Consider the following 72,089-nt stretch of genomic DNA (forward strand, 5'->3'; position numbering starts at 1 on the left):
ACTGATGTCAGTAAATATAGGGGGATATTTACTAACAGAAATACAGCTATATTAGGCGTATTTATGGTGCAGATTATGGCGCAAAGGTTCTACAGAAGTGGGTGTGGCGTGGGTGGGGAAAGTGAACGGGTCCGTCTAATTCATGATTTTCTATGACTGTTTTAGGCATAGAAAATTATCTAAGTCTACACCAGCAAGGGATCTGGCATAGATTTAGCAGCGGTGGTGGATCCGTCGAAGTTATGTAGAGGACAATGCCTCTACATAATTTTGGCGGATCCACTGCCAGTGCAGGGTGTCTAAAATAATAACTAAATAACTAAAATCAAGCTTTTTATTTATTTATTAATATATATTTTTTTACACTGGAAGCACAAAGAACTAGACTGAAAATTGAAGATGAGAAGACCAGGTTCACTTGAAGATACTGTATCATTATGCTTGGTTTAAAGGCAAATAGATTCGAAAATGATTAAGAAGCCTCCAAGCATAGTATAGGATATTCTGGAGATCTGAAAAAAGACAGTGGGGCAGATTTACTTAGACTGGTGCTACTCTTAAGGCTGTATTACAGTAATGAGCGTTCATGTAATCTTACAGTATAATACTGCTGCCGATTGCCCAATGAATAAGCAAATGTTTAATAGCGATCTGCCGCCGGTAAACCACTAGACAGCATGGGGATGGGCAAAGGCATAGCCAACGCTCCTCCCCATGCCATGGAGGAAATTGCTGCATGTAATAGCAGCGGTCTAACTAGCAAGTGATTGACACTCTGCCTATCTAATACAATATGTGTCAAATGGGTGCAGCTTTGGCCTGGTCATGCACTTCAAACTGAAATTTCTGCCAGTTTTGAGCTGGAGTCAGTTTCAGATATAGATTAGGCTAATTTTCTGGCATAAAAATTATCTTATAAAGAATCTTGTCAGTTCTCCAGATTTTGTAGCTACTTGTAGTCTTGATAGAATAACAATGTTTGAGCATCTTTTATAAAAAATCAGCATTGTGCCATTCCTCTATTATTCTTATGTGAAATGTATAAACAGTCTTTCACTGTCAAAACTGACTGGACAGTGTCAGAGTTTGTTGGACACAGGAACTTAAAGTGGCCCCGGAGAAAAAAAAGTGGCCCCCATGTTGTAGGTGGGTCCAAATTGACAGAAATAAGGGCAATACAAGTAGATGGGGCAAAGAAAAGTAGGCAGTCAGCAGTACCATAGTGCTGCACAAAATACCATTCCAGCAGAACCAATTACCACAGTGATGCACCGAATGACTCCACAGAAATGGTCCTTATGTGGTGGCCATCCATAGCTGCCATGTTCTATTCTCCTCTTCCTCCAATTGTCATTAATTAAAATATGGAGCAGGGGGCTTTGGAAATGAGATGCAGGCCACAGTACCAAGCCAGACCTACCTTCCACATGCTGCCTGGACTTCCCCTAGTAATGTCCCAGTAGAATGATCCCCAAGTGGCTACAAAAAGAAAAAAGAAAATACCAGATTTGTATTCCAAGTATCTGCGGTGCAGGCCACTGGACTCTCCCAGCCTGCAGCCTGAGACACCTATGTCCCTGCAGAGGTAGATTACATGATCATTGGATATCACTTTTACAGCAGTTCAGTGGACTACAGGCCCCAAAGATTATGCATTTACCGTACAGAAAATAACAAGTAACTATGTGGCTGGAGGTAGATTACACGGTCATTGGAAATCTATTTTACAGCAGGCCAGTGGACTACAGGCCCCAAAGATTATGCATTCACCGTACAGAAAAGAACAAGTAAGTATATGGCTGGAGGTAGATTACACGGTAATTGGATATCAATTTTACAGCAGGCCAGTGGACTACAGGCCCCAAAAATTATGCTTTCAGTGGACAAAAAAAAAGAACTGGTAAGTATGTGGCTGGAGGTAGATTACACGGTCATTGGATATCAATTTTACTGCAGGCCAGTGTATTTACAGGCCCAAAAATTATGCATTCACTGTACATAAAAGATCAAGTGATTATGTGGCTATTAGACGGTCAATGGATATCAATTGTACTGAAGGCCAGTACAAATACAGGTCAAATACATATGTTTAAAATAACTAAAAATATAAAATTGAATTAAAAACATGGCTACCAAAATCCCCCCTCTTGAAAAAAACCCTAATGATAATAGTTGAAACACATGGTCGTCACAGGTGTTTAATTCTTCCGAGGCCCAAAACATTAGGCATTCAACTGACAGAAAAGGTACGATGTCACTGATGGTGCCCTGGCTGCGACTGACCAGTTTGATGATTCTGATGTCAGAGGTGTCTTAGTTTATTTCTGTTGTTCCCTTGGTTTGGTGGGGTCTCATTCCTGCTGCACAGTGCACACTTAGAACCTGCTGCTGCTTGCCTGTCCTGCTGAGGTATGCCAAGCTATGTGTAGGCCTTATACTCAACTGTTACTATCTAACTGCTGCTACTGTCTGTCCTGACCCTGATGAGTTATGTGTGGGCTTTATACTTCACCTTTACAAATACCTGCTGCTGTACGTCATGACATTGCTGAGTTATGTGTGGGCCTTATACCAGATGAGTTTGACCCTGGACTAAAGGGGCCTTACAACTAAGTTATCAGTTAAAATTACACCATTTCATATCAGTATAAAAAAATTAAAGCACACGTTATAACAGTTCAAAAACTATTTATTAACATGAAAAATATATATATATATTTAGCAATTCATGTTACAAGAGAATTAGTGCATGGGGGGAGTATGTGTTTAAACTATGCCTATTTGCAACTAAATTCAGCAGTTCTAGAATTTAGAACTTAATTATAGTGTTTTTTGCTTAGTGATAGTTCAGATAGAGTATAATGTTATTTATATGGTTAGTTAATAGTTTTTTGGTATTTTACAGAGTTAGACCTCATACACATGACTGTTATTTTGGTCCGCATCCGAGCAACAGTTTTTGCAGCTTGGATGCGGACCCATTCACTTCAATGGGGCCGCAAAAGGTTCTCCATTCCGTGGCCCCGCAAAAAAATAAAATAAATATAACCTGTCCTATTCTTGTCCAAGAAGCGGGCAAGAATAGGCAGTTATATTAATGACTGTCCATGCCGTTCCGCAAATTGCGGAACGCACCCAGATTCCATCCGTGTTTTGCGGATTCGCAATTTGCTGACAGCAAAACACACAACGTTCGTGTGCATGCGGGCAAAGGGTGCATTTTTTTTGTTTTTTAGTAATGTAGTTTCTGTTGACCCCTCATTGTTGGCACTTTTAAACAATTTACGACTGGCCCATAATAGTGCGCCACAGGGGGACGTGACTTGATGCACAGGGATGTACTATTATGGACCAACAAACACCTGGCCCCCAGGCATAATCGCTTGGGAAACGGGGTGCAAAGGCTGCTCAGCTAAACAGGCAGACATGTTAACTAAGGGCTGCTATTGTTAGGATTCCTTACACCAAATTATATTGATGCATGCACATATTTATCCTCCTGGTGGGCGGGTGTAGACCTCCTCCTCCTCTTCTGGAGGTGGGGGAAGGGATTCCCGTGGCTAGGAGGGTCCTGGCTGTTCAGAGTGAACCGCCATCATTTCGCCAACATCTGGTGGTGGAGGGGCAGCTACATTCTCAGAGGTTCCGGGCAGCTCAGGCTCGACCTCCGACATTTTTGGCAACATCAGGTGGGGGAGGGGCAGCTCCATTATCAGCAGGTCCAGCGTGCTCTCCATCAGCCTGCTCCGCTGAATCTTCATCTGTAAAGACCTCCACCACATTCAGATCCTTTTTGGCTCTTCTTCGCTTGACTGATGGTACGGGAACCCCTGTAATCACAGGATGTTAATAAGTTTGACAAACAACTCATAACAAAGGTAAAACAAAACTGAAATTCCTATATGTAGGGATCTGCATGGGATTATGATTATCCACATGGTGTATTTGCGTCATTCCTGGTTTATATAACATGCCAAAACCATTGTTACAGATGGGTAAAACTAGCCTAATTTACAAGGTAGGATAAGGCAACAGCGGATTTGTTAGGAAGGTATCCTATAGGATATTGTGGCTGGGTTATTGACGTTTAGGGAAAACAAGCAACAGTTTAGAAAATAGATAAGGGGTTATTGGATGGTGTTATGTTGGGTATATCATTTTTTGTGGAAGCCAGCGTTATACTTTCTTCCAAGCCACATTTTGAAGATTTGCTGCCAGCCCGCCCTCCCTCCCTGTAGATTCAGTTCTTATGGTCACTTTATTATTAGAAGGAGGGGTAAAGTCGCTTGCCGATAGGTGGTGAGCGGACTAGATTTTTATATGCTATTTAGGCAGAGTTTATCGTTGGTATATTCAGTGGTTAAAGGGAGTCTTTCATGTAAAATCATCATTTTACACCACTAACATCAAGATCTTCTCCCTATTACAATCTTAACTTTCTTATTGCATTTAATTAGTGGTTTATGAGGTTAAGTTACTGGGGTGTGTGTGATTATATTTCTATGATCCCATGTGTGTGAAACGTATGAAATCATCTGGTGACATCATACATCTGTACCTTCTCCGGGGGTCATTCGCACAAGTATCTTCGCCAGACACCAAGTTTAAGGTCCAAACATCGCTGTTATTTGGCACCTCAGCAAAACAAATCATGCAAAATAAACACCTGCTCGGCTGGGCTCTAACTAACCAAGGTATCTTCCTACCTTACTTAAAGCACTGTTCGCACACGGTAATTACAAGCGGCTTTCCCAGCCCAGTGTCCCACAGCCGCCTGGCTGTACAGAGCCCTGTTCACACACGGTCTCACATCCAGTACCTTTATGGGGGAGTGTGGCCCAGTAGTCCTTCCGACTCTGGCCTCGTGTGACCCTTGCGCCCAGGCGTCCCCCAATGCTCCGGCTAGCACCCAGCCCTGTGGTCCCTCAGCCAGCTTGGCTGAGACCACTAATACAGTGCCTCCAGCAGGATCCTGTTGCACAATGAATCTCCTTCCCCCAGACTGACACCCTGGGAGGTGCTTTATGCCAGCCCGAGCACCTCCAGCTGGTCTCACCTGTGGTGGAATAGGGGAGTGGACCGCACTATCCACCCCTTCCTTGCCTCTCACCTGTGTAAGATCTGTCACTATCTCAAAACACTCACAGCGAGGTAGAGATGTATGATGTAACTGAATGATTTTGTACGTGTCACATCAGGTATTAAGTAATCATTTTCAAAGGGAAGAAATACGGATGTAGTAGAGTTAACACACATGCTTTAGGAGTCGTGTTATGTAAACTAAATGCAATTAAATGCGTTAAGCAATTTTTTTTTAATGGCTTTTGTTTCAAGATAACGGGATGAGTTAAGAAATTTGAGTTAAGAGGTTGTGTGTTAACCGTAGTACAACTGTACGGATTAGCAGCATAACTGAATATATACATTACAGAGTATTGTAGAGGGAGATACAAAAGTCATATAAGCATTGTACCTGGGCATAATCGTTCATTCATCTCTTTGACCCTATTGTAGTGGAATCGCTTGAGATTGCACATTTTTTCTGTATGGCTTCCTTTTTATGCCAGATCCCGAATTTCTGGGACAATTTAAAGCGGAGCACCCAAAAGATGGCCTGCTTCTCCTCTCTTTTCCGGGTCCTGTCATACCCCAGCACCAACATTGTCTTCAGGATAAAGATGCAAGCATATAATACCAATTTTTTTAAATCCAAATTTTCAAAAAAAGTTACGTCTTTGAAGGGGAAATATTAGATTTAATGTTATCGTTATAAAATCAGATTGTATTCCGATTGTATGTGTGTGGGGTCTGAGCAATGAGATATTGCCCAGCTAAGCAGAGATATACCTGTCTAGTAAAGTGACGGTATGGTATGGGGTTACTGCTGGTTCGCCTCCCCGTGGAGCACCCAGGGTAACGCTAAATGAACCAGCAAATACTGGCGGTAAGACAAAGAAAGCTCATGGACATAAATTATAATCTATATATAGTGTGTGTGTATGGTATATAGTGTATGGTATATAGTGTGTAGTATATAGTGTTATATATTAAGTGGCAGGAAAGTGGATGTGCTATGTGCATGTGAGAGATATTTATCTGTTGTCAATACATACATGCTACATAATGCTGTGAAGTAACAAGAATACTTAGTGCACCAATCAGTAATATCTACTCTTACCAAATAAACTGTGTTGTTTGTATTGCGAAAAATAAAAATTTGTATCCATATAGCTAATATTCGTATGTATGAATATTTTGCAAGACTCGATCTACATATAACAATTGTTCTGCCATGCATGCAATATGTAAAAAGTGCTGTAATATAATATTACTTACAGTTAACACAATTTCTTCCTCAGCTTTCTCAAAGTAGTTTCGATTAAATAGGACAGACTTTCATCCAACAGTATTGCAACGACGTAATATATGTCATGCGCACGCACTCGGTCAATGTTTCCGATTTCCCAGTAAAAATCGGGACATCAAATATAACGAAAATTCAAATTCACGAATATATCACGAATATTCTAAAAAATATTTGTGATATATTGCGAACACTGCCCTCTATTGGTTGCATAGTCTTATGACAAGACTATTCTCTGTTGTGAGATAATGACAACTCAGATCCGATGGTATATTCTAACCCTGAGGCGTTCCCGTGGTGATGGGGATGCTCCATGCGCACGGCAACGGGCACTGACTAAAGCGGGCTGAAATCCCAGGGATCCCGGACAGAAAAGAACTATTCGTAAAAAATCGCGAATTTGAATATAGTCCCTGCCGCTCATCACTATTCAGCAACTTACAGAGCTCTTGCATGATCTTGGACATAAAAGGAGTCCCCTGGTCAGTCAGAACCTCTTTGGGTATCCCCACTCGTGAAAACATCTCAATTAACTCTTTTGCTATGAGTTTGGCTGATGTATGTCGCAGTGGCACCGCCTCCAGGTACCAAGTGGCATAGTCCAGGACCACCAAGATGTGTTGCTGCCCCCTAGCGGACTTCGGTACTGGGCTTACGAGATCCATAGCGATTCTCTCAAATGGTACCTCAATAATTGGGAGGGGAAAAAAAGGGACTAGTGGGGGTTAGTGGTTTGGCAGGTCGGGCACAACTTACAAAAGTCATCCACCTCTCTATAGACACTAAGCTAGTAAAACCGTTGTAGTATCCGGTCCTGTGTCTTCTGCAGTCCCAGATGACCCCTGAGAACATGTTGGTGGGCTAACTCTAACACGAGTTTTCGATAGGCCCCGGGCAGCACCAACCGTTCAACAGGTTCACCCTGCATCTGGTTTACCCAATATAGCATAATCTGGTGGACCACAAAACGGGGAAACATCGCCCCAGGTTGTTGTTGGGGTACACCATCAAGAATTACCACGTTCTCCCAGGCCCGGAATAGGGATGGGTCTCTGCGTTGGGCTGTACCGAAATTCTCCCCGGAGACGTTGAGGTCTGCCGACTGTAGGAAGGCTCAAGGGGCCGTCATTGATGGAAGGTATGTGTCACCAAGATTCCTGGCCTCGGTGAGGTAAGAGCTGGTAGTTTAAGTGTCAGCAGCAGCTAGTGCTGACTGACCCTGTTTTTTGTTAGTATGGCTGTAAAGCCGATCTGGGCCGGCTCTTATTGGGAGCAGCCAAAGTGCTGGGTGGGTGGCTTCTCCCCACTCTTCAGGATGGGCCTTTTTGGCCTATATAAAAAGCTCCATCTGACAGAGGAGCTGGGGAGTCTCTGTGTTTTAGGACCTGTGGATTTGTGCCATACTAAAGGGCTGAGAGCCGCATGTCGGGAAACAGTCCCCTAAAGCCTGCTATGGACTGCGGGTGGAAAACTGCTAACCAGGTGAAGATTTTGTTCTATGGACATTGCATGGTGTGAATGAACACCAAGACGGCGAACTGTCATTTTGTTTTTCCTTATGTGTGAATAAACACCGAACTGTTTAAGTTAAAGACTTTGTGATTGCCTCTCTACTGCGTCTGCTAGCCTGTCTACCAGAGCAAAACCCCACACAATCCAGGACCCAGTGGCAACTACTCCATGTCTCACACCATTACCCTACGCTGGGTTGTCTCCCCCTCTTCCACCAAAGTGGCGGTCACCCCTACTGCTGGCCCTTCGGCCTTAGGTTCCCAGGGTTATGGCCGTCCCCCTGAACAAGGCCAATCTGCTGGGCTTATTCCTGTCTCATGGGTATCCTTAACTCTCTCACAACCGGCCATCGGGCAGGGAAATTCTCTCCCTATTATGAGTTCATAGTGAAGATTTGTGGCAACTGCCACATCGTAGGTCCACCTGCTGGCCACCATGGTTAGAGACACCAGCGCAGTGGGGTAATCTTTCAAGTCTCCATTAATGCACATCACCGGCCAGTATACTCAGCAAACAGCACCAGGGTAGCCCTTACCAGGGTCACCAAGCTCCCTGAGTCTAGCAGCGCCTCAGCTTGAGTGTCTTCCACTTCCACCTGGCACAAGTGGTCTAGAGCCTCCGGGGTACCTGTGGAACACAGTTTCCTAGCATATAGCGATTGTCGGTAACCACAATTAGTGTCCATGGGCTCAAACCGATAAGGACACTCAGCCCTGGCGTGACCAGGTTCCTGACACCGCCAGCAGATTAACTGGGTCTGGCCCATAGGGGGAACCTCACGGGGGGTTTCATTGGCTCATACCGGTGGGCCTGTGGTGGGGAATTCTGGCGTTTGCCTGCCCTCCTCCCAAAAGAACCCCCCTTGAGATTCCTTGTGGCCTCAAAGCATTGTAATACCACTGGTTTGATGTATGACATATCACAGTGCTCAAAAATGCAAACCAAAAAACATTTCACCATTCACACCAGCCTCACTGCTCATGCACGCATCCTACACCAATTGTGAGGATTCGCTCTGGTAGTTAGGATAAGCAGGCTCAGTATAGAGACAAAATGCAAGTTCGTAATTCAAACTTCAGTGTTTATGCACACATGATGCCAAAAACAAAACATCACTTTTGCAGCGTTGGTGTTACTTCACACCCAATGGCAAGTTAATTTTTAAAAAAAGCCACTTTGGTGGCAGTTCTGCCTCAGAAAGTTCAAATACAGGCTTTAGGCGGCCTGTTCCCCTGACACACCGGTCTCCGCTCTCCAGCCCAGCACAGGCCTCAGATCTCAGCACACAGACTTCTGAGCTCCACTGTCAGAGGGAGGTAAATCCACCCACCTGGCAGTACTGGCTGGTTTTTATGCCTGACAAAACCTGGCCTGGAACATGGGGAATAGTCACCCACCCTCCACTTTGACTTCTCCCAGTAAGAGCTGTCCCGTACTAAATCTCACCGTGTCAATTAGCGATAGCTGCTGCCGACACATAAAATACTGGCTCTTACTTCACCAAGGCCAGGAACCTCGGTGACACATGCCTTCCATCCAGGATGATTCCAGGTACCTTCTTACACAGGTTCCTTGTGGATCAATTTGTGTATGTGTTGTTTCTGGTAATGGCCGCATCCCTTACCTCAGGTGTTACTTATGTGGTGATTTAACCTTCCCTATTTATTGTGGCATCTCCCACCATGCTGTGAGGTTTATAGCTTCAGTCTTGTTGTGGATTGCTGGTGTTTGGATGTTGGTGGAGTTCCTGTGCTTCCATAGCTATTTGAAGTAAAGTGTCTCCTTCCCTTGTTGTTTATTGTTGGGGTTTTCTTGCATTGCTCTTTTCCCTGAGATTTGTGTTTAGGCCTGAGTGAGACTCCTGTTTATCCTATCATTTGGAGGAACAGGTTGTCTCTTGTACTGACATTAGTACCAGTGTCCCACAGGGTTAGTTAAAACTTTAGGTTCCTGTGTATGAACTCACCTACCTCTGGGGTCAGTTCATACTTGCAGTCAGTCAGGACTTTGATTAGGGTTCCTCTAGAAGGTGACCTGCTCCTTTCCCTAGTTTCCAGGCCTTTTCCACTCACCCCTTTCCCTCCTACGTTCGGTGTGGATTTCCCTCATACACCGAAGTGTGACATTATAAGCCACCAAACCGTCATTTTTTTTTGCTTGTGTCAGTACAGCCATGGATCCTATCGCTGCACTGGCCAAACTGCTGCAGGGGCTGTTTTTGTAGGCAGCTGACCTCTGCACGACCGTCTCACAGATTTAGAGACCATAGGCTGCTGGTCTTAGTGGTGGTTACCAGACCTGTCCTGAAAATTGGCCCTCCTGGACAGTTTCTCTGGGGGACATGATAATTTTATTTTGTTCAGAGAGGTGTGCAAATTGTATTTTAAGCTACGTCCACACTCATCTGGGGATGAGAGTCACAGTTGGAGTGGTTATTTTGTTACTTAAAGGGGACGCTCAGTCTTGGGCTTTTTCTCTGCTTACCGGAACATAGTCCCTCCGGTTGGTGTATGAATTTTTCAGAGCTCTGGTTCTCATTTATGATGACCAAGACCAAATCTCCCTGGCTGAGACCAAGTTAGGTGACCTTTGTCAGGGAGGGTGTTCTGATGAGATCTATTGCTTTGAGTTTAGGAGGTGAGCTACGGATCCTGGTTGGAACAATCCAGCTCTCTGTAGTCAGTTCCGTCAGGGATTATCAGAGAGGCTGAAGGACGCTTTTGCCTCTCATGAAAATCCTGAGTCTTTGGAAGGCGCTATGTTTCTTGCTGTACACATTGATAGATGCCTGAGAGAGAGATCTAGGGTCCCCACTCTCAGGACGTACTATAATGTACCGTCTACCTCTGACAATTTGGGTGAAGATACTTCTGAGTTTAGGTCTCGGGACAAATCCATGCAATTAGGGGGAGCTACTCCTGGATCTGCTTTCAAGAGTATTAGTCATAGGAAGGGTGTGTGTTTTTCTGCGGACAAAAGGGACATTTTATCAATGTATGTCCATGCATTCAGCATCAAAAATAAAAGGGGACGTCTAATTCCTTTCTGACTGCCGAGGTGACGCTAGAGTCCAAGACTGTGGGGATTGAGGTGTTTATTGACAATGGGGCAGGGGTGAATCTGATTGATGGTCAGTTGGCCCATATGCACGGGTTGTCATTGAGTACATTAGAGAAAGATTTACTTTTTGCCATTGATTCTGCACCTCTAACTCAGAAGTGTTTATCTCAGATGGTGCGTGACATCTTGTGTTTTGTGATAGAAGGTCTCTCTGCTCCGTTAGTTCTGGTTAAGCAAGCATAATCCAACCATTGATTGGCAAGCTAGACAGATTCTGGATTGGGGTGATTATTGTGTTGATAATTGTCTGAATACGTCTTTTTCTGCTTTAACCACTAAAACATCACCCTCTTTTATATCTGATTTTTACAATGTATTTTCTGAAAGTGAATGCCAGGATTTACCTCCGCATCAGGAATATGGTTGTCCACTTTTTTTTTGGGGGGGGGGGGGGGGGGGAGATGGCACTATGATATTGGCACATAGGGGTGGGTGGTAAGGAGAGAGGCACTTGATACTGGCACATTGGGAGGGGGGAGATGGCACTATGATAATGGCACATGGGGGGAAGGAGAGAGGCACTTGATACTGGCACTTTTGGTGGTGGGCGAGATGGCACTATGATAATGGGACATGGTGGAGGAGAGAGGCACTTGATACTGGCAAATAGGGGGGTTGGCACTTGAAACTGGCACATGGGGGGGTTTGGAACTATGATACTGGCACATGGGGGGTGGGAAGGAGAGAGGCACTTGATACTGGCACATGGGGGGAGATGGCACTATGATACTAGCACATTGCGGGGGGAGATGGCACTATGATACTGGCACATGTTGGGGGGTGGGTGGCAAGGAGAGAGGCACCTAATACTGGCACATTATGGGGGGACATGGCACTATGATACTGGCACATTGGGGGGAGGTGGCACTATGATACTGGCACACGGGGGAAGGATAGAGGCACTTGATACTGGCACTTTTGGGGCAGGGGAGATGGCACTATAATACTGGCACATGGGGGGGTGGTAAGGAGAGAGGCACTTGATATTGGCACATTGGGAGGGGGGAGATGGCACTATGATACTGGCACATGTGGGGGGGAGATGGCACTATGATAATGGCACATTGGGGGGGATCACACTATGATAAAGGCACATGGGGGAAGGAGAGAGGCACCTGATACTGGCACATGAGGGGTGTTGGCACTATTATGCTGGCACATGGGGGTAGGAGAGAGGCACAGGCACTTGATACTGCACATGGTGGGGTTGACACTATGATACTGGCACTTGGAGAGAGGCACTTAATACTGGCACATTGTGGGGGGACATGGCACTATGATACTGGCACATTGGGGGGGAGATGGCACTATAATACTGGCACATGGGGGGGAAGGAGAGAGGCACTTAATACTGGCACTTTTGGGGCGGGGGAGATGGCACTATGATACTGGAACATGGGGGGAGGAGAGTGGCACTTGATACTGGCACATGAGGGGTTTGGCACTATGATACTGGCACATAGGGGGTGGTAAGGATAGAGGCACTTGATACTGGCACATTGGGGGGGAGATGGCACTATGATACTGGCACATTGGGGGGGAAGATTGCACTATGATAATGGCACATGGGGGAAGGAGAGAGGCACATTATACTGGCACATGGGGGGTTGGCACTATTATGCTGGCACGTGGGTGGGAAGGAGAGAGGCACTTAATACTGGCACATTGGGGGAGATGGCACTAAGATACTGGCACATGGGGGGGTGGGTGGGAAGGAGAGTGGCACTTGATACTGGCACATTGGGGGGGAGATGGCACTATGATACTGGTACATTGGGGGTAGATGGCACTATGATACTGGCACATGTGGGTGGGAAGGCGAGAGGTACTCAATACTGGCACTTTTGGGGGGAGATGGCACTATGATACTGGAACATGGGGGAAGGAGAGTGGCACTATGATACTGGCACTTTTGGGGGGCCACTATGATACTGGAACATGGGTGTGTGACAGGCACTTGATACTGGCACATGGGGGGGTTGGCACTATGATACTGGCACATTGGGGGTGGGTGGTAAGGAGAGAGGCACTTGACACTGGCACATGGGGGGAGATGGCACTATGATACTGGAACATGGGGAGGAGAGTGCACTTGATATTGGCACATGGGGGGGTTTGACACTATGATACTGGCACATGGGGGGTGTTAAGGAGAGAGAAACTTGATACTGGCACATTGGGAGGGGGGAGATGGCACTATGATACTGGTACATTGGGGGAGATCGCACTATGATAATGGCACATGGGGGGAAAGAGAGAGGCACTTGATACTGGCACTTTTTTGGGGGGGGGGCAAGATGGCCCTATGATACTGAGAAATGGGGGGGGGAGAGGCACTTGAAACTGGCACATTGGGGTTTGGCATTTGATACTGGCACATGGGGGGGTTTGTCACTATGATACTGGCACATGGGGTTTGAAGGAGAGAGGCACTTGATACTGGCACTTTGGGTGGGCGAGATGGCACTATGATTCTGGCACTTTGGGGGGGGGGCGAGATGGCACTATGGTACTGGGACATGTGGGGGGGAGAGAGGCACTTGATACTGGCACAATGGGGGGGGAGAGTGCACTATGTTACTGGGACATGTGGGGGGGAGGAGAAAGGCACTTTATACTGGCACATGATGGGGGGGGGGCATCTATGGGGACACTTACTGGCTCATTATTGGGGGGTATTATGGGGTCCCTTTTTACTGGCACATTATTGGGGGGCACTATGGGGGCATCTACTGAGGCCACAAAGATGGGGTATTTTATATGGGGGGCTCTGTGTGGTACTAGTATTATCAGGGGGTTAATCTGTTTCTGCATTATTGTATTGGGGAGCACAGCACAGTATTATGGTAGGATGATTTGTCCAAAAGATGCGAGAATGATGGAAAAGTAGTAAACTAAGATTTTTTTGGGTCAAACTGCAGAGATGAAAAATGGCTGAAAACTGGAGGTCTGATCTGAAGGTCTGAAAGGAGAAGATGAGGAAAGAGAATATCTACCTCAAAACGACGTCACTGGATGTAAGAGGTATGTGCGCTGTATTACCCTGGATGCAAGAGGTATGTGCGCTGTATTACCCTGTATTTCCAATTTTTTTAGAATCCAAATCCGAATACTTTGTTAAAAAAGGACTCTTTATTTTTTTATATTAAAAGAATATTGAGTTTGGACCACTTTGTTTCTTACACCGTTCACACAATTCTTGTGTACAGGATTCGTAGGATTCAAGATTCGAAAGATTCGAGAGATTCGCGAACCTTTTCAGATTCGAATTCGGATTTGAAAAAAATTTGATTCTTCCCACCTCTACTTTAAAATAAAGTTCTTTTGATTATTCTTAGTTCTGGCCCAATTGGATGGGATAATGGTCTACTGTAGTGTTTCCCTACCAGGATGCCTTTAGCTGTTGCAAAACTACATTTCCCAACATGCCCTTGTCACCGCCAGGTCTGTGAGAAGGTCTGTTAGACGTTCTTCTCTACCTCTTGCATGACATTCTTTGTTTTGGTTTCACTTTGTCATCTCCTTTCCTTCTCCCAGCTGTCACCTATTTACACTAATTGTCTCCCTTTATTTTCCCTCCCATACTGCCTCACTTTGCGGTTTATACTTCTTCCTGGATGAGTTGTTCACTGCTGGAGCCTGCTTCTGCTGATTCCTCATATAGTCTGTTTCCTTTATTTGTGTTTCCTTGCTGGCTTGATTCTAGGTGACCCTGACTCCGTCTGTATTAAGTGCAGGGAGCCGGTGGTCGTGTCCCCTCACTATTATAGGGTTTTCAGGTGTCACATAGTATTAGGTACGTAGACATGCAATCGTCTACCATAAAGACCTTTGCATGGGCATAGCAGTCAGGGAGAGCTCTAGGGATTTTATAGGGCTCACCCATATGCTCCTTAGTTTGGGATCAAGCCAGTCGGTTGTTTATTTATAAGTTCCAGCTTTCTGCAACACCATCCATGACATTATAAACCGCCATAACCGTCTTCAGCATGGATCCGGTTTCAGCCTTGATTGACCGCATGCAAGGTTTTCACTGGAGGTAGCAGATCTCCGTAAAACTGTGTCTCAGTTTCAGGTGACCGGTTCTGCTGGCGTTCATGGAGTTTGTTCCGAGCCTAAGATCTCGCTTCTGGATACGTTCTCTGGGGGTAGTGAGAATTTTGTTCGCTTTAGAGAGGCTTGCAAACTCCATTTTCGCCTACTTCCTCATTCCTTGGGTGATGAGAAGCAGAGGGTGGGGATCATCATCTCTCTGCTCAGGGATAACGCTCAGTCTTGGGCCTTTTCGCTGCCGGTTGGGGCACGGCCCCTCCAATCGGTGGATTAATTTTTTGTAGCCCTGGGGCAGATATATGATGACCCGGATCGTATTGCTCTGACTGAATCTAAACTGCATTTTTTATGCCAGGGTAAACAGTCCGCAGAGATATATTGTTCAGAATTTCAGAGATGGGCAGCTGATACTGGTTGGAATGATGCTGCTCTCCGAAGTCAATTTTGCTATGGTCTTTTGGAAAGATTGAAAGATGCATTTGCTTTTCATGAGAGACCAGCGTCGTTAGAGTCTGCTATGTCTCTAGCTGTTCGTATTGACAGGCATCTTAGAGAGAGAGAGAGGAGACTACTCCTTCCTGTCATATTCAGTCCAAGGACAGTGGGGCTGTCTCATTCAGTGCGCAGGGGTCTCAGTCTCTCTCAATCCCCTCTGAGGAGGAGTCCATGCAGCTGGGTTTGCTTGCCTCTGATAGTAGAGGATTCAGCTCTCAGAGGAGTGTTTGTTTCTGTTGTGGGGGTATAAATCATTTGGCTAATGTTTGCCCCTCTAGGAGATTCATGGGGTTTTCTGAGGGTAATGTTGACTGTGGGTGACGCTCATATTGAGGATATGTCATGTTTCGTCTTAAGCGGATTACCTACTCCTCTAGTATTGGGGCTACCCTGGCTCACTAAACATAACCCCACCATTGATTGGCAAGCAAGGCAAATAAATGGTTGGAGTGAGTTTTACTGAGAGAATTGCCTCACGGCGTCTCTTTCAGAGGTTTCTACCAAGACTGTGCCATCTTTTCTCTCTGAATTTTCGGATGTGTTTTCCGAGAGTGGTGTCCAGGAGTTGCCCCCGCGCCGGGAGTACGACTGCCCTATTAATCTCATCCCAGGCGCCAAACTGCCAAAATCACGTTTATACTATCTCTGCCAACCTGAAAGAGTCGCTATGCGTACCTATATCTCTGAGATCCTGAGAAAGGGACACATCCAACCCTCGAAGTCACCCGTTGCCGCTGGGGGTTTTTTTGTTAAGAAAAAAGATGCTTCTTTAAGACCTTGTCTGGATTTCAGGGAGCTGAACCGTATCACGATTCGTGACCCATATCCGATTCCTCTGATCCCGGACCTGTTTAACCAGATTGTTGGGGCTAAGGTTTTTTCTAAGTTGGATTTAAGAAGGGCATACAACCTAGTCAGGGTCAGGGAAGGGGACGAATGGAAGACGGACTTCAATACCCCTGAGGGTCATTTCAAGAATTTAGTTATGCCCTTTGGTTTGATGAATGCTCCGGCCGTCTTCCAACATTTTGTGAACAGCATTTTTCATCATTTAATGGGGAAATTTATACTGATGTATCTGGATGACATTTAGATTTTTTCTCCTGATTTCAAGACTCATCGAGACCACCTATGTCAGGTCTTGCTGATTCTGCGGGATAATAAATTGTACGCTAAACTGGAAAAATGTGTGTTTGTGGTTCCGGAGATTCAATTTCTTGGTTTTCTTCTCTCCGCTTCTGGTATTCGCATGGACCCTAAGAAGGTCAGCGCTGTGATTGATTGGGAGCTTCCTGAGAATCAGAAGGCGCTGATGCGGTTTTTGGGTTTTGCCAATTATTACAGAAAGTTAATTTTGAATTATTCCTCTGTTGTTAAGCCACTCACTGATATGACTAAAAAGGGGGTAGATTTTTCTTCGTGGTCAGTAGATGCGCTTAAAGCCTTTTCTAGTATCAAAGAGAGTTTTGCTTCTGCTCCCATTTTGGTACAATCTGATGTCTCTCTACCTATCATTGTTGAGGTGGATACTTCTCAGGTGGGTGTGGGTGCGGTCTTATCTCAGGGTCACTCTCCTGCCAAATGGCGACTGTGTGCCTTTTTCTCAAGGAAACTCTCCTCTGCAGAGAGAAATTACGATGTGGGAGATAGTGAGTTGTTGGCCATCAAATTAGCTTTTGAGGAATGGTTAGAGGGAGCCAGACACCCTATTACCGTGTTTACAGACCATAAGAATCTGGCTTACTTGGAATCGGCCAAGCGTCTGAACCCGAGACAGGCCAGATGGTCTTTGTTCTTTTCTAGCTTTAATTTTGTTGTTATGTTCCGCCCTGGGGTTAAAAATGTGAAAGCGGATGCCCTGTCACGTTGTTTTCCGGGAGGGGGGAACTTTGAAGACCCGGGTCCCATTTTGGCTGAAGGGGTAGTCGTCTCTGCTCTGCTATCCTGATTTGGAGGCAGAGGTTCAGGCAGCTCAGGCAGAGGCTCCTGATCTTTGTCCCCCTGGGAGGTTGTTTGTGCCTCTCGCTTTACGACACAAGATTTTTAAGGAGCACCACGGTACTGTCCTTGCTGGGCACCCGGGGAGCAGAGCCACAGTGGATGTCATTGCTCTGAGATTCTGGTTGCCGGCTCTTCGTAAGACGGTTGAGGGTTTTGTGGCAGCCTGCGAGACCTGCGCTCGTGCCAAGGTCCCTCATTCACGGCCATCAGGTTCCCTCCTCCCGTTACCAATTCCTTCTCATCCTTGGACGCATCTGTCCATGGACTTCATTACGGACCTGCCTCGTTCCTCGGGGAAGACTGTGATTCTGGTAGTAGTGGACCGTTTTAGCAAAATGGCGCAATTCATTCCCTTTCCTGGGTTACCCACTGCTAAGATGCTGGCGCAAGCGTTTGTTGATCACATTGTTAAATTGCATGGCATTCCTTCAGACATCGTTTCTGATAGGGGCACGCAGTTTGTTTCCAGATTCTGGAAGGCCTTCTGTTCTCGCTTGGGGGTTTGGTTGTCGTTCTCTTCTGCTTTTCACCCGCAGTCGAATGGTCAGACCGAATGCGCCAATCAGAATCTGGAGACATATCTGCGCTGTTTTGTGGCGGAGAATCAGGAGGATTGGTGTTCTTTTTTGTCCCTTGCTGAGTTTGTGTCATGGACGGTGTACAGGAAACAAGACAATGCAACATGCATATATGACTCACTGGATCCAAAGCTAAGGAACCAAAAGGGAGACCCCTGCACAAAACCTGGCACTTTCCCTGGCTGCTCAGCCTATGCAAATATCCCAAAGGTGGATGGTTGCATATCCACGTACCTCGACTATATAACCCCTGAACACCCTACAATAGTGAGGGGACACGACCACCGGCTCCCTACACCAGACACGGAGGGAGTCAGGGTCACCTGGGATCCAGCAAACAGAAAATAACAGATAAATGTACAGCACTTAACTTTGTAGCAGACTGGGAAACAGGATCAGCATGCACACACACTCCAGGAAGTAGTATAAGCCGCCCAGTAATGCATTATGGGGCGGAATTTAAAGGGATGCAATCAGTCCAACTACATGACAGCTGAGAGAGGCTAACGAGATGAGGAACTGAACACCACAACAAGGAAAACTCAAGGAGGAGGTTCTGAAAGGCTTCTGTCAGAGCTTTTCAGCTGTCTGGTTGTGACAGTACCCCTCCCTCTACGAGTGGACTCCGGACACTCAGAGCCCACCTTCTCAGGATGGGACCTATGGAAAGCCCTGATGAGACGAGAGGCCTTATTGTCCATCACTGGGACCCACATCCTCTCCTCAGGACCATAACCCTCCCAATGAACAAGGTACTGGAGAGAACCGCGGACAAGACGAGAATCCACAATCCTAGAGACCTGAAATTCAAGATTCCCATCAACCATAATCGGGGGAGGAGGCAAAGGCGAGGGTACAATGGGTTGAACATAAGGTTTCAATAAGGACTTATGAAAAACATTATGGATCTTCCAAGTCTGAGGAAGATCAAGACGGTAGGCAACAGGATTGATGACAGACAGGATTTTGTAAGGCCCAATAAACCTAGGACCCAACTTCCAGGAGGGAACCTTCAATTTGATATTCTTGGTAGACAACCACACCAGATCACCAACATTCAGGTCCGGACCAAGCACACGTCTCTTATCTGCCACACGCTTATATCTCTCACTCATGCTCTTTAGATTATCCTGAATCTTTTGCCAAATAGATGACAAAGACGAGGAGAATCTGTCCTCATCAGGTAAACCAGAAGACCCCTCTCCCGAGAAAGTCCCAAACTGCGGATGAAACCCATATGCACCAAAAAATGGTGACTTATCAGAGGACTCCTGACGACAGTTATTTAAAGCAAACTCAGCAAGGGACAAAAAAGAACACCAATCCTCCTGATTCTCAGCCACAAAACAGCGCAGATATGTCTCCAGATTCTGATTGACGCGCTCCGTCTGGCCATTCGACTGCGGATGGAAAGCAGAAGAGAATGACAACCGAACCCCCAAGCGAGAACAGAAAGCCTTCCAGAATCTGGAAACAAACTACGTGCCCCTATCAGAGACTATGTCTGAAGGAATACCGTGCAATTTGACAATGTGATCAATAAATGCCTGCGCCAGCGTCTTAGCATTGGGAAAACCAGGAAAAGGAATGAAATGCACCATTTTGCTAAAACGGTCCACCACCACCAGAATCACAGTCTTCCCCGAGGAACGAGGCAGGTCCGTTATGAAGTCCATGGACAGATGTGTCCAAGGACGGGAAGGAATGGGTAAGGGAAGGAGAGGACCTGACGGCCGTGAATGAGGGACTTTGGCACGAGCGCAAGTCTCGCAGGCTGCCACAAAACCCTCAACCGTCTTACGAAGCGCAGGCCACCAGAATCTCCGAGCGATGAGATCCAGTGTGGCTCTTGCCCCCGGGTGCCCAGCAAGGACCGTATCGTGGTGTTCCTTAAAAATCTTGTGTCTTAAAGCGAGAGGCACAAACAACCTCCCAGGAGGACAAACATAAGGAGCCTCTGACTGGGCTGCCTACACCTCTGCCTCCAATTCAGAAAAAAGAGCAGAGACCACCACACCTTCGGCCAAAATGGGACGCGGGTCTTCAAAATTCCCGCCTCCCGGAAAACAACATGACAGGGCATCTGCCTTCACATTCTTAACCCCAGGGCGGAACGTGACAACAAAATTAAATCTTGAAAAGAACAAAGACCATCTGGCCTGTTTCGGGTTCAGACGCTTGGCTGACTCCAAGTAGGCCAGATTTTTATGGTCAGTAAACACGGTAATAGGGTGTCTGGCTCCCTCTAGCCAATGGCGCCATTCCTCAAAAGCCAACTTGATGGCCAACAATTCCCTATCTCCCACATCGTAATTTCTCTCTGCGGAGGAGGGTTTTTTCGAGAAAAAGGCACACGTCGCCATTTGGCAGGAGAGGAACCCTGAGACAAGACCGCACCCACACCCACCTCAGAAGCATCAACCTCAACTATGAAGGGTAAAGAAATATCAGGTTTCACCAAGATGGGAGCGGAAGCAAACTCTCCTTGATATTAGAAAAAGCCTTACGCGCCTCTACCGACCAAGAAGAAAAATCTACCCCCTTTCTGGTCATATCAGTGAGTGGTTTAACAATAGAGGAATAATTCAAAATAAACTTCCTGTAATAATTGGCAAAGCCCAAAAAACGCATCAGCGCCTTCTGATTCTCAGGAAGCTCCCACTCAAGCACAGCGCGGACCTTCTTGGGGTCCATGCGAAAACCAGAAGCGGAGAGAAGAAACCCCAGAAATTGAATTTCTGGAACAGCAAACACATATTTTTCCAGTTTCGCATATAATTTATTCTCCCGCAGGATGAGCAAGACCTGACGTAAATGTTCCTTATGAGTTTTGAAATCAGGAGAAAAAATCTAAATGTCATCCAAATACACTAATACAAATTTTCCCATCAAATGATAAAAAATGCTGTTCACGAAATGCTGAAAAACAGCTGGGGCATTCATCAAACCAAAAGGCATAACCAAATTTTCAAAATGGCCCTCAGGGGTATTGAAGGCCGTCTTCCATTCGTCTCCTTCTCTGACCCTGACCAGGTTGTATGCCCCTCTTAGATCTAATTTGGAAAATACTTTAGCCCCAACAACCTGGTTAAACAGGTCCGGGATCAGAGGAAGCGGATAAGGGTCACGAATAGTGATACTATTCAGCTCCCTGAAATCCAGACAAGGTCTTAACAAAGAAAAAACCAGCGGCAACAGGTGACTTCGTGGGTCATATGTGTCCTTTTCTCAGACTCTCAGAGATATAAGCACGCATAGCGATCCTTTCAGGTTTGGAGAGGTTGTATAAACGAGATTTAGGCAGCTTGGCGCCTGGGATGAGATTAATAGGGCAATCGTACTCCCTGTGCGGGGGCAAATCCTGAACTCCACTCTCAGAGAAGACATCTGAAAATTCAGAGAGAAAAGATGGTACAGTCTTAGTAGCAACCTCAGAAACAGATGTCGTGAGGCAATTCTCTCTGCAAAAGTCACTCCAACCATTTATTTGCCTCGCTTGCCAATCAATGGTGGGGATATGTTTAGTGAGCCAGGGTAGCCCTAACACTAGAGGAGTAGGCAAACCGCTAAGGACGAAACATGACACATCCTCAACATGAGCATCACTCACAATTAAACGGATATTGTGAACTATGCCCTTTAATGATTTCTGAGAAAGTGGAGCGGAATCAATAGCAAAAACAGGAATATCCTTTCCCAAAGTGCACACCTGGAAACCATGAGTTATTGCAAATTGATTATCAATGAGATTGACCACTGCTCCACTATCCACAAAAATCTCACAAAAAATGCTCTTGCTCTCTAGCGCCACCCTAGCAGGCAGGACAAAACGGGAACTACAAGCAAACGGAAAACCTTCAATTTCCGCCTCAACCCTGCCAATAGTAACAGACGGAACATTTTTAAAAGATTTTTTCCTCTTTGTTTCTTTATTACTCCCAGAGAACTGCCTGAATCTCCTAGAGGGAAAAACATTTGCCAAATGATTTATATCTCCACAACAAAAACAAACCCTCCCATGCGGGCTGAATCTTCTATTGTCAGAAGCAATCAACCCCAGCTGCATGGGCTCCCGCTCAGAAGGGGCTGACAGCGACTGAGACCCCTGCACACAGAATGGGACCGCTGCACTGTCCTGGGACTGAGTATGACAGGAGGGAGAGATCTCTCCTCTCTCTCTAAGACGCCTGTCAATACGAATGGCCTGAGACATAGCAGAGTCCAAGGAAATAGGCCTTTCATGAAAGGCAAATGCATCTTTCAATCCCTCTGAAAGACCATGGCAAAATTGACTTCGGAGTGCAGCATCATTCCAACCAGTATCAGCTGCCCATCTCCGAAATTCTGAGCAGTATATTTCTGTGGATTGTTTACCCTGGCATAATAGACGTAGTCTAGACTCAGCCAGAGCAATACGATCCGGATCATCATATATTTGACACAGGGCTAAAAAGAATTCATCCACTGAACGGAGGGGCCGTGCCCCCTCCGGCAGCGAAAAGGCCCAGCACTGAGCGTTACCCCTGAGCAGCGATATAATGATCCCCACCCTCCGTTCCTCATCACCAGAGGAATGGGGAAGAAGGTGAAAATGGAGTTTGCAAGCCTCTCTAAAACGCACAAAATTCTCACTACCCCCGGAGAACGTATCCGGGAGCGAGATCTTAGGCTCAGAACAAACTCCATGAATGCCAGCTGAACCGGTCACTTGAAGCTGAGAAAAAGTCCTGCGGAGATCAGCTACCTCCAATGAAAGACCCTGAAGGCGTTCAGCCAAAAGTGAAACCGGATCCATGCTTGAGACGGTTTTGGCGGCTTATAATGTCATGGACGGTGTACAGGAAACAAGACAATGCAACATGCATATATGACTCACTGGATCCAAAGCTAAGGAACCAAAAGGGAGACCCCTGCACAAAACCTGGCACTTTCCCTGGCTGCTTAGCCTATGCAAAGATCCCAAAGGTGGATGGTTGCATATCCACGTACCTCGACTATATAACCCCTGAACACCCTACAATAGTGAGGGGACACGACCACCGGCTCCCTACACCAGACGCGGAGGGAGTCAGGGTCACCTGGGATCCAGCAAACAGAAAATAACAGATAAATGTACAGCACTTAACTTTGTAGGAAGTAGTATAAGCCGCCCAGTAATGCATTATGGGGTGGAATTTAAAGGGATGCAATCAGTACAACTACATGACAGCTGAGAGAGGCTAACAAGATGAGGAACTGAACACCACAACAAGGAAAACTCAAGGAGGAGGTTCTGAAAGCCTTCTGTCAGAGCTTCTCAGCTGTCTGGTTGTGACAGTTTGCTTTAAATAACCGTCGCCAGGAGTCCACTGATAAGTCGCCGTTTTTCAGGGCATATGAGTTTCACCTGCAGTTTGGGACATTTTCTGGTTCTTATACTTCTGGTATTCCTGAGGAGGAAGGTTTTTCGTCATTATTGTCATCTATATGGCAGAAAATTCTAAATAACTTGAGGACAGTGTGCTGTCTTCCTGGCGCTAGAGTTCGACACATCGCGGATCGGGTTGACAGATTACTGGGAGGGGCTGGAGAAGATCCAGCGGTCATGGTCCATATCGGAACCCAAGACAAAGTTAGGGGTAGGTGGAGAGTCCTTAAAAATGATTTCAGGGATTTAGGTCAAAAGCTGAGGGCAAGGACCTCAAAGGTAGTATTTTCCGAAATACTACCTGTACCACGGGCCACACAAGAGAGGCAGCAGGAGATTAGGGAAATTAACAAGTGGCTCAAGAACTGGTGTAGGAAGGAGGGGTTTGGGTTTCTGGAGAACTGGGCCGACTTCTCTATCGGCTACAGGCTCTGTCGTAGGGACGGGCTGCACCTCAATGGGGAAGGGGCAGCTGTGTTGGGGAAGAAGATGGCTAGAAGGTTGGAGGAGTGTTTAAACTAGGGACTGGGGGGAGGGTAATTATGTTATAGAATGGGAAGATAGTGCAGATAGAGACCGGGGGCAAGGTAGTGAGACTGGGGGAGAAATGGAAGGAGGGACTAGAACAGTTCAGAAGGAAAGGTGTAGAGTAAAAAATATGCATAAACCTCTCAAATGTATGTATACTAATGCCAGAAGCCTGACTAATAAAACTGGTGTACTGGAATTAGTGATGTGTGAGGAGGACTATGACATAGTGGGAATAACTGAGACATGGCTGGATGATAGCTATGACTGGGCAGTTAATGTACAGGGTTACAGCCTGTTTAGAAAGGATCGTCAAAACCGGAGAGGGGGAGGGGTCTGCCTTTATGTAAAGTCCTGTCTAAAGCCCACACTCCGGGAAGATATAAGTGAGGGACATGAACATGTGGAGTCACTGTGGGTAGAGATACATGGCGCTAAAAACAATAATAAATTACTAATAGGAGTTTACTATAAACCACCTAATATACCAGAGTCCACAGAAAATCTACTACTAAACGAGATAGACGAGGCGGCAAATCATAATGAGGTGGTTATTATGGGGGACTTCAACTACCCAGATATAGACTGGGAAACTGAAACTTGTATATCTCATAAAGGAAACAGGTTCTTGGCAATAACCCAAGACAATTACCTCTCCCAACTGGTTCAGGACCCGACTAGAGGGACGGCCATACTGGACTTAGTATTAACCAATAGACCTGACAGAACAACAGACGTGCAGGTTGAGGGACACCTGGGAAATAGTGACCACAAAGCAATAACCTTCCAATTATCATTCAAAAGAGCGTTTCTACAGGGAGGAACAAAAATACCAAACTTCAAAAAAGCTAAATTTAGCCAACTAAGAGAGGCCATAGGCCTAACTAAATGGGATAAAGTCCTCACAAATAAAAATACAGCCACAAAATGGGATATCTTTAAAAGCATCCTAAAATCTCATTGTGAGAGGTAAATACCGTATTGGAATAAAAGGTTAAGGAACAAAAAGAAACCAATGTGGATAAACAGAACTGTAAAGAAAGCAATAAATGACATAAAGAAAGCATATAAAACACTAAAATAGGAAGGTAGCACGGAAGCACTGAAAAACTATAAGGAAAAAAATAGAACATGTAAAAAACAAATAAAAGCTCCCAAACTAGAGACCGAGAGATTAATTGCCAAAGAGAGTAAAACTAACCCTAAAATGTTCTTCAATTATATAAATGTTAAAAAGTATAAATCTGAAGGTGTCGGCCCGTTAAAGAGTAATGAGGGGGGAGTCGCAGAGAGCGACGAGGAGAAAGCAAAGCTGTTAAATATTTTTTTATCCAATGTATTCACTGAGGAATTAAACTGTCAGATTACATGCCGAATGTTGAAATATATCCCCATTAAAAGTGTCCTGTCTGACCCAGGAAGAAGTGCAACAGCGACTTAAAAAGATTAAAATAGACAAATCGCCAGGACCGGATGGCATACACCCCCGTATCCTAAGGGAATTAAGTAATGTCTTAGCCAGACCCTTATTTATGATATTTGCAGATTCTATATTGACAGGGAATGTCCCACAGGATTGGCGCATGGCAAATGTGGTGCCAATATTCAAAAAGGGTCCAAAAACAGAGCCTGGAAACTATAGGCCGGTAAGTTTAACATCTGTTGTGGGTAAACTGTTTGAAGGTTTTCTGAGAGATGCTATGTTAGAGCATCTTAACGGAAATAAGCAAATAACGCCATATCAGTTTCGTGAGGGATCGGTCATGTCAAACAAATTTAATCAGTTTCTATGAGGAGGTAAGTTCTAGACTTGACAGCGGCGAATCAATGGATGTCGTGTATCTGGACTTCTCCAAAGCATTTGACACTGTACCACATAAAAGGTTAGTATATAAAATGAGAATGCTCGGACTTGGAGAAAACGTCTGTAAGTGGGTAAGTAACTGGCTCAATGATAGAAAACAGAGGGTGGTTATTAATGGTAAATACTCAGATTGGGTCACTGTCACTAGTGGAGTACCTCAGGGGTCAGTATTGGGCCCTATCCTCTTCAATATATTTATTAATGATCTTGTAGAAGTCTTGCATAGTAAAATATCAATTTTCGCAGATGACACTAAACTGTGTAAAGTAATTAACACTGATGAGGACAGTATACTACTACAGAGCGATCTGGATAGATTGGAGGCTTGGGCAGATAAGTGGCAGATGAGGTTTAACACTGACAAATGTAAAGTTATGCACATGGGAAGGAATAATGCAAGTCACCCGTACTTATTAAATGGTAAAACACTTGGTAACACGGACATGAAAAAAAGATCTAGGAATTTTAATAAACAGCAAACTAAGCTGCAAAAAACAGTGTCAGGCAGCTGCTGCCAAGGCCAATAAGATATAGGGTTGCATCAAAAGGGGCATAGATGTCCGTGATGAGAACATAGTCCTACCACTTTACAAATCATTAGTCAGACCACACATGGAGTACTGTGTACAGTTCTGGGCTCCAGTGAACAAAGCAGACATAACAGAGCTGGAGAGGGTCCAGAGGAGGGCAACTAAAGTAATAACTGGAATGGGGCAACTACAGTACCCTGAAAGATTATCAAAATTAGGGTTATTCACTTTAGAAAAAAGATGACTGAGAGGAGATCTAATTAATATGTATAAATATATCAGGGGTCAGTACAGAGATCTATCCCATCATCTATTCATTCCCAGGACGGTGACTGTGACGAGGGGACATCCTCTGCGTCTGGAGGAAAGAAGGTTTGTACACAAACATAGAACAGGATTCTTTACGGTAAGAGCAGTGAGACTATGGAACTCTCTGCCTGAGGAGGTGGTGATGGTGAGTACAATAAAGGAATTCAAGAGGGGCCTGGATGTATTTCTGGAGCGTAATAATATTACAGGCTATAGCTTCTAGACAGGGGTCGTTGATCCAGAGAGTTATTCTGATTGCCTGATTGGAGTCAGGAAGGAATTTTTATTCCCCTAAAGTGAGGAAAATTGGCTTCTACCTCACAGGTTTTTTTTTGCCTTCCTCTGGATCAACTTGCAGGATGACAGGCCGAACTGGATGGACAAATGTCTTTTTTCGGCCTTATGTACTATGTTACTATGTAATATGGGCAACAAGTATAAACGTATGGCTTACAGGAAATGTATGAATGGTCAGTACCTAAGAGTGGGTGATTCTGTGTAGCTGTCCACAAGAAACATTAAGTTGAAGGTACCTTCTTGGAAGTTGGGTCCAAAGTTTATTGGTCCATACAAGATCACTGCCATTATTAATCCGGTAGCCTTTCGTCTGGAACTTCCTCAGGCTCTGCTGCTTTTATAAGTGCATTGGAGATATCCAGGAGACTAACTTAGACTAACTTAGAGCTTTTCCACTGTAGCAGAACTTCAGCTGTGTTTCTGGTGGACACTCAGACACTGCTTCCAAACAGCAGAACTTCAGCTGTGTTTCGGGTGGATACTCAGACACTGCTTCCAAACAGGTAAGGAATTTGTTAGACAGGTTCTCACTATTGTTTGATTGCAAATGAGCATAGGTTATTAAGGTGTTACATTTGTTGTTGGGGGGGGGGGCTTTTGTGGGAGTGTGTGTGTATATATAGTCACCTAGTATTAGCTTGCCTAATTATTGCTTGCTGCATTTTCAAAGTGCTGCTTTTATAAGTGCATTGGAAGACTAATTAATCTTTTGATGCATGTGTCTTTACAGAGGAAGAGGTTCTAAGTCAGCTGTCTAAAATTAATACAAATAAGTCACAGGGGCCTGATCGGATACACCTAAAGCTATTAAAAGAGCTTAGCGGTGAACTAGCAAAACCATTAACAGATTTATTTAACCAATCCCTGGTAACAGGAGTCATTCCAGAAAATTGGAAATTAGCAAATGTTGTGCCCATTCACAAGAAAGGGAGTAGGGAGGAATCAGGCAATTATAGGTCAGTAAGCCTGACATTAATAGTGGAGAAATTAATGGAAACCATACTTAAGGAGAGGATTGTGAAACATCTAAAATCCCATGGATTGAAAGATGAAAAACAGCATGGGTTTACTTCAGGGAGATCATGTCAAACTAATCTTATAGATTTTTTTGATTGGGTGACTAAAATAATAGATGGCGGAGGTGCAGTAGACATTGCTTATCTAGACTTTAGTAAGGCTTTTGATACTGTGCCACATAGAAGGCTAATCAATAAATTAGAGTCTTTGGGCTTGGACTCCCATATTGTTAAATGGATTAGGCAGTGGCTGAGGGACAGAAAACAGAGGGTTTCAGTCAATGGAGTATATTCAGACCATGGTCTTGTTACCAGTGGGGTACCTCAGGGATCTGTTCTGGCACCCATATTGTTTAATATCTTTATCAGCTCGATGGTAAGGTTTGTCTTTTTGCTGATGCCACAAAGATTTTTAACAGGGTTGATGTTCCTGGAGGGATACACCAAAAGGAAAAGGATTTAAGAAAACTAGAGGAATGGTCAAAAATCTGGCAACTAAAATTTTATGTTGATAAGTGCAAGATAATGCACCTGGGGCGTAAAAACCCAAGAGCAGAATATAAAACCAGTGATACAGTCCTAACCTCAGTATCTGAGGAAAGGGATTTAGGGGTCATTATTTCAGAAGACTTAAAGGTAGGCAGACAATGTCATAGAGCAGCAGGAAATGCTAGCAGAATGCTTGGGTATATAGGGAGAGGCATTACCAGTAGAAAGAGGGAGGTGCTCATGCCGCTCTACAGAACACTAGTCAGACCTCATTTGGAGTATTGTGCTCAGTACTGGAGACCATATCTCCAGAAGGATATTGATACTTTGGAGAGAGTTTAGAGAAGAGCTACTAAACTAGTACATGGATTGCAGGATAAAACTTACCAGGAAAGATTAAAGGACCTTAACATGTATAGCTTGGAAGAAAAACGAGACAGAGGGGATATGATAGAAACTTTTAAATGCATAAGAGAATCAACAAGGTAAAAGAGGAGAGAATATTTAAAAGAAGAAAAACTGCTACAAGAGGACATTGTTTTTAATTAGAGTGGCAAAGGTTTAAAAGTATTACTTTACTGAGAGAGTAATGGATGCATGGAATAGCCTTCCTGCAGAAGTGGTAGCTGCAAATACAGTGAAGGAGTTTAAGCATGCATGGGATAGGCATAAGGGCATCTTTCATAAAAGATAGGGCCAGGGGCTATTCATAGTATTCAGTATATTGGGCAGACTAGAAGGGCCAAATGGTTTTTATCTGCCGACACATTCTATGTTTCTATGAAAATTCATAATGTGTTATAAATCTTTGTTGAAGAGATATGTTGAACCTTTGGAGCCGACCTCCTTGCCCCCCGCTCCTGTCATGGTGGATGGTAGTTTGGAATTTCAGATAATTGACTCTTGAGTTCTCCATAGATGTCTTCAGTATCTTGTTCACTGGAAGGGTTAAGGACCAGAAGAGAGGATGTGGGTACCAGCATCTGACGTGAATGCCAGTTGTTTGGTGAAAGCTTTTCACAAGTCTCACCTGGATAAGGTCGGACCTGGGTTCCCGGAGGTTCATCCGTTAAAGGGGGAATACTGTCGTGGACGTTCCCATGACAGGTGCCAGATCAGTGAGACTGGCAACACGTGGTTTGATCTGACAAGTTTCTTGTGGATCAATTTGTGTCTGTGTTGCTTTTGGTAATGGCCACACCCCTTACCTCAGGTGTTGCTTATGTGCTTATTTAACCTTCCCTATTTATTGCAGCTTATCCCACCATGCTGTATGGTTTATAGTTTCAGTCTTTTTGTGGCTTGCTGGTGTTTGGATCTTGGCAGAGTTCCTGTGCTTCCATAGCCATTTGAAGTTAAGTGTCTTATTCTCTTGTTGTTCATTGTTGGGGTTTTCTTGTGTTGTTCTTTTCCCTGACACTTGTGTTTAGGCCTGAGTGAGAATCCTGTTCATCCTACCGTTTGGAGGAACAGGTTGTCTCTTGTCCTGACATTAGTACCAGGGTCCTACAGGGTGTGTTAGGACTTTAGAAGATTCAAATGAACTGGTGATGTCTCGAACAAATGAACTGGTGATGTCTCGAAAGCTTGCTATGTAACATCATTACTTCTATTTTTGTTAGCCATTAAAAGGTATCAAACCTGCAATACTCTTATTTTTTTTCTTCTAATGGGAGCACTAAATTAGCACTTTAGGTTACTGTGTATGAACTCATCTACCTCTGGGGTCAGTTCATACTTGCAGTCAGTCAGTACTTTAATTAGGGTTTTTCTAGGAGGTGACCTGCTCCTTTTCCTAGTTTCCAGGCCTTTTCAACGTTGGTTGGGAAACCCACACTGAAAAGTGACACAAAGATAGGGACTTGATTGTCCTCAGACTCACTGATAGGTTGACCAGCCAGAACTTGGCTGGTTAGCATGCAACCCTCCTGGAACAGCCACCATAGGAATGTGGCTGGGTAAGTTCCTGACACTCCACATGTCTCTGCATGAATCATATATTCCAAAACATCACAAATACTTATATGAAGAGTTGCAAGAAAAAGTATGTGAATCCTTTGGAATGATATGGATTTCTGTACAAACTGGTCATAAAATGTGATCTGATCTTCATCTAAGTCACAACAATAGACAGTCACAGTCTGCTTAAACTAATAACACACAAAGAATTAAATGTTACCATGTTTTTATTGAACTCACGATGTAAACATTCACAGTGCAGGTGCAAAAAGTATGTAAACCCCTAGACTAACAACATCTCCAAGAGCTAATTGGAGTGAGGTGTCAGCCAACGGGAGTCCAATCAATGAAATGAGATTGGAGGTGTTGGTTACAGCTGCCCTGCCCTAAGAAAAAAAAAAACAAAAAAAAAACACACACCAGTTCTGGGTTTGCTTTTCACAAGAAGCATTGCCTGATGTGAATGATGCCTTGCACAAAAGAGCTCTCAGAAGACCTACGATTTAGAATTGTTGACTTGCATAAAGCTGGAAAAGGTTTATAAAAGTATCTCCAAAAGCCTTGCTGTTCATCAGTCCACAGTAAGACAAATTGTCCATAAATGGAGAAAGTTCAGCACTGTTGCTACTCTCCCTAGGAGTGGCCGTCCTGTAAAGATGACTGCAAGAGTACAGCGCAGACTGCTCAATAAGGTGAAGAATAATCCTAGAGTGTCAGCTAAAGACTTACAAAAGTCTCTGGCATATGCTAACATCCCTGTTAGCGAATATACGATACGCAAAACACTAAACAAGAATGAATTTCATGGTAGGATACCAAAGAGGAAGCCACTGCTGTCCCAAAAAAACATTGCTGCAGTTTGCACAAGACCAAAATTTTCTGTGGACAGATAAAACCAAAGTTGAGTTGTTTGGAAGAAAAACACAACACTATGTGTGGAGAAAAAGAGGCACAGCACACCAACATCAAAACCTCATCCCAACTGTGAAGTATGGTGGTAGGGGCATCATGGTTTGGGGCTGCTTTGCTGTGTCAGGGCCTGGATGGATTGCTATCATCAAAGGAAAAATTAATTCCCAAGTTTATCAACACATTTTGCAGGAGAACTTAAGGCCATCTGTCCACCAGCTGAAGCTCAACAGAAGATGGGTGTTGCAACAGGACAATGACCCAAAGCATAGAAGTAAATCAACAACAAAATGGCTTAAACAGAAGAAAATACGCCTTCTTGAGTAAGCCAGTCAGAGTCCTGACCTCAACCCGATTAAGATGCTGTGGCATGACCTCAAGAAAGCGATTTACACCAGAGATCCCAAGAATATTGCTGAACTGAAACAGTTCTGTAAAGAGGAATGGTCAAGACTTATTCCTGACCGTTGTGCACGTCTGATCTGCAACTACAGGAAATGTTTGGTTAAAGTTATTGCTACCAAAGGAGGTTCAACCAGTTATTAAATCCAAGTGTTCACATACTTTTTCCACCTGCACTGTGAATGTTTACATGGTGTGTTCAATAAAAACATGGTAACATTTAATTCTTTGTGTGTTATTAGTTTAAGAAGACTGTGATTGTCTATTGTTGTGACTTAGATGAAGATCAGATCACATTTTATGACAAATTTGTGCAGAAATCCATATCATTCCAAAGGATTCACATACTTTTTCTTCCAACTTGTATGTGAGCATAGATCATATGTTATTTAGATAGAAAACCCTTTGTACTTGCAAACCTTAAACCAATTGAAGGATAACTGAAAAGCAACTTCTTCTTATCCAATTATTTCATTAGTGATCACAAACATGAACAATCTGCCAGTGATTAGCAGCTGCCACCGGTAAAAATGGGGATTAATTAAAAAGTGGGGAATAATTAAATCTCCTATTATTACATGCATATGAAGTCATACAATATGAATCCTGTTCAGGCTGATGTTGTTATTAAGCTAATGAATGCTTTGGTGTTAGAGGAAATCATAAGTGTAACATTCCCACAGGAACTCACAGGAAAATTTTGCATGTGCTGTTGTTATTTTCAGATATGTTGGCTGTTGGGAATTTCCTATATGATCAACTGTTTTACATGCAAAATCAATCTCTTTTACACAGACTTTTTTTAGCAAGATTTTTCCAATCGGGCTATAGCTATTGCCCAAAGAAACACAGTAAGTTGCATAAAACTTAGTGTACTCTGTTACGGATCAGCGGATGTGAACCCACTGTGCCACTGACTAGCAAAACTCTGGGAGGGAATAACTAAGCAACTACCTGGATTTTCCTAGAGCCTCAGATGGTGAGGATAGGCTTGACCATTGGTAATTGCCAGGGGCCACTCCAGAGCATAAACCAGTCAGTGGCAGCTAGTCCAGGCAGACCAGGAGGTACCTGTGAAGGTACCGACAGTTCGGACATGGTCAGACAGGCAGGGTCATTACCAGAAGCAACAAGACAGGAACCAGAGGAAGAGACTTAGTCAGAACAAACAATGGGTCAGTGCAGGCGGCATAGGAACAAGGTCAGATAATTGGAACATGAGTGGTAAGCAAGCTACAGTTGCAAGAAAAAGTATGTAAACCCTTTGTGACTATATGGATTTCTGCACAAATTGGTCCTAAAATGTGATCTGATCTTCATCTAAGTCACAACAATAGACAATCACAGTCTGCTAAAACTAATAACACACAAAGAATTAAATGTTGCCATGTTTTTATTGAACACACCATGTAAACATTCACAGCACAGGTGGAAAAAGTAAGTGAACCCTTGGATTTAATAACTGGTTGAACTTCCTTTGGCAGCAATAACTTTAACCAAACGTTTCCTGTAGTTGCAGATCAGACGTGCACAACGGTCAGGCGTAATTCTTGACCATTCCTATTTTCAGAACTGTTTCAGTTCAGCAATATTCTTGGGATGTCTGGTGTGAATTGCTTTCTTGATGTCATGCCACAGCATCTCAATCGGGTTGAGGTCAGGACTCCGACTGGGCCACTCCAGAAGGTGTATTTTCTTCTGTTTAAGCCATTCTGTTGTTGATTTACTTCTATGCTTTGGGTCGTTGTCCTTTTGCAACATTCATCTTCTGTTGAGATTCAGCTGGTGGACAGATGGCCTTAGGTTCTCCTGCAAAATGTCTTGATAAACTTGGGAATAAATTTTTCCTTCGATGATAGCAATCCGTCCAGGCCCTGACGCAGCAAAGCAGCCCCAAACCATGATGCCCCCACCACCATACTTCACAGTTGAGATGAGGTTTTGATGTTAGTGTGCTGTGCCTCTTTTTCTCCACACATGGGGTTGTGTGTTTGTTCCAAACAACTCAACTTTGGTTTCATCTGTCCACAGAATATTTTGCCAGTACTGCTGTGGAACATCCAGGTGCTCTTGTGCAAACTGTAAACGTGCAGCAATATTTTTTTGGGACAGCAGTGGCTTCCTCTGTGGTATCCTCCCATGAAATCCATTCTTGTTTAATGTTTTACGTATCGTAGATAGTCTACGAACAGTTCACAGCGAACATGGCTGGTTCGCGTTCACCGCGGCGGGCGAACATATGCGATGTCCGCCCCTATACATCAAACTTTGACCCTGTACCTCAAAGTCAGCAGACACATTCCAGCCAATCAGCAGCAGACCCTTCCTCCCAGACCCTCCCACCTCCTAGACAGCATCCATTTTAGATTCATTTGGAAGCTGCTTTCTTAGTGAGAGGAGAAAGAGTGTAGCTGATGCTGATCTAATAGGGAAAGCGTTAGCTAGGGCAGTGCTCTGTGTCCACAGACTCATCTCCTGTAAGGACAGCGTCCTGACACCACACCAAAAAGCCCTTTGTAGGGCTGGCACATCAGTCTGCTTTTTTATATATATATATATTTACATATATTGCAGTTGCCTGGCTGCCCGTGTGTGAGAGGCTGCAGGCTCAGTCACAGACAGTACCGTGTGCACACCATTCATACAGGGTGTCACAGACAATACCTTGCAGATAAAAAAAAATTAAATTTATTATTTTTCTGTGATATAATCCCAGTTGCAAGCCAGTGTGTGTCTGGCCCACAGACTGTACTGTGGCCACTTGCTGCTAGGCCACCACTGATACCGTTACAGGGTGTCACTCACAAATACCTTGCAGATAAAAAAAATTCAATTTATTATTTTTCTGTGATATAATCCCAGTTGCAAGCCAGTGTGTGTCTGGCCTACAGACTGGTACTGTGGCCACTTGCTGCTAGGCCACCACTGATACCGTTACAGGGTGTCACTCACAAATACCTTGCAGATAAAAAAAAATGCAATTTATTATTTTCTGTGATATAATCACAGTTGCAAGCCAGTGTGTGTCAGGCCAAAACAGACTGTACTGTGCCCACTGCCCACCACTTATATAGGGTGGCACAGTACCTTGCACGCATAGTACCACTTATCTAAAAAAAAAATGACAGGCAGAGGCAGGCCACCCCGCAGGGGCCATCGTGGTCATGGTGCTGTGATTTCCACTGGCCCTGGAATAATGCCCAGTGTTCAGAGGCCACGTACCCTGAACCCAAAAAATTCAGAGAAAATAGTTGACTAGCTTACACAGGACACCCAATTTTCAACAGCTTCCGTTAAGAACCTTGACGCACCATCCTCCTCCAGCTCAGCTTTGGTCACCTGCTCTCAAGTTACCACTCTCCCGCCAGCCACCACCACCACCACTACCTCCACAGCCACCACAGCCGCTTCACTTGATCCCTCAGAGGAGTTATTTACACATCAGTTGGATGAAATTAGTGATGCACAACCATTATTGCCAGAGGATGTAGATAACAGAGATATGTCTCAGTCAGGCAGCATTACACACATGGATGTACAGTGTGATGATGATGATGATGTTGTACCCGCTGCTGCTTCCTTTGCTGAGGTGTCAGATACAAGTGAAGTGGTTGATGATGACGATGTGTCCGTGGATGCCACATGGGTGCCTGCTCGAAGAGAAAAAGAAGAGGGGGAAAGTTCAGAAGGGGAGACAGAGAGAAGGAGGAGACAAGTTGGAAGCAGGGGGAGGTCGTCGCAAGGAGCTAGTGGCACAGTCAGACAGCATGTATCGGCACCCAGGGTCAGCCAGACAGCACACCAATCAACGCATGCTGTTGCCACCACCAGAATGCCGTCATTGCAAAGCTCAGCAGTGTGGCATTTTTTTTGTTTGTCTGCCTCTGATAACAGCAATGCCATTTGCAACCTGTGCCAAAAGAAACTGAGTCGTGGGAAGTCCAACACCCACCTCGGTACAACTGCTTTGCGAAGGCACATAATCTCACATCACAAACGCCAATGGTATCAACACATGAGTACAAGCAGCACACAAACTCAAAGCCACCATCCTCCTCCTGGTCCAGCATCTTCAGCCACGTCAAACACTGCTGTCCTCCTTGCCCCCTCTCAACCACCCGCCACTCCGCCTCTCACCTTCAGCAGTTCCATCTCATCTGCCCACAGTCAAGTGTCTGTAAAGGAAATGATTGAGCGTAAGAAGCCAATGTCACAGAGTCACCCCCTTGCCCGGCGTCTGACAGCTGGCTTGATGGAACTCTTAGCCCGCCAGCTTTTACCATACCAGCTGGTGGAGTCTGAGGCCTTCAAAAAATTTCCACAGTGGAAGGTACCCGGACAATTTAAAAAAAAAAAAAAAGGCAATACCAAACCTCTACTTAGTGATTGAAAAGGAAGTCATGGCATCTCTGGCATACAGTGTTGGGGCAAGGGTCCATCTGACCACTGATACCTAATCTGCAAAGCACGGTCAGGGCAGGTATATCACCTACACTGCGCATTGGATCAACCTGCTGATGGCTGCCAAGCATGGAATGCGTGGCTCTGCAGCGGAGTTGGTGACACCGCCACGACTTGCAGGCAGGCCTACTGCCACCTCCTCTACTCCTCCTACTCCATCCTCTTCGATAACCTCCTCGGCAGAGTCCTCATCTGCTGCGGTGTCTGGCTGCACATCAACTGAATCCCCCCAGCTCCCCAGGGGCTATTCCACATCCCGGATAAGACAGTGTCACGCTGTATTGGGGTTGACTTGCCTGAAAGCAGAGAGCCACACCGGACCAGCACTCCTGTCCGCCCTGAACGCACAGGTGGATCAGTGGCTGACGCCGCACCAACTGGAGATTGGCAAAGTGGTGTGTGACAATGGAAGCAATTTGTTGGTGGCATTGAATTTGGGCAAGTTGTCACATGTGCCGTGCATGGCACATGTGTTGAATCTCATCGTACAACGCTTTGTGTCTAAGTACCCAGGCTTACAAGACGTCCTCAAGCAGGCCAGGAAGGTGTGTGGCCATTTCAGGCGTTCCTACACGGCCATGGCGCACTTTTCAGACATTCAGCGCCGAAACAACATGCCAGTGAGGCGCTATATTTGCGACAGCCCGACACGTTGGAATTCAACACTCCTAATGTTCGACCGCCTGCTCCAACAAGAAAAAGCTGTCAACAAGTATTTGTATGACTGGGGTGCTAGGACAGCCTCTGCGGAGCTGGGAATTTTTTTGCCACGTTACTGGACGCTCATGCGCAATGCCTGTAGGCTCATGTGTCCTTTTGAGGGGGTGACAAACCTAGTCAGTCGCACCGAAGGCACCATCAGCGACCTCGTCCAATTTGTTTTCTTCCTGGAGCGTGCCCTGCGAAGAGTGCTGGATCAGGCTGTAGATGAGCGTGAAGAGGAAAAGTTGTGGTGACCATCACCACCAGAAACAGGACCTGCGACAACGCTGCAAGAGGAGTATGAGGAAGAGGAGTCAGAGGAGGAATGTGGCTTTGAGGAGGACGAAGACCAACCACAGCAGGCATCCCAGGGTGCTCGTTGTTGTCACCTATCTGGGACCGTGGTGTTGTACGTGGCTGGGGGGAAGAACAGACTGTCAATGACATCAGTGAGGACGAGGAACGGGAAATGAGTAGCTCGGCATCCAACCTTGTGCAAATGGGGTCTTTCATGCTGTCATGTCTGTTGAGGGATCCTCGTATAAAAATTATGAAGGAGAACGACCTGTACTGGGTGGCCACGCTATTAGACCCCCAGTATAAGCAGAAAGTCGCAGAAATGTTACCAAATTACCGAAAGTCAGAAAGGATGCAGCAGTTCAAAACCAGAGTAAAAAATATGCTTTACACAGCTGATAAGGGGGATGTCACAGCACAACAGGAATCTAACCAGGGAAGAGGTGAAAGTAATCCTCCTCCTACCACGACCACGGTGGCAAGGACAGGACACTTTACAGATGTGATGTTGATGGAGGACATGTGGAGCTTTTTAAGTCCTACGCATCGCCACAGCCCTTCAGGGTCCACCCTCAGAGAATGACTCGACCGACAGGTAGCAGACTACCTCGCCTTAACTGCAGATATCGACACTCTGAGGAGCGATGAACCCCTTGACTACTGGGTGTGCAGGCTTGACCTGTGGCCTGAGCTATCCCAATTTGCGATAGAACTTCTGGCCTGCCCCGCTTCAAGTGTCCTGTCAGAAAGGACCTTCAGTGCAGCAGGAGGCATTGTCACTGACAAAAGAAGTCGCCTCGGTCAAAAAAGTGTTGATTACCTCACCTTCATTAAGATGAATGAGGCATGGATCCCGAAGGGACTGACAGTGGGGGATACGTTTGACTAACAAAAGGCCTGATGACATGCCTTAGTCTCAAAATGGTTCCTACGCTGCTGTATTTAATGTCTGCATACCGGATGACTTTTGTGAATTCTCCGCCACCAACGAGGGTTCAAGCCGCAATGTTTTAGTCACCTTTCTGCCTTGAAAACATCAATTTTTCCGGCCGCTGCTACAACAGCGGCTGCAACAATGACATTGTTTTTCAGGCATGTGTACATTCTTAATTTTTCTGACCTCTGGTGCTGCATTGTGGCTGCAAAAACAAAACCAAAAAAAAGGCACATACAAGTGTCAATTCCCCTTCATGATCATTACCTTGTTGTGGTAAAGGGGCTTGCGTATCACAATGAAGCGATCATCACCTCTATGAGTGTGTTAGCAATGTTGCCACACCCCAGATGATAAGGCTGTTGCTTCATTATGATCAGACCAAAAGCGATCGGCTGGATAATTTTTCATAGAAAAAACATTAATTTACTTTTTTTTTTTAAGTTGTATGGGTTTTTAATACATAAAATAAAAAAATCATACTAAAGTCTCATAATAGTTTATTAGAAATAATGCAGACAATTTAAAAAATCCCCATCAATTCCAATACAAAGCAAGTACAAAGCTCAGAACTAAATTATTCCAAGATGTCGTAATGGTTCGTAAATTCGACAATGGTTAATCAATTCGACACACGTCCCCGGATAGGATTAGGGATTAAACTGATAGGAATAGTACTAGTTAAGACACCACTCATATAGGGTGTCACAGCACATTGCTCCGTGCACGCGCAGTGCCCCAACTAGCTGCTTTTTCCATCTCCCGGTTCCTAAAATCAATTCAGTTTGGTGTATCAGAGTTTGGTCTGTCACTGTGCAGGCAGTCGAAGGTACCCGGCCTAAATTTTTTTTCACAAAAGGCAATCCCTTATATGGGACGTAACAGGGATTAAACTGATGAGAAGAGAACTACAGAAAATACCACTCATATCGGGTGTGACAGTAAATTGCACGGCGCAGACGCAGTGACCGTGGATTCAAACAAAGGGGAGGGAGTCAGCATTTTTTTAACCATCTCCCCGTTCGAAAAATCAATTCAATAAATGGACCCCAGATTGAGGACGTAACAGGGATTAAACTGATGAGAAGAGAACTACAGAAAATACCACTCATATCGGGTGTGACAGTAAATTGCACGGTGCAGACGCAGTGACCGTGAATTCAAACAAAGGGGAGGGAGCCAGCGTTTTTTTAACCATCTCCCTGTTCGAAAAATCTATTCAATAAATGGACCCCAAATTGGGGACGTAACAGGGATTAAACTGATGAGAAGAGAACTACAGAAAATACCACTCATATCGGGTGTGACAGTAAATTGCACGGCGCAGACGCAGTGACCGTGGATTCAAACAAAGGGGAGGGAGCCAGCGTTTTTTTAACCATCTCCCAGTTTGAAAAATCTATTTATTTCACCTTTTGGGGACCCTTGGTGTTGTACGTGGCTGGGTGGAGGAAGAAACCTTCAATGACATCAACGGGACATGGCTAGCTTGGTATCCAACCTTGTGCAAATGGGGAGTTTGCGGTTAGGCAAATGGACTGTTTGCGGTGCATTAAAAGGGGAGTTTGGTCTGTCAATGTCTGTGAAGCGGGCGTAACCCTTATACTACCTGATCGATACAACATCATACCTGATCGTATACACACACTTGATATTTTAAACCACGTTGTTCAATATATTTTAGGATTGTTAGTTGATTTACGCCCTTTATGGATTAAAATCCAACTCTGTGTCAACTAAGTAATTTTCAATGGGAGTTTTGCCATGGATCCCCCTCCGGCATGCCACAGTCCAGGTGTTAGTCCCCTTGAAACAACTTTTCCATCACTACTGTGGCTAGAAAGAGTCCCTGTGGGTTTTAAAATTCACCTGCCTATTGAAATCAATGGCGGTTCGCCTGGTTCGCCCATTCGCGAACATTTGCAGAAATTCACGTTCACCGTTCGCGAATGGAAAATTTTATGTTTGCGGCATCTCTAATCGTAGATTCACTAACAGGGATGTTAGCATATGCCAGAGACTTTTGTAAGACTTTAGCTGACACTCTAGTATTCTTCTTCACCTCATTGAGCAGTCTGCGCTGTGCTCTTGCAGTCTTCTTTACAGGATGGCCACTCCTATGGAGAGTAGCAGCAGTGCTGAACTTTCTCCATTTATAGACAATTTGTCTTACCGTGGACTGATGAACAGCAAGGCTTTTGGAAATACTTTTATAAACCTTTCCAGCTTTATGCAATTCAACAATTCTTAATCATAGGTCTTCTGAGAGCTCTTTTGTGCGAGGCATCATTCACATCAGGCAATGCTTCTTGTGAAAAGCAAACCCAGAACTGGTGTGTGTTTTTTATAGGACAGGGCAGCTGTAACCAACACCTCCAATCTCATCTCATTGATTGGACTCCAGTTGGCTGACAAAACCTCACTCCAATTAGCTCTTGGAGGTGTCATTAGTCTAGGGGTTCATGTACTTTTTCCACCTGTACTGTGAGTGTTTACATGGTGTGTTCAATAAAAACATGGTAACATTTAATTATTTGTGTGTTATTAGTTTAAGCAGACTGTGATTGTCTATTGTTGTGACTTAGATGAAGATCAGATCACATTTTATGACCAATTTGTGCAGAAATCCATATAATTCCAAAGGGTTCACATACTTTTTCTTGCAACTGTATTTAACACAAGATTAGGACTTTGACTCTGAGGCATCTAGGTAAAGGGCTAAACCACTTAAATACCTGCAGTAGAGCCAGGATAGGTTAAAGAGATCACATGACATGACTCAGGCCCGCCCAGAGAGTGATACATACTGCCACATCAGCAGCCGAGTACAAGCAGTGTCCAGGTTAAATGGAAGTTGTGGAGCGGAATCCACATAGGTAATTCCAACCGCACAGCAGAGTCCACAGCTGTAATAGAGGCTGGAAGTAAAGATCACAGATGAGCATGGCGTCCGGGACCACATTGAAGAGTGGGGGAACAGCGCCACACAGAGGTCACTGTTACACACTCCTGTGCACTGCAGCTGTCACTCATAGTTAAAATGAAGTGGAACACTACAAAAAGTTTAGGTGTAGCCTTATCCTAAGGGTATGGGCACATAATACTCCATGGCCACCCTAAATGACGGTACAAAAAAAACAACAACACTGGGCTTGCCCTTCTGCATGTGACTAAACATTTGGCCTTTCTGTTACACATAACCGTAATTGACCTTAGGTTGTGCGTCATACTTATTAGACTATGGTTGCCACCCGAGAAGAGACCTAGTATGACTACAGTCCAATAGCAATGTCAAAAGTCAATGAATGTTTTAGAAAATAATGAAGTTACAACAAAAATAATCGCACATACTACATATATGCTCCCAAGTATACCTGTGGCATCCAGGTTTTGATCACCAGTGGAAAAAAAGGAGCATATAGCATATACAATATGTCCCAGGAATGCAAAATTTGCCCCGATGCGTTTCTCTGAACTGCTCTCTGAGGTCAGTTTATCAGTTCAAACAATACAGAAGTGGAGGCAATAATATGTGTGCAAATCAGATTATATTTTTGTAGTAAAACCAAATCATATTGGTAAATCTCATGGCCATAAAGAAAGACAATTCCCACATATTTGGGACCAAATACAACGCATCTGTATCACATACCAAATGTCCACAGTGTTGCTACTACAAAGACCCTTTTAAAATTCTACCACACACCATTTAAATATTGATAATCAAAGTATGGCTTTCAGTAAAATCGAAATTGCAGCAGGATAGGTCAATCTTGTTATGTTATGTTTACTGGCCTATCCTGCTGCAATTTCGGTTTTAATGTCAGGACTGAGACAAGCTGTTCCTCCAAAAGAAAGGACGAACAGGAGTATCCCTCAGGCCTTTTTCCTTAGGAAAAATGAAGGTGCTCCACTAGAAAGGGTCAGTGAAGACTGAGAGGGCTCCACTGAAAGCCTTCTCTGGAGCTGTAAGGAGTAGGAGCAGGAGGAATGCTATGACCCCTGGCTCCATGGAACCGTGTCAGACTCCAAAGTCATCTCCACATCATCCTGCTGCAACTGAGGGGTGGACTGAGCCATCCAATCCAAAAATCTCATCCTCTTCTCCTCAACAATAATGTTGTGCCTTTCCGAATCCAGCAGGGACAACTGCAGCCTACTTCCACTACTACTTCTGACCGGATAGCTGTTGCTGCCACTACCTGCATTCTAGCTCTTAAAAAAAAAATAAAAATAAATAAATAAATAATAAAATGATTGGAAAAGTGTGAAGACAGAAATAAATTTGTACTGATCACATTTATGCTGGTTTAATTTATTTGAACAATCCTCCAAAAAATACAATTCCAACAGTGTGGATATTAAATAAACAAAAACAGATGACTAAGGGCCAGGCCTGATGCTCAATTTCACGTCATCACTGTCATGGAACCATGAACCAGACGTACAACAAGAGATAAGTGGAAATAAGAAGGCTTTATTGAAAATCAAGCTGTAAGCAAAAGTCCAAACGGATGGCTAAACCGAAGCAGGGTCTTGCGTAGACAGAGGTCAGGAACCAGAAGGGTAGTCAGACGAAGCCTGGATCAGGAACCAGCAGGGTAGTCAGACGAAGCCAGGATCAGGAACCAACGGGGTAGTCAGACGAGGCCAGGATCAGGAACCAGAAGCAGCAGCAGTCTTAGAAGCATGTGAACACAGGAGGACCAAGCAAGGAACTGAAGCCACAGACCTCCTATATATATGAGCTAGGCATCCAGCTCCTCCCAGTGGGAAGGAGAAGCCGCAGGGTGGGAGGCTACAAGAAACCCAGAAACCAAGATGGCCGCCAGCACATGTCAAACGAAGGAGAACAGTAAGAAGGTAAGACCATGACAGTACCTCCCCCTCAAGGGCCCCTCCTCCGCGGAGTAAGGAACGGTTTCTGAGGGAAGCGTGCGTGGAAGGCTCGGAGCAAAGCAGGAGCATGGACATCTGCGGAGGGAACCCAGGAACGCTCCTCTGGACCATAACCACGCCAATGGACCAAAAACTGCAACCGACCGCGGACCAGGCGTGAGTCCAGGATATTGCTCACCTCATATTCCTCACGATTGCCCACTTGGATCGGACGGGGCCGAGGAACCGAGGAAGTGAAACGATTACACACCAATGGCTTCAACAGGGAGACATGAAACACGTTGGAGATCCGCATGCCAGGAGGAAGCGCAAGGGCATAGGCTACCGGGTTTACCCTGCGAAGCACTCGGAAGGGACCAACAAAGCGAGGTGCCAGCTTGGGAGTGGGCACTCGAAGGTTGAGGTTGCGGGTGGACAACCATACACGGTCTCCGACCTGGTAGGAAGGAGCGGGCACTCGTCTGCGATCAGCCTGGAGTCTCTGGCGCTGCGCAGAGACCTCAAGGGACCTCTGGATCTGTACCCAAGAAGCACGTAGGACGGAAAGGTGATCCTCCACAGCCGGAATATCCTGGGGAGAGAATACCTCCGGTAACACGGCAGGTTGGAACCCATAATTGGCCATGAAGGGAGACGTCCCAGAGGAAGAGTTCACCGCCGTGTTCCTGGCAAACTCAGCCCAAGGCAGGAGGTCAACCCAATTGTCTTGGTGATCGGAGACATAGCAACGAAGGAATTGCTCCAAGGCCTGATTGGATCGTTCTGCGGCCCCATTGGACTGAGGGTGGTAGGCCGAGGAGAAAGAGAGATGAATCCCCAACTGGGAGCAAAAGGCGCGCCAGAACCTGGACACAAACTGACTCCCCCGATCCGACACAATCTCCTTGGGCAAACCGTGCAACCGGAAGACCTCCCTGGCGAAAATCGTGGCCAACTCTTGTGCAGAGGGTAACTTCTTGAGAGGAACACAGTGGCACATTTTGGAAAACCGATCCACAATCATGAGAATGACCGTATGGCCTCGGGATGCAGGGAGGTCCACAATGAAATCCATCCCCAGGTGTGACCATGGGCGCTCCCCGGTGGCTATGGGTTGCAAAAGGCCCAACGGAAGGTGCCGAGGGGACTTACTCTGGGCACAAACGGAGCATGCCGCTACATATGTGGCGATGTCGGAACGTAGAGAAGGCCACCAGAAGACGTGAAACAGCCCAGGACAGCTGATTCTTTCCAGGATGCCCCGCGGCCTTGGAGTTATGGTAGGTTCGCAACAACCGAGTGCGCAACTCCTCAGGCACAAAACACCTGCCGTTGGGTCTCCCAGAGGGAGCACCAGATTGAGCCGCCAAAATCTGCTCACCCAGGGGAGAGGTCAGGCTGGTGCGAATGGCGGCCAGGATCTGATTCGGAGGTATGACCGAAGTCGGAATCGACTCCTCCCCGGACAGCTCGGAGTACTGCCGTGATAAGGCATCCGCTCTGATGTTCTTGGAACCGGGTAGGTAGGAGACCACGTAATTAAAACGTGACAAGAACAGAGCCCATCTGGCCTGACGTGGTGTCAATCTCTTGGCCTCAGAAAGGTAGGTCAGATTCTTGTGGTCCGTCAGGATGAGAACCGGAACCACCGAACCCTCGAGCAAGTGCCTCCATTCTTTAAGGGCCTGCACGATGGCCAATAACTCCCTGTCACCAATCTGATAGTTGCACTCCGCGGAAGACAGTTTCCGGGAGTAAAACCCACAAGGAAGCAGAGGACCCTCTGGTGTTCTACGCTGAGACAGAAGGGCGCCTACTCCCGTCTCAGACGCGTCCACCTCGAGGACAAAGGGCAACCCAGGGTTGGGATGCGACAGAATCGGAGCCGACACAAAGGCGGACTTTAGAGCCTCAAAAGCTCGGATGGCCTCGAGCGGCCAGACCTGGAAATTACTGCCCTTCCTGGTCAGATCCGTGAGAGGCTTGGCTAGCATAGAAAAGTCCCTGATGAACTTCCGATAATAATTGGCGAAGCCCAAAAAGCGCTGCAGGGCACGGAGACCACTGGGCTGGGGCCACTGTAAGACAGCCGAAACCTTCTCAGGATCCATGGAGAACCCCTCAGCGGAAATGATGTAACCTAAGAAGGTTACCTGGGATCGGTGAAATTCGCATTTCTCAAGCTTACCGAACAGCCTGTTCTCTCGTAACCGTTGCAACACTCGTCTGACATCCATAATGTGGGCCTCCATGGATTCAGAATATACCAAGATGTCATCCAAATAGACCACCACACACTGCTGCAACAGGTCACGGAAAACATCGTTGATGAATTCCTGGAAGACTGCGGGCGCATTGCACAACCCAAAGGGCATAACCAAGGATTCATAATGACCGGTCCTGGTGTTAAACGCGGTCTTCCACTCATCGCCCGCCTTGATCCTTACCAGGTTATATGCCGCCCTCAGGTCGAGTTTGGTAAAGACCGTGGCCCCTTTGAGGCGATCGAACAGCTCGGAAATCAAGGGTATCGGGTAAGCGTTCTTGATCGTGATGCGATTGAGACCCCTGTAATCGATGCAAGGCCTCAACTCACCGCCCTTCTTTTTCACAAAGAAAAATCCAGCCCCTGCCGGGGACGAGGATTTGCGAATGTGTCCGCGTGAAAGCGCCTCCCTCACGTACTCCTCCATGGCCTCATTCTCCGCTACCGACAGTGGATAGACTTTGCCACGAGGAGGAACGGCACCAGATTGTAACTCTATGGCACAATCGTATGGGCGGTGCGGAGGTAGGGCAACCGCGCGCACCTTATCGAATACATCCCGGTACTCTTCGTATTCAGGAGGCAACAGAGAGTCCGAGGAAGTACACAGCAACTTGACAGGCCCATGGATGCAACTAGCCCCACACTGCGGTGACCACGAGAGGATCTCGGCCGATCTCCAATCGAAAGTCGGATTATGCTTCTGGAGCCAGGGGTACCCCAAGACCACCGAGTAGTGTGGAGACGAAATCACCTGGAGACAGACCGACTCTCTGTGAACGGCACCAATGGCTATCCCCACTGGAAGGGTCTCATGAGTCACGTGTGGCGGCAGAAGGGGTCTGCCGTCTATCGCCTCAAGAGCCAGTGGGGAACCTCGAGACTGCAGAGGAATGGAATTGGCGGCAGCGAACACACTATCAATGAACAAACCACCAGCACCAGAGTCCACCAACGCCTGGGTCGTCACCGAGCCCCCGACCCAGGAGTGGACAACAGTGATCAGTGGTTTGTCAACACGGGAAACCGGGGACGAGGAGACTCCACCCAAGATCTGCCCCCGACAGGATCTCAGGTGCGAGCGTTTCCTGGACGGTTCGGACATGCCAACCGAAAATGCCCACCGAGACCACAGTACATGCATCGGCCCTCGCGTCTCCGGAGTACCCTCTCCCCCTCGGACAGGCGAGCAAACCCCAGCTGCATGGGTTCACCCCCAGACAAGTCATCCCCAGGAGGCGTGGGAGGAGAGGGAGGCACGGGTGGGACAGCAAACGTAGGCGCCAATCTGTTAGAAGACCTCCGCAGGCTCTCCTTAAAGGAAGGTCTCTCCCTGAGTCTGGTGTCAATCAAAATCAGGAAAGAAATAAGAGACTCGAGCTCCACTGGTAGGTCCTTAGCTGCAACCTCATCCTTCAAGGCATCCGAGAGACCATGAGAGAAAGCAGCGACCAGAGCCTCATTATTCCAGCCCACCTCTGCTGCCAGGGTACGAAACTCAATGGCGTATTCAGCTACGGATCGTGAACCCTGTCTGATGGACATAAGGAGCTTCGCAGCAGAGGCAGCACGAGCCGGCACATCGAATACCTTCCGAAGAGAAGCAACAAAACCGGAAAACTCGGCAACCACCGGATTGTTGTTCTCCCATAAAGGGCTGGCCCATGCCAAGGCCTTGTCCGAGAGCAGCGAGATCAAGAAGCCCACCTTTGATCTCTCAGTAGGAAAGGCATGTGGCAGCAACTCGAAATAAATGCCCACCTGGTTAAGAAAACCTCGGCACTGAGTTGGCTCTCCCCCAAAGCGCTGTGGAAGGGGGGCAGAACCGGTCATACCCCGAGACACCGCAGGCGCAGCAACAGGTGTCGGGGTAGACTCTGGCGCAACAACCGGAGCGGCAGTAGGAGCGGGCCCAGGAGCGACAACCGACCCATCGGCAACGGAAGCGAAATGAGCCGTGCATTCAAGCAGGGTTTGCAACGCCACAGCGAACCGAACCAACAGGTGATCCTGCTGATCAAGTCTGGCAACCAGCGTAGGTAGCGAGGATGGCCCTGTACCGTCAAAATTCATGGCTTGGTCCTAATGTCATGGAACCATGAACCAGACGTACAACAAGAGATAAGTGGAAATAAGAAGGCTTTATTGAAAATCAAGCTGTAAGCAAAAGTCCAAACGGATGGCTAAACCGAAGCAGGGTCTTGCGTAGACAGAGGTCAGGAACCAGAAGGGTAGTCAGACGAAGCCTGGATCAGGAACCAGCAGGGTAGTCAGACGAAGCCAGGATCAGGAACCAACGGGGTAGTCAGACGAGGCCAGGATCAGGAACCAGAAGCAGCAGCAGTCTTAGAAGCATGTGAACACAGGAGGACCAAGCAAGGAACTGAAGCCACAGACCTCCTATATATATGAGCTAGGCATCCAGCTCCTCCCAGTGGGAAGGAGAAGCCGCAGGGTGGGAGGCTACAAGAAACCCAGAAACCAAGATGGCCGCCAGCACATGTCAAACGAAGGAGAACAGTAAGAAGGTAAGACCATGACAATCACCCACAAGTGTTGCCCTAGCCTATGTATTGGTGTACTGATCACCTCTATGCTGGCTTAATTAAATTAAACAGGTCCCCAAAAATTTATTTCCTACCATGTGGAATTGGATATAGAATAAACTGAAACGGGTGATTGAGAATGATGCTCAATTTCATAATAACACTCACAGGTAAACTGTTTCCCTAGCCTGTGTATTTTGTGTATTAAGAACCTATATGCTTGTTTAATTAGATTGAGAAATACCCCAAAACATTAAAAATACAAAAAAACTCTGTGTGGGAACATAATTGAAACCTACTCAAAGTACACCACACATATATAGTACAAAAAGCATCTTTATTATATGTCCACAAATAGACATGTCTATTTGTGGACATTTAATATAGATGCTTTTTGTAATATATATGTGTGGCATTCTTTGAGTAGGTTTTAATTAAATTGAACAGCCACCCCAAAAAACAAAATCCAATTGTATATTAGATAAACAAAAACAAATGATTTAGGGCAAGGCCTGACCTTCAGTTTCATGTTAACATTTACTTTTAAATTGTTGCTCTACCCTGCGTATTGGTCTACTGATCCCCTATAAGCTTGTTTAAACAAATTGAACAATCACAAAAATCGTTGTCAAACCTTGTGTATTGGTACACCACTGATCACCAATATGGTGGTTTAAGTCAATTCAATAAACCCTTTCCCACCCCCAACAAAAAAAAAATGGAACATTGTGTGTGTGAGATAAGAAATGGATTAAGCCCTAATATTTCATTCTCAATCACTGATATAGTTTTTTAAACTAATACAAAAAAAGTAAATATGTGACATGACCTGACACAGACTTCTCACTAGTATTCTAAATGCTGTGCTAGATTGATGATAGAACGCGTGTTTTTGTGAAAATGGGAAAAAAATTTAAGGATTTTGTTGCAGGTAGGTGCTTTTGAGGTGTGTAGCAGCTGCAGTTGTGCTAGCAGGAACAGCCAGTCTCGGCTCCTCTCTTCTCATCCCTTGCTGACAGTTTTCCTGCTTGTCCCTATTTTGCACACACAATTCTGCTTCTTCTTTGTAATTCTAGCCTTTCCCTTCACTCTCCCTGGCAATAGAATACAAGCTTAATTGATTTCTGACTCTCTCGGACTCCATAAGATTGTTTTCTTGGCAGACATTGCTACACCCAACCACCCTCATTCACAGCCCAGCACAGAATGATGTTCTACTTGTTCTGCTAGGACACCTTCCTGCCTGCTGCAGCACAGATTGGCTTATACAGGCTGTATGTTGGCCTTTGAGACAGTCTTCCTCTCAGGGTCATATGAGAACCCTTCTTCCTTCTCCCTAGCGCTTTCTCCCATGTGCACTAAACTGTGCTACGTGCTGTTTTATTGGATTCGTTCTAAATGAACCTGGTCCGAACTGGTTCGCTCATCTTTAATTTACAGTATGAATTCTATGACTTTTTATGTATGGTTACCAATATTTAATCCACCCAATTTATTTTGTCATGTGTATCCTTTAAGTGAGGGTAGTTTACACTGGGGCTTTTGCTACCATGGAGTGGCGGCGAGCAGGCGAGCCTGATTCCTTCATTAGGTACCACACGCAACGGAGGCTAATTAAAAAGTGAGCATTTAAATTAGGGGTGCATTACTTTATGTTGCTAAATGTTGGCAGCCCAGGACAATTGCCCCTTTTGTCCTACGTTCATTTGGCCTTGGTAACAAGGAAAATATTGTCAGTAACAATGCAGCACAAAGATCCATAAAGACCGTTCCTATGCGTCCTGCTGTTACTGTATGTGGACATTATAAGAGTTGCGCAGGTACATAGAAATACTATATTCAACCAGACCTTCCAAATAGCTGCAAGCATTCTATTACAGCAGAGTATGGGATCACGACACCCCCGCACAGCTAATCCTTCCATCAGTGTATAATTCTGATTTTAGATTGACTGTAATAATCCATTTAGTGTGCATTTGATACCGCGCTTGATTCAGTCATTAATCCATGTCTGGTTGCAATACTGTGCCACATGGCTGGACATATTACCCGCATATATGAGCTGCAGTTTCTTTAATTAGCATTAAATCTGGTCCATACTGCAGGAAAGAAAAAAAGCCCTGGGACAGACGGTAACGGATCACCGTCAGGACAGCTGAGCAGATTAGAAAGGCTTAGTTGAGTTAACTACATTTTGCAGCTATTCTAACTGTGCTGCTTTAATCTCCTCTGGTTTTAAAGGCAAAAAATGAATATCCTTTTATGCTCTTTGCATTGATTTAATAATTTGGGATGCTGCCTTCCTGAATTGATATTCAATACTTTTACCTTCCTTCTGATGCCACATAATAAATTATTGTTATTTATCATACAAAGGACAATAAGTCACGCTTTCATAGTGATGGCAGGAAAAATATCAGACTTTTTGTTTTATAGATAGTTGCAAACATTTATTTAACATCCAGAAAACATTACATAAAATATACTGTCATCTCTGCTTCATTTTTGTTTATCACTCGTTCAGCTCTACACAATATGATAAAGCTAACTGCTAATTTCACACTTAATTGGTAGTTTTTTATATTTTTGGGGGACATTTACTCTGGTGTATTACAGTGCTCCAGACTAAAAAAAATATCAAGGAGCCATTGGCTCCTAACATGAAAAATTTAGGAGCCAAATGAAATTTTTAGTCGCCAAATTTAAAATACATATAATATAGCTGGGATGCTAAGGAGCATGGGGTTTTCTAAGCTACAGCCCACACAGTTAAAGGGGTTGTGCACTCATTTCCATGACCTGTCAGACTAGCCAGATTTGCGTTGGTAATCCCTAGCTGCCGGGTTCAGCCTCATTTGCTTCCAGACCTCCTTGGGTTTCCCCATGAAAACGTTTGGCAGCAGTGGCATCAAGAGGGGTGGATCTTCACCCAGCAGACGCCTGCAGCGCATGTCTGCTGGATGAAAGAATTTTTATCTTAAAGAGGCAGAGCAGCGGAGGGTCTAGGCACAAATGGTGACAATTCTAAGTCGCATTGGCGATGACGGATGATGTCCGAATGGCATCTGTTTTTTGGCGGATCCATTGTAACAATGTCTATCCTTGTCCGCAAAACGGACAATTTCTATCTTTTTTGCGGGGCTACGTAAAGGACATACAGACACGGAAAACAAATACGTTCGGTGAATGTAGTGTAAAGGTGTATTCACATGCAGCAGATTTGTTATAGAAATTTCTGTGACCGAAACGCAGTTCCAATCATCTGAATGGGGTTGTTCCTGCAGCAGGTGCATAGTTTACCGCCTTCAGTTGAATGGGACCATCACAGAAATGTCCCCAATAAATCTGCCACGTGTGACACACCCTTAGACACCAGAATTACTGTAAAGGATTTACTAAGAACTAAGGGGGTTCATTAAACTGGTGTAAAGTAGAACTGGCTGAGTTGCCCATAGCAACCAGTTTCTACCTTTCATTTTCCAAAGGAGCTGTGAAAAATGAAAGGTTGAATCTAATCAGCAACTCAGCAACTCAGCCAGTTCTACTTTACACCAGTTTGATAAATTACCCCCTAAGGTCTCTTTCACTCGGGCGTCATGTTTTTTGCCCGGATAAGATGCGGGTGCGTTGTGGGAAAATGCACGATTTTTCGGCGCGAGTGCAAAACATTGTTATGCGTTTTGCACGCGTGTGAGAAAAATCGGCATGTTTGGTACCCAAACCTGAACTTCTTCACAGAAGTTCGGGTTTGGGTTAGGTGTTCTGTAGATTGTATTATTTTCCCTTATAACATGGTTATAAGGGAAAATAATAGCATTCTTAATACAGAATGCATAGTACAATAGGGCTGGAGGGGTTAAAAAAATAATAATAATAATTTAATTCACTTTAATCCACTCGATCGCGCAGCCGGCATCTCTTCTGTCTTCTTCTTTGCTGTGAACAGGAAAAGGACCTTTGATGTGGATCATGTGAGGGACCATGTGATTGGATCATGTGATGTGACATCACCACAGGTCCTTAGCCGGCAGATCAACATTACAGAAGAAGACAGAGATCCGCAACTACACGATCAAGTGGACTTCTTTTTTTTTAACCCCTCCATTACTATTTAACTTTTACCATCTTATAAGGGAAAATAATGCAGATCGGGACCCCAGCCCGATGGTCACCTAGCAACCATGCGTGAAAATCGCACCGCATCCGCACTTGCTTGCGGATGCTTGTGATTTCACGCGGCCCCATTCACTTCTATGGGGCCTGTGTTGCGTGAAAAACGCAGAATAAAGAGCATGCTGCGATTTTCACGCAACACACAAGTGATGCGTGAAAATCACTGCTCATGTGAACAGCCCCATAGAAATGAATGGGTCGTTATTCAGTGCGGGTGCAATGCATTCAACTCACGCATTGCACCCGCGTGGAATACTCGCCCGTGTATAAGGGGCCTAAGGGTTTTTCTAGAATCATAAAACCTTGATAAGACTACATGCACACTACAGTATCTGTTTTGCGGTCCGCAAATGAAATGGATGAAGTTCCGTATGGCATCAGTTTTTTTTGCAGATAATTTTTTTTTTTGAGGATCCATCATTATAATGCCTATCCTCATCCGCAAACTAGAAAAAAATAGGACATGCCTAAGACTGTATGCAGGTTTCAGTGTATTATGCGTCAGTGCACACATCACCGCTGAGGTGCACAAAAAACAGCAGGTGTCCAGCCTAAACAGTCACCCCCAATTATTCCACAAGACAAGAACATTTTGGGGCACCATATCCTCTGTGCGGCAGTTGCCCATAGCAACCAGTCAGCCTGCAGCTCAGAGAACATGAACGGGTCTGATTGGTTGCCAATGACAACTGCTAACCGTCCTTTCCTACCTGCCGTAGTGAGCGACCTCACACGCCGCCCCCCATCATTAAACCCCTCAGATGCCACATTCATCGATGATCGAGACATCTGATGCTACAATTGTGAATTGACTTTCATGGATTAATCGGGTAAACAAATAAGAAATACATACTCACCTTATCCATTTTCTCATGGAGTGATTTAGCTCGGCCATCTTCAATCAATGAGAGGATGGCCTCTCTGCGAGCTAATGGATGAGGTATGTTTTTTTTTGTTTTCTTTGCCGCCATTTCAGGAAAAATAGATTAATCACCATGAAGCGTGATGAAATTCAGTTTGTGGAAAATTTTTCCTGTAATTCGGATCAAAATCAATTAATTTGTTTTCAATTCGATTAACCATAATGATTAAAAGACTCACAACTCTTAATAATAACTGTGGTGCGTCTGTCCAGGCCTATGCACTCAAATGAAAATCAACCCGAGCAAGGGGGCTGGTGTACATTTTCCCTATAATCTTTGCCAGCTTCCTGGCGTAGATGAAAACATTGTCAGGCCGGCTGCGCATGCCCCATGCTGCTCCATCCAATTTTTGAAAAAGCAGCGAACAGGCTCTAAACCCCCCTAAAGTTGCAACCCTTTCCAGAAATATGGCATGTGCCAAAATTTGCAACTTTTTGGTGCCAATTTTTCTGGTGTACATTGCCTGGCCCTGTCAATCAAGGTGGACAGGGTGTGGGAGTTGCAGAGACAGCAGAGTCTCTAAGTGTAATAACAATGCACCTATTGCTCCTAGAGGCTCATTTGCGTATAACAAAAAATGTATTAAAAAAATAATTTTTCTCAGCAATGCGGGCACATAAGAACATGGTACCGACACAAATGCCTTCAGATGCCAAGCACACATGAAACATCTCAACCAGTTTCATATGTACAAATCTGCTGTAAGATGCCCTTTAAGAAGTTCAAAAAATATTTGCATAGTATAATGTAGTTTTCTTGTAAGACAGATATGATAAAATGATTTATGTGAAATAAAGGTTAAAAAACTGTAATGCTTCTTATGCATTTTATATCACATGCTACCTAAGCATTAAATGGAACAGAAAAGGGGAGGTTTTTCTCCTCTAGAAAGTTCCCCCTGTCTGGATTGAGTCATTACAGTTTTCTATCACATGCATAAAAAAGAGCAAGTAGGGGCTTGCTCAATTTTCAGTGCTAAACAGAAGTGACACGTCTAAAAAGGGATTTGACAGACAGCTTCATAAACTGTGGTGGCTGCTATGATTTAATACTTGGCTCTATATGGCTGCAAAACCCAAGCCAATTTTCAATACTGAATGGATCTTAAGCTTTAGAAGTCCATATACACTTGTCTTTTAGTATACTGTTTTATTGACATATAGTTTTAGCCGTCCTTTGGCAGGATGAATAGAGATCAGTAAGTTGATGTATAGGATTGTGATTATTGTCCAAGGTTGATTTTTCAGCATATATAGTCTATTCAAGATGACTGCTGAAAAATAAGCCTGAATTACTATGTGTTAAAAGCTATTGAGACATGTGGTCTTACATACAGTCCTGATCAAAAGTTTAAGACCACTTGAAAATTTGCAAAAAATCATATTTAGCATGGCTGGATCTTAACAAGGTTCCAAGTAGAGCTTCAACATGCAACCAGAAGAAAGGGGAGTGAGACAAAACATTTTTTGAGCATTCAATTTAATGAAAACAACAAACTGAAACAGGCTGTTTTTCAGCTGATCAAAAGTTTAGTACCACACCTCCCCCAAAAAAAACTAAACCCCCACAAAACAGAAATCCAACTTCCAAACATGAACTCAGGAATGAGTAGCTCCGACGCTATTGTTTATCACTTCAAAAATTCGTCTTGGCATGCTTGATGCAAGCGTTTCCATGAGGTGAGTGGGAACATTTCTCCAAGTGGTGAAGACGGCCGCACGAAGGCCATCTATTGTCTGGAACTATTGTTCTCATCAGAGAATAAAACTTTCTTCCACCTTTGAATGTCCCATGTTTGGTGCTCTCTTGCAAAGTCCAAATGAGCAGTTCTGTGGCATTCAAGGAGACGAGTTTTTGGTTTTTGAAAGCCTTCAGTCTCAGATGCCGTCTGATGGTTTTGGGGCTGCAGTCAGCACCAGTAAGGGCCTTAATTTGGGTCGAGGATCGTCCAGTGTCTTTGGTCTTCCACTTAACTTTTTTGTTCCATAACCCTCACAATCATTTAAGAATTTCCAAACGACTGTCTTACTGCGTCCCACCCCAGAAGCGATGGCGCGCTGTGAGAGACCGGGCCGGTTCTATGAATACATTTAATGACGTAATCGGGAGGGGGCGGCGCAGTAGACCAAGAGAGGAGGAAGGGAGAGCCGGTGCTATGAATACATTTAATGACGTAATCGGGAGGGGGTGGCGCCGTAGTCCAAAAGAGGAGGAAGGATATTGTTGCAATGAATAAATTAAATGACGTGGTGGGGGAGGGGGCGGCGCTGTTCGGGAAGTATGTGGGAGGACATTTATTTATGAGGAGGCGTGCTGGGCTTGGAAGAAAGGCCGGCTGGGCACTGCAGAGCGGCATTACTGGGCACTAGAGCAGAGTAATAACGCCACTCTGGGCACCTTGGAACCTCATTTGCATATCAGAAAAATTGCTTTTTTATAAGAATAAAAAGTGGAATAAAAGAAAGAAGACACATGTAGGTAAGAAGGCACTTTATTGCACATTGCTATTTTAACCGTTTTATATGGTCAAAATAGGTGACAGATTCCCTTTAAAACGGCTGTGTGATGGCCATTAAAAAATGTCTCACGGCCGTGTAAATGTGGCCTAAATCTAGGCCTCATTCTGGTGTCCGTAGCAAAGCAGAAAATGGTCTTAGGGTGCCTTTACACGCTGACGATTTTGTTGCAGAAATTTCCGCAACTGAAACTCAGTTCCTTTCACCTGAATGTGGATTGCAGAAATCCATGTGCCTGCTGCCCTATTCAAATTTCAGTCGCTGAAATATCTGGGGAAAAAAAATCCACAGAGTGTGAATGCACCCTTAGAAGTCATCAACTTACTATTGACATATTAATTGCCCAGTTGAAGCTCAAGTTTAGCTACTTCCCCTTATGTTTGGACTGGGTAGCATATTCTTACTATAGTGAATATAAACTTACTTATTAATGATTTGCAACCCTTGCTGCCCTGCTGATATAAATAGAAATCCATACTCAAATAATACCTCTGCAAACTGCAACACTTTTTCAATTCAGTTTGTTGAAAAATTGTCACCTAGGCAATGGACACCTAGGCACTGACCTTTTTGCTGTAGATCACTTGCTTTCTAAATGCAAAACTGAGCAACTTTCTTTGTATTGAAAATTTCCTACCATTTTGATGTTGTACAGTGTGTGTAAAGCTGGTTGCCCCTGCTGCTTTCACCCTTCCGTCTCTCAGTGTTGCATATAGCTGCAGGGTGGAGGAGGCAGGGGCGCACCGCTCATGAGGCAAAGTGAGGCGGTGCGCTGCAAAACGGCAAGGGGGTGGACGGCAAGTTAGCCTCCTGCCCTGCAGTCCTTCACAGCCCGGAACACAGTTATGTCACATAACTGTATTTAGGGGCCTGTGCAAGCACACACAGCGCATTCCTTTCCACATCTGAAGTGGGTGCCCTGCCAGAAGATCCTTCTGTGCACTCTCCTCCCCACTGAAATGAAGCCCCTCCCACCTGCCATGGCCGTTCTGCTGAGTGTTCAGGGAGAGCACTTGGAGGGCCTGCCAACATCTCCTGCCTCCTGCAAAACGCTTCAGCTCACTATTCATCAGTCGGAAGGAACATGAAGGGTAGGGGAAGCTCCAGAACTTGAAACAGAGCTGTTCTACCTGGACTTCCTTTCTGACAGACTTCAGCTGCCTGCAGGAAAGGTAAGTGTATGTGTGTAAGTGTGTGTAAATGTGTTTATTGTGTGTATATATATATATATATATATATATATAATATATATATTTATACACTGCCCGTCCATTGATGATGGTAGAGTCTGACTGCTGCAAAGCCTTCTCCAGCACATCTCAAAGATTCTCAATGGGGTTAAGGTCTGGACTCTGTGGTGGCCAATCCATATGTGAAAATTATGTCTCATGCTCCCTGAACCACTCTTGAGCCCGATGAATCTTGGCATTATCATCTTGGAATATGCCCGTGCCATCAGGGAAGAAAAAATCCATTGATGGAATAACTTGGTCATTCAGTATGTTCAGGTAGACAGCTGACCTCATTCTTGGAGCACACACTGTTGCTGAACCTAGACCTGACCAACTGCAGCAACCCCAGATCATAGCACTGCCCCCACAGGCTTGTACAGTAGGCACTAGGCATGATGGGTGCATCACTTCATCTGCCTCTCTTCTTACCCTGATGCGCCCATCACTCTGGAACAGGGTAAATCTGGACTCATCAGACCTCATGACCTTCTTCCATTGCTCCAGAGTCCAATGTTTATGCTCCCTAGCAAATTGAAGCCTTTTTTTCTGGTTTGCCTCACTGATTAGTGGTTTTCTTACGGCTACACAGCTGTTCAGTCCCAATCTCTTGAGTTCCCTTTGCATTGTGCGTGTGGAAATGCTCTTACTTTCACTATTAAACATAGCCCTGAGTCCTACTGTTGTTTTTCTTCGATTTGATTTCACCAAACGTTTAAGTGATCACGATCACGATCATTCAGGATTTTTTTGCCGTCACATTTGTTCCTCAAATACGATCGGTCCACACTATCCTTCCAGTTTTTAATAATGCGTTGGACAGTTCTTAACCTAATTTTAGTAGTTTCTGCAATCTCCTTAGATGTTTTCTCTGCTTGATGCATGCCAATGATTTGACCCTTCTCAAACAGACTAACACCTTTTCCACGGCCACGAGATGTGTCTTTCGACATGGTTGTTTAAGAAATGAGAAGCAAATCATTGCACCAGTTGGGGTTAAATAACTTGTTGCCAGCTAAAAGATAATCGTCCATGCAGTATTTATCCAATAGGAGGCTCATAACTATTTGCTTAGTTAAATCCAGGTGGTGACATTTTTTTTGGGACAGGCAGTGTATGTATATAATACACACATGTGTGTGAATATATTAATGTGTGTATAAACAGTGTATGTACAATCAGGTCCATTAATATTGGGACAGCGACACAATTCTAACATTTTTGGCTCTATGCACCATCACAATGGATTTGAAATGAAACAAACAAGATGTCCTTTAACTGCAGACTGTCAGATTTAAATTGAGGATATTTACATCCAAATCAGGTGAACGGTGTAGGAATAACAACAGTTTGCATATATGCCTCCCACTCTTTAAGGGACCAAAAGTAATGGGACAATTGGCTTCTAAGCTGTTCCATGGCCAGGTGTGTGTTATTACCTCATTGTCCGAATTACAATGAGCAGATAAAAGGTACAGAGTTCATTTCAAGTGTGCTATTTGCATTTGGAATCTGTTGCTGTCAACTCTCAAGATAAGATCCAAAGAGCTGTCACTATCAGTGAAGCAAGCCATCATTACGCTAAAAAAACAAAACAAACCCATCAGAGAGATAGCAAAAACATTAGGCGTGGCCAAAACAACTGTTTGGAACATTCTTAAAAAGAAAGAATGCACCGGTGAGCTCAGCAACACCAAAAGATCCGGAGGACTACGGAAAAAAAAACTGTGGTGGATGGCCAAAGAATTCTTTCCCTGGTGAAGAAAACACCCTTCACAACAGTTGGCCAGATCAAGAACACTCTCCAGGAGGTGGGTGTATGTGTGTCAAAGTTAACAATCAAAAGAAGACTTCACCAGAGTGAATACAGAGGGTTCACCACAAGATGTAAACCGTTGGGTGAGCCTCAAAAACAGGAAGGCCAGATTAGAGTTTGCCAAACGACATCTAAAAAAGCCTTCACTGTTCTGGAACAACATCCTATGGACAGATGAGACCAAGATCAACTTGTACCAGAGTGATGGGAAGAGAAGAGTATGGGGAAGGAAAGGAACTGCTCATGATCCTAAGCATACCACCTTATCGGTGAAGCATGGTGGTGGTAGTGTCATGGCGTGGTCATGTATGGCTGCCAATGGAACTGGTTCTCTTGTATTTATTGATGATGTGACTGCTGACAAAAGCAGCAGGATGAATTCAGAAGTGTTTCTGGCAATATTATCTGCTCATATTCAGCCAAATGCTTCAGAACTCATTGGACGGCGCTTCAAAGTGCAGATGGACAATGACCCAAAGCATACTGCAAAAGCAACCAAAGAGTTTTTTTAAGGGAAAGAAGTGGAATGTTATGCCCAAGTCAATCACTTGACCTGATGGCCAAGTCAATCACCTGACCTGAATCCGATTGAGCATGCATTTCACTTGCTGAAGACAAAACTGAAGGGAAAATGCCCCAAGAGCAAGCAGGAACTGAAGACAGTTGCAGTGGAGGCCTAGCAGAGCATCACCAGGGATGAAACCCAGCGTCTGGTGATGTCTATGCTTTCCAGGCTGTAATTAACTGTAAAGGATTTGCAACCAAGTATTAAAAAGTGAAAGTTTGAATTATGATTATTATTCTGTCCCATTACTTTTGGTCCCTTAAAAAGTGGGAGGCACATATGCAAACTGTTGTAACTCCTTCACCTGATTTGGATGTAAATACTCCCAAATTAAAGCTGACAGTCTGCAGTTAAAGCACATCTTGTTTGTTTCATTTCAAATCCATTGTGGTGGTGTATAGAGCCAAAAATGTTAGAATTGTGTCGGTGTCCCAATATTTACGGACCTGACTGTGTGTATATATATATATATATATATATATATATATATATATATATTGAATAAAAATGCAATAGGAGCCGCACTGCAAAAAAAGTACAAGTGGAGTGCCAGCGGCTGTGAAGGCGGTCCCCCTTCAAAACATCGTTTTACGCCTTGGAAGTGCCGTGGAGTTTCTTCTTACTATATATATATATATATATATATACATACATACACACACACTGTATATTCACAGAACTACAAATGCATATAAATACTGTTAGTAATAAAACATCAACATCAATTTTCATACTGTGAGGCCATGCACTGTTAGAAAATAAATAAAAATACTTGGGGTCATTTATCAAACTGGTGTAAGTAGAACTGGTATAGTTGCCATAGTAACCAATCAGATTCTTTCTTTCATTTTCCAAAGGAGCTGTCCAAAATGAAATCTGGAATATGATTGGTTGCTATGGGCAACAAAGCCAGTTCTACTTTACACCAGTTTGATAAATGACCCCCACTGTGCTGTATACATTGTCTGCAATGGCCTGCTGTGAAAAAAATGGTATTCCAGCACATAACACACTATGAGGGCCCGTTCCCACAGCGTTTTTTGGCAGTAGAATTTTGGCGTGGACACATCCACCGTAATTTAGTGGATTGCCATGGGGTTTCAGCCGTCCCTACGTTTCAATGGGAGGCAGCGTTGAAGATCGCAGAGCGGTGGTTTAAAGCCACGACTACACTAAGAGCAGACAAGTCCCTTGTCAATGCGTCCAAGGCTTTAAACTGAATGGGGGCGCTATTTATTTTTTTGCCTCAGGCAGAAGAGAGGCTACGTGCCCCCCTGGGAGGGGGGAGTGTTTACTGCAATCAGAGTGTGAAGAAGATGGAAAGTATCCAATCCTGCAAGGAGGGCAAATCGCTAAGGCCGAAGATAGCAAGAAGAGCACCCTCAATATCAGTCTGCAGCTAGAGAGATCAAACAGGCTGTATATTAGTGTAGAGAGAAAGAATAGCACTCGGATTAAGGGGGGCGCACATTCCTCTGCATCAGTGTCTGTCAGAACAGGGTGACAAGTGATCCATTATGCGCTCTAGGAGAAATCAGTACTGTGCTGATACATGAGAGTTAGTGAAGAAGGCAACATCCTGAAAACACAGACCTCACATCCAGCATATATTCCTAGAAGGGACATGCCAACATATGAAAAGTCTGAGAGGTGCGGATTAGTAAAAAAAGGGCATGTACCAAATTTGGGCGCAAAGTATGTAATGCATAAGTGTTGTAAAGTTAGACAAAAGTGCCTAACACTGCACCACATTTATCATCCAGTTGTTGTTGTGGTCTGCATCCGAGCCGCATTTTTTGCGGCTCGGGTGGGGACCCATTCACTTCAATGGGGCCACAAAAGATGCGGACAGCACTCCGTGTGCTGTCCGAATCCGTTGCACCGTTCCGTGGCCCCGCAAAAAAAAATATAGCATGTCCTATTCTTGTCCGTTTTGCGGACAAGAATAGGCATTTCTCGTTCCGTTCTGCAAATTGCGGAAGGCACATAAGCGGCTTCCGTTTTTTGCGGACCGCAAAACCGGAACGGTTGTGCATGAGGACTTAGTTTTAGTAAATCTGCTATGTGTGTATATAGACTTTTCATATTTCTCTATAGACCTTCTCACGTGCAGCTTTGATGCAGTTTCTTTTAGTCAAAACCAAGAGTGAACCTAACAGAAAGGAAAAGTGTAAAGGAAAACAAAAACAATACAGTAAAAAAATCGTTAGCATAGTCTGCAAATTCATCAGAACTCTGTAAAATAAGCTGCAACAGTTGCTTTTAGATAATACTGCCATATTAACATTACCTGGACTTTGCTTCATCTCTCACTGACAGCTGGCTTTGTTTCTCCTGGCAAGCATACCACTTTATCTGGTAATCATGTTTATGCAGTATTTAGCAAGCAAGTTCCTTGAATCTCATCGGGAAGTAAAACCGAATAAACAACAGAGACGTTCCAAAACAGTTAAACCTTAACCTTCTCACAAAAACAATAAGGGCGGGTTCACTTCACCGTTATGTATTCCGTTATGGCTGTCTGTTATAACATGGTTATAATGGAAAATAACAGAATCCATAAGACGGAAGTCAAAATGGAAACCTTTAAGAGGTATTCCGTTTTTGCTTTCCGTCATAATAGAAGTCTATGAGAATCATAATGGATCCGCCTGGTTTCCAATATGCAGAGCGGAAAAAAAAAGTCTGGTTGACAAGACTTTGTTTTCCGTCTTGCATTACGGGAACCAGACGGATCCATTATGAAAGCCATAGCGGAATACATAACGCTGATGTGAACCCGCCCTAAGTCATAAAAAATCTTAGGTTTTGTTTATGTCACATTTGAGACATCTGGAAATACTCTGAACATATACCTCTGACAGAAGCCTCCTACACGTGCAACTATATGGCACTCATAGGCTACCACTGTAAAAAACATATGCTGTTGTATAAATGTAGTTCTGTGGTGACGGACCTCATGGAGGAGCTCAGCAGGCTGCACTTTCCTACACTATAAAGTAATAGGTATACCACCATACATTGGCTGATGGATGTCAAAAGGTTACTATTTTCGGAGGGTATATGGACACTTTTGACATAAGTGCTGGAGCATGTCCTGGGGCACACTGAAGGAATTTATTAACAATTAAAGGGGTTATCCTAAAAAAGATATGGATGATATATCCTCAAGACAGGCCATCATTATCACATTAGCGGGGGTCCAGGTCCTGGCATCCCTGCCAATTAGCTGTTTCAGGGGGGCCGCTGGACTCACAGAAGCTCTGGTGAGCTCTGCAGGCTCCCGACAGCTTTCCAAGGACAGTGCTGTACATTGTATAGTGGCAGTGCTCATTATAGTTAAGGGGGCCGGCGGGAATTCCGTTACCGTTCTACAATGCCGGATCCAGAGAGCTCAGGCAGGCTATCCTCTGCTTGATCTCTTATTGAAAATGTAAAGCTAGCCTTACATAAACGGTATGGCATGACATATTTGCACTTAAATGTTATCTTTAACTCCTTTTTTCACTTTTGAAAAGTTGATGGCGAGAATAGTGGGTGGGTTTAGGCATCCAACTTAATTACTATAAATTATTCAGCGCAAATCTACATCTGCTCATCGTGGGTGAGGATTTCAATTTCTGGTACACAGACAGTCAAAGAAATGGCAAATTTGTAGCTCTTAAAGGGGTTGTCCGGGTTCAGAGCTGAACCTAGGCAGCCCCCCTGACATTTTCAGGAGTTCCGATGATGAACCGGGCTCTCCTTAGGGCTGCCAGGCGGAGGCTTCCACCCAGCAGTGAGCCCGGTGATGTCATCAGCACTGATGGGTGGGCTTTAGCGTTGCCCGAGTCTGTAAAACGGCTAGGGTAGCGCTAAAGCCGGCCTATCCAAGCCAGTTACGTCATTGGGCTCACTGCTGGGCGGAAGCCTGCGCCTGGCAACCCTAAGGAGAGCCCGGTTCATCACTGCCCAGGAGTGTATTATTGTAAAGAAAAAAAGCCCTTGCCTTGCGCGATCCTGCTTATGGCAAAGGAGCTGTCTGGGTGAAATTGTGGGTATGTCTGGGTATATTAATAAATGTGGCACATATTACTCCAACATACTGTACTTTGGTTTAAGACTGATGAAAATGAGTAAAATTATTACAGTGTTATCAAGGTTTATTCCTGCCAATTAACCCCTTCAGGTCCCTGTCATTTTTCACCTTAAGGACCAGGCCATTTTTTGCAAATCTGACTACTGTTACTTTTAGAGATGAGCAAATTTCATATTCAACCTGTATTGTTATGCATTGGCTGCCAGATTTTATGCTGACAGCCTGCCTGTGAGACCCAGCCTAAGGCCTGGATCTCACACGCTTCTGTAGAAGGCAAGCTCCGATGCTTCAGGCTTGCCTTCTCTGCCATCTGGCCTCCGCCAGCACCCGTACCCTCCGCAAACCCTGTATGAAGCGTGTGAGATCCCTGTGACCCTAATATACTATGGGTGAAATTGTGGGTATGTCTGGGTATATTAATAGATTAGGGTTACTGTATGAAGCGTGTGAGATCCAGGCCTTAGGCTGGGTCTCACAGGCAGGCTGTCAGCATAAAATCTGGCAGCCAATGCATAACAATACAGGTTGAATATGAAATTTGCTCATCTCTAAAAGTAACAGTAGTCAGATTTGCAAAAAATGGCCTGGTCCTTAAGGTGAAAAATGACAGGGACCTGAAGGGGTTAATTGGCAGGAATAAACCTTGATAACACTGTAATAATTTTACTCATTTTCACCAGTCTTAAACCAAAGTACAGTATGTTGGAGTAATATGTGCCACATTTATTAATATACCCAGACATACCCACAATTTCACCCAGACAGCTCCTTTGCCATAAGCAGGATCGCGCAAGGCAAGGGCTTTTTTTCTTTACAATAATACACTCCTGGGCAGTGACTGCCGGGTCTGTGCCACATGCTGCGGTCAGCTTTGATCGAGGCATACAAGGGGTTAACACGCCGGCATCTGTGTTTTCACCAATGCCGGCGTATGCAGCAGGGGCCCGGCTGTCAGTGACTGCCGGGTCTGTGCCACTGATCAGGCAGGCGTAGCTCCTGCACCAGCCCGTTCAGCCCGCTGTACATGTACGGCGCTGGTCCTTAAGTCACGTCCACCAGCGCCGTACATGTACGGCGTGGGTCCTTAAGGGGTTAATGAAATTTTATTTAATGAATTTCTTTTGTGTAGACTGAAATAATTTTACATACTGTATATTGCAATAGCCCTAAGGAGAAGTATGTGGTCAATTATCCAAATTGTTCAACAGGATATGTGATTCTTCAGAGATACATGATTATCGCATTTGCGGGGATAGGTGTATTCATCTGCATTGGCTATGTTTTCCCATGTGATTTTGTATCCAAGATTTACTTGTCTATAAATGTGTGCATGCTCAGATAAAGTTTATTTTAGTGCTGCAGATCTTACATGCTCGTGTCGTACTTTGTGCCAGTGGGACAAGATATTGATCCAACGCAGGGGCGTAGCTAAAGGCTCATGGGCAAGAGCAAGAGTTCAGCTTAGGCTCCCCCTTTCCTAACTGCTTTGTGGCAAGGGACAGGGATGCACCTAGCCATTCTGCTGCCTGAGGTAAAGATTGAAATGTCCCCCGGATGCCAAATTCTCAAACTAACCCCTTCCCTTCAGCCCTACTGTTAAAGACATACTTGGAAAACATTACCTACAGTCTTCATACAGGGTAATACCGCCCCACATACCTCGTACATCCAATGACTTCTCCTCTGATGTAGATATTCTCTTTCCTCATCTTCTTCATTCAGACCAGACCGCCATGATGATTTCTTTCAGCCTCATCTCGTGACAAATAGTGTTGGACTCGAATATTCGAATAGTGAATATTAATCGTGAATATCGTTACTTCGAGAATTTGTGAATATTTAGAATATAGTGCTATATATTCGTAATTTCGAATATTCTAGATTTTGTTTTCATCAGTAACCTCCCTTCTTGCTTGTGGGCCAATGAGAAGGCTGCAATGTCTTTGTCTGAGCTTAGCAACATCCCTAGCAACCAATAGGAAAGTTGCCTACCCCTTACTATATAAGAACCTCCCCAGCAGCCCTTGTATGCAGTATTTTGCAGTTCTAAGAGAGAGACAGCAGTGTCATTGCTGTGCTCTGTGCTTTCCTGCGTCATTACATTAGATAGTTAGTTAGTTAGCTCATATATATATATAATACACATAGTTAGTGGGAGATAGTCAGTGTATGTTAGAGAGTGATATAGTGTAGTGGAGAGGTTCTGCTGTCCATACATACATGCTACATATATAGTACTATATACAGTATATGTATGTATGTATCTATGCTACATATACAGTACAGACCAAAAGTTTGGACACACCTTCTCATTCAAAGAGTTTTCTTTATTTTTATGACTATGAAAATTGTAGATTCACACTGAAGGCATCAAAACTATGAATTAACACATGTGGAATTATATACATAACAAAAAAGTGTGAGACAACTGAACATATGTCATATTCTAGGTTCTTCAAAGTAGCCACCTTTTGCTTTGATTACTGCTTTGCACACTCTTGGCATTCTCTTGATGAGCTTCAAGAGGAAATCACCTGAAATGGTCTTCCAACAGTCTTGAAGGAGTTCCCAGAGATGCTTAGCACTTGTTTGCCCTTTTGCCTTCACTCTGCGGTCCAGCTCACCCCAAACCATCTCGATTGGGTTCAGGTCCGGTGACTGTGGAGGCCAGGTCATCTGGCGCAGCACCCCATCACTCTTTTTCATGGTCAAATAGCCCTTACGCAGCCTGGAGGTGTGTTTGGGGTCATTGTCCTGTTGAAAAATAAATGATGGTCCAACCCGGATGGAATAGCATGCCGCTGCAAGATGCTGTGGTAGCCATGCTGGTTCAGTATGCCTTCAATTTTGAATAAATCCCCAACAGTGTCACCAGCAAAGCACCCCCACACCATAACTCCTCCTCCTCCATCCTTCACAATGGGAACCAGGCATGTAGAGTCCATCCGTTCACCTTTTCTGCGTCACACAAAGACACGGTGGTTGGAACTAAAGATCTCAAATTTGGACTCATCAGACCAAAGCACAGATTTCCACTGGTCTAATGTTCATTCCTTGTGTTCTTTAGCCCAAACAAGTCTCTTCTGCTTGTTGCCTGTCCTTAGCAGTGGTTTCCTAGCAGATATTCTACCATGAAGGCCTGATTCACACAGTCTCCTCTTAACAGTTGTTCTAGAGATGTGTCTGCTGCTAGAACTCTGTGTGGCATTGACCTGGTCTCTAATCTGAGCTGCTGTTAACTTGCGATTTCTGAGGCTGGTGACTCGGATGAACTTATCCTCCGCAGCAGAGGTGACTCTTGGTCTTCCTTTCCTGGGGCGGTCCGCATGTGAGCCAGTTTCTTTGTAGCGCTTGATGGTTTTTGTGACTGCACTTGGGGACACTTTCAAAGTTTTCCCAATTTTTCGGACTGATTGACCTTCATTTCTTAAAGTAATGATGGCCACTCGTTTTTCTTTACTTAGCTGCTTTTTACTTGCCATAATACAAATTCTAACAGTCTATTCAGTAGAACTATCAGCTGTGTATCCACCTGACTTCTCCACAACGCAACTGATGGTCCCAACCCCATTTATAAGGCAAGAAATCCCACTTATTAAACCTGACAGGGCACACCTGTGAAGTGAAAACCATTTCAGGTGACTACCTCTTGAAGCTCATCAAGAGATGCCAAGAGTGTGTAAAGCAGTAATCAAAGCAAAAGGTGGCTAGAACCTAGAATATGACATATTTTCAGTTGTCTCACACTTTTTTGTTATGTATATAATTCCACATGTGTTAATTCATAGTTTTGATGCCTTCAGTGTGAATCTACAATTTTCATAGTCATGAAAATAAAGAAAACTCTTTGAATGAGAAGGTGTGTCCAAACTTTTGGTCTGTACTGCACATACATACATAGTTCTGTGATGTCACAAGGTTACAACAATACTTAGTACACCAATCAGTAATATGTAGTCAGACCTGTTAAAATTTAAATTTGCACATATTGCACCAAAATATTTCCATCATTGGTGGCGATTTCGCAATCGCGAATATATCAGAGCACTCTCTCTGCATATAAAGCTGTTGTAATGTTCTGCCATGCCAACCATTTTCTCCAGTCTCAGGAAACTTCTAGCAGCTTTAAAAATGTAGCTATAGTGACCCATGCCTGTATTTCGAGCGCATTACACGAATATTACATTGCCGATTTTTCCCGATCAAGAAAATAATCTCGAATTCTCAAATATATGATGAATATTTTACCAATTATTCACGAAATATCGCAAATTCTAATATTGCCCCTTCTGCTCATCACTAGTGGCAAATAGACGTCTTAGTTTTCTTCTTTTCCATCATCATCACACCTTCTGAACATCCTATTCTGCCTCTCCCAGTACTCTGCTTGCTGTTCTTCTAAATACTATACTGCAGAAACAGATAATCCCCTTTAAAATACTAGTACTACACAGATACAGTAGTATCACCTTCAATAATTATTGGCACACAAAGCCCTAAAAAATAACTGTGCCAAGCCAATAGTGTCCCTGACACTAAAAGTGTAACCATAATGTCCCCCCCAAATAATTGTGCTAAGCTGATACTGTGTCAGGGTGCACAACCTGCAGGTTTTTTCTTTACTTATTTCTTTGACCTGCTCACTGAGAAGGCCGCACATGCTCAGTTTTATCCTTCAACTGCCTCCTGAGCTGTGATAGGGAGAGCTGAGACACGCCCCCTGAGTTGCAGCAGAGAAGACACTCCCCTGAGCGGTCAGCTTGATATAAATGGGGCAGAGCGATGAATGTGGAGATCTCTGGATCCATGTGAGGTACAGGGCTGGTTCTAGGTTTGTTAGAAAGAGATTGTCATGTACCATATGATAGGATCCATTTAAACCTAGAGGCTCATTTGCATAGTTTCATCGCTAATGTCAGCCAGCTATATAACCCTGCCGCCGTTCGCGCTAAATAATGACTTTAATAATATGTAAATGAGCCTCTAGGTGCTAGTGGGGCATTGCTGCAGCACCTAGAGGCTCGGTCCTCTCACCATTTGGCACGCCCTTGTAAATGTGATTGACATCCTCGGTGTTCTTCATGCCCCGCAAATCTCGCGCTTGCACCATCCATTTTAGTATTAGGCGCAGGTGCAGTGAGTGAAGGACGGCAGCAGGTGAGCATCCTTCACTCACTGCGCCTATACTAAAATGGATGGCGCAAGCATGGGATTTGCGGGGCATGGAGGGGACAGAGGATGTCAATCACCCTTACAAGGGCGTGCCATACGGTGGGAGGACGGAGCCTCTAGGTGCTGCAGCAACGCCCCACTAGCACCTAGAGGTTCATTTGCATATGATAAAAGTAATTATTTAGCGTGAACGGCGGCAGGGAGGGAGATATAAGTCATACAGTTATGTTCTGCTGACATTAGCACATCACTTCTGAATTGGTATGAATGATCGCTACTATAAGCGAGAACCCCCATATAGATTCATTGTTTGTTTGCACTAGGCAATGTTCTGCCAACAAATGATGATTTTTATATGGCGCAAAAACGACAGGTCACCCGACAAACAAGCATTTTGCTCATTTGTGTGATGTTTGCCGGCACATTTTCATTGAGCAATTATCAGGAACAAGGGTTGGTAAGGACGTTTATTTCCAGTAATTGGCCTGATCTTTCACCCAGATAAAAGGGCCTTAAGACTTGAATCTTGCTTTCCTCTCCTCCAAGTCATCTTATAGTCATAATATGTCATTTGTATTATGTGAAGAACTGCTTTTTAGTGTTTAGAGGTAGAACGCACTGCCTGATATTTATAATCATTTGGTTTTGCTTTCTAAATATTTGTAGCGCCTGAGCTCCAAGAATATTCCATACGCTTAGATTGATGTTAGCGAGAATGGATTCTGCTTCCACTCTTAATACTGTTAAATAGCAGCTGTGTTTAGGATTATAAAACCCACTGTAGACTCCTTCAGAGATTTCGCAGCCATAAATTCACCATTAGACATGCAAACTGTTTAACCTCAGAATGGTTTGGAGTGTTTTTATTCATCTCATTCCCTTTTTAACTCTAGATACTTTACTGCGCTTTACAGATATTCCACAAGCTGCATTAATGAGATGATTACGATTGTGGAGTTTCATATGATTCAGACACTCAGTGCTGATGTATGGCGTTCCTGACTGATAAAATAAGGTTTCTATATGCCTCTTGTGGGATTTTGCATTAGATGGCAACAAATGTATTGCAGGGAAGCCACGTCTATTGTTTTCTAGTTAGTCTTAGTTCAATTAACTTATTTTTAACTTATCCCCTATCCACAGAAAGGTACTGCATTTCCGTGTACTCAGTTTGTATCTTAGAATAACCTGTAGTTCACAAGATCACACATTTATTTAGGTGATTTGTTTATAATCAGTGACCAAATTGGCAAAACATGTAAGACCAAAGCTACATTCAGCATGGCATGACATGCTGTAACATGGAGGCAGCTTGCCCTCAGTGTTTTTTTATTATTATTATTATTATTATTTATTATTATTAAAGTGCCATTCATTCCATAACGCTGTACATCTGAAAATAATTATGCATGCATAATAAAGAAACAAGTACGATAAGCATGAACAAGACGAGTTACAAACTGGTACAGAAAGGGAGAGGACCCTTCCCGCAAGGGCCTACTATCTACAAGGTATGGAGAAAGGACATAGTAGGTGAGGGTAAAGCTGGTCATTGTGGTATAGAAGCAGTAGGGTCGCTGGTTGTAGGCTTTTCTGAAGAGGTGAGTTTTCAGGTTTTATTTGCAGGATTCCACTGTAGGTGAGAGTCTGATATGTTGGGGTAGAGAATTCCATAGTATGGGGGATGCAGGGGAGAAAACTTGGAGACGATTGTGAGAAGCGGTAATAAGAGTAAAGGAGAGAAGGAGGTCATGTGAGGATCGGAGATTACATGTGGGGTTGTATCTGGGAAGTAGCTCAGAGATTTATGGAGGACACGGGTTGGGGATGGCCTTATATGTATTTGTTAGTATTTTAAACTGAATTTTCCAGGCATTGGGGAGCCAGTGAAGGGATTGGCAGAGAAGAGAGGCAGAGGAGTAAAGGGGTGAGAGGTAGATTAGTCAGGCAGCAGAGTTGAGGATAGATTGGAGCGGTGCGAGTGTGGTAGATGAAAGGCCATATAGGAGGATGTTACAGTACTCTAGGTGGGAGAAGATGAGGGCATGTACAGTCATTTCTTGCAGACTCCTGGTTGAGGAATTCGCAGATGTTGGAGTTATTTTTTAGTTGGAGGCGGCAGGTGGTGGAAAGGGCTTGGATGTGCGGTTTAAAGGAAGTGTTAAGGTGGCCATGCATATTAGATGCTGGCTGAATGCTCGTTCACTTCTTTCACCCCTCAATTCATAAGCATGCTGGGCTCAGCTGAGAATGCATGTGTTCTGAAAAGGAACCTCACTGCCAGACACTTTTCATGATAGCTTATCTCTCCTTAAAAAAAAATGCTCAATAATATCGATATCAAAATCAGATCCTTCATACCATACACATTAGATAGTCAGCTGGCCATGGTTAAAATTGTCAGGATCAGCTGTTATTAATCTACATAATATACATAAGGCCCCATGCACACAACTTTATCCATTTTATGGTCTGAAAATCACAGATCCACAAAATACGGATGCGGTCTGTGTTGCATCAGCTTTCTGCATCCTTATGTCCATTCTGCAAAAAGATAGACTATGTCTGCAAAATGTGGACTATGGACTCCTTGAAAACAAGGGGACCACAAATCAAATGCGCATATGGACCCCACCTGTATTTTGTGGATCCGCAATTTGTGGGTCCACAATTTGCGGACCGCAAAATGGATACAGACATTTACATGGGGTCCTATTTATATGGGTAGAGATGAGCAAAGTTTTAAAAAATTCAATTTGGACGCTTCAGCAAATTTCTCCAAGAAATTTGCTTTGTTTCAAAATAATTAGTCATGAAGCGCGTTAAATCAGCTATATCCGGGCCTGCAGTTAAAGTGCAAGGAGAGTGTATCTCGGTATACATTGCAGCAACATGCATAGCTAATCCTTTCTGGTAGTAAGTAAAACAGTTACTGTGACATGCAGGTCTCATACAGTATATGGACGTGCGCATCGTCATGCAGGCCACCAACAGTCCAAGCTAATCCCCAAGCTAATAAACCAAAAGAAAAGCACACAGTAAAGGGGAAGAAAAGCACTCTGCACCCCTGCAGGAGCTGTGTCCCAATGAATCTTTAGTGCAACAAAATGGAGGCAGTGCCAATAAAGTAGTGTAAGAAAAAAAAAGGTTCTTTAAAGCCGTGTTGATGCAGTGCAAAAACATGCTTTTGAATCACTTCTGTTAGCTGTAGAAGGATTGTATGTCACTATTAGGCTCAGTTCACACTTCACTTATTTGGTCAGTTACGGATCAAAAACACAGAACAGGTACAGATTTGTTCATGATACCGTTTGGCTCACCATACAATAACTTCTGGAATTAACTGGCCAAATAACTAAAGTGTGAATTCTACTGTGTCCACATTCATTGATAGATGACCTATTCTGTTAGCCACTGATTCTAATATAGTGTGAAAGAGCTGTCTCATTTCACTGTTTCTGAGGTGTACACATTGATTGATAGATAACGTATTCTGTTAGCCACTGATTCAAGTTGTTCCCCCATGACAGAGTGGGGAGGGTGTCAGCAGTAAGGTTGAGGTGACGTCATTGTTTATTTTTCTCTTCTTCTAAAACATCAGAAAAATAGCCCAAAAAAGAGAAACATTCTGTATTTTGAGCATCTGCCTTCACACAATTAGTATTTGGTCAGTAATTGATCAGTATTTGTAAAGCAAAAA

Source organism: Bufo gargarizans, chromosome 2 (assembly GCF_014858855.1).
Source record: "Bufo gargarizans isolate SCDJY-AF-19 chromosome 2, ASM1485885v1, whole genome shotgun sequence".
NCBI classification, from domain to species: domain Eukaryota; kingdom Metazoa; phylum Chordata; class Amphibia; order Anura; family Bufonidae; genus Bufo; species Bufo gargarizans.